General features: G+C 42.3%; 1 protein-coding gene and 1 non-coding gene across 5 annotated transcripts; one reads left to right on the top strand and one right to left on the bottom strand.

Moving 5' to 3' along the window:
• Window positions 1-1,417: 1,417 nt before the first annotated feature.
• On the top strand, window positions 1,418-1,548 carry LOC129400694 (small nucleolar RNA SNORA9). The gene has a single exon (XR_008627881.1). It is a non-coding gene; the product is annotated as a small nucleolar RNA SNORA9 (small nucleolar RNA).
• A 15,158-nt stretch (window positions 1,549-16,706) lies between these two features.
• Window positions 16,707-55,381, bottom strand: ZFX (zinc finger protein X-linked). Of its 4 annotated transcripts, none has more exons than XM_055122063.1 (8): window positions 55,232-55,381; window positions 39,698-39,783; window positions 37,087-37,656; window positions 25,409-25,558; window positions 24,968-25,111; window positions 24,264-24,416; window positions 23,297-23,437; window positions 16,707-22,219 (listed from the first exon to the last, which is right to left on the bottom strand). In XM_055122063.1, the coding sequence occupies exons 2-8, from the start codon at window positions 39,753-39,755 to the stop codon at window positions 21,036-21,038; spliced, it is 2,400 nt and encodes a 799-aa protein (XP_054978038.1). In that variant the 5' UTR covers window positions 39,756-39,783; window positions 55,232-55,381; the 3' UTR covers window positions 16,707-21,035. The 4 variants fall into 4 exon arrangements, with proteins under 4 accessions (XP_054978038.1, XP_054978037.1, XP_054978039.1 ...); XM_055122062.1 differs by lacking the exon at window positions 55,232-55,381 and adding an exon at window positions 54,710-55,162; XM_055122064.1 differs by lacking the exon at window positions 55,232-55,381 and adding an exon at window positions 54,710-55,162 and having other exon boundaries at window positions 37,087-37,587.
• Between the last annotated feature and the right edge of the window lie 16,708 nt (window positions 55,382-72,089).

The following is a 72,089-nucleotide window of genomic DNA, read 5'->3' as shown; positions in this document are numbered from 1 at the left end:
ATGGTGATTATATCTCAATAAAAATGTTTTTAAGAAGCTGGAGAGATAGTGGGGTTTTTTTTTTTGAGGAAGCCTGGGTTCAATTTCCACACTCCCTTCAGCACCATAAGGAGTATAGCCCCTGAGCACTGCCGGCTGTGGGCCCCCAAGACAATGTTTTTCAAAATGATAGTAATTTAGAGAGTGTGATTACAGTTTCATTTTAAAAAGACAAATAAAGGGGTCAGAGAAATAGTATAGCCAGGTGGGTGCTTGCCTTGCTTGTGGCCAACCCAGGTTTGAACTCCAAAACCCTACATGATCCCCTGAGCACAGCCAAAATGATCCCTGAGTGCAGAACCAGGAGGAAGCCCTGAGTACAGCTGGGTGTGGCCCAAAAACCAAAAACAAAAGACAAATAAATGATGTGGAATGAAATAGAAAGCGGAAAAATAAATCCAAATGATGAGAAATATTTTACCCATGCCAGAGCTGGCTCTGCAAATCACTGGAGGAAAGCATTGATTCTTTAGTAGACTTGAATTTGCATCAATTTGAAAGTGGAAAAACTGAAAAATCCGAACTCAGATACATCCTGAAGTCAACTCAAAGACTTAAGTGTGAAAAGTCAAACTATAGAGATAAAAATTAAATGATATCTACATTATGTAGGGAAGGAAAAGCTTTCTTTAACACACAGAGCACTGGTTATAATGACATCATTTCCATTTTATTACTTTAAAATGAAGTTCTAAGCACAGAAGCATTAATTCGAAGTGAAACACCAGATATAGATGTACACCTATGCTCACTGCAGCCAAATGTCAGCAAATCCTTGGACATTGATGTTACCCGGGAGCAGAAGTACTAGGGAGCAAAGGGAGAAAGCTTCCAGAGGCCATGGTGGGGGGTATTGGTGCTGTGGTGGTGCACGTGGTGGGTGGTGACATATATTTATAAGAAGTGAAACTGTACCCCCAAAACACTGACAGACTTGTAAAGACCCAATAGCGGAGTCTAGGAGTCTTGCCCAATGGTCACGTGACGAATTCACGTGAGGTCCTGGGCTAGAGGCCTTCCACTCACTCAACAAAGACACACTCAGAAAAGTAAAATAGGAAATAACAGAGTAACGTAGATATTTTCAAGGATTTTTAAATAATATATGACCAATGAATCACTAATATCAAGAATATATAAAGATATCTATGAATCAACGAGGAAAGGGCAAGTAATCAAGCAGAAAATGCGTCTCCCACCAAAAAAAATAACAAAACAAAACACAAAACCCCCAAAACTATACAAGCATGTGACAAAAGCGGAAGCAATAAATATGTGAAAGATTCTCAGTGTTATTTGTAATTGGGGCTATGTTCAAAGTTCCATAGCTTTGACATGCACAAAATCGGTGACTTAAAATCTAAAAATATCGCTCTTTCTGCAAGCCTCTGGCATCCTTGCATCTGAGTGACCCTGTGCATTCCTATGGAGCTTGTGATAAAATCATGAAACAGTTTGAGGTTTTTCTCTGCTCCATCCAAAGCAAGGCTATAGAAATTCCAGACAATTGGAAAAAAGGAAAATGAATAAATTAAAATATTACACTTTGTGGAGTGTGTAGCAACGTTAATCTTCAATCATTGCTGCATGCCTGATCAAAACTTAGTGTTTTCAGATTTTGCTGGTCCACTTTGAAAAAAAAATTGAGATTTCAAGTTAAACTTAAATAATTTGAAAAAAAGATATTCAGCTACCATGGGGATGCTTGTTGCAATAATGCTCTCATTCTTAAGGGATGGGTTATCGAACTTTGTATGGGGGAAACATGAGCACAAAAATGTATAAATCTGTAACTGTACCCTCATGTTGACTCACTAAAAATAAACTATTAATAAAAAAAATAAAAAATAATGCTCTCATTCTTGCTTATTAAAATTTATAGCATACAGGAAAAGAAGCTATGGGGAGTTCTTTTTTAGCACTGTTAAGTATCACAAATTTTACTTATGCTTTGCTAATGTTGAGGCAAAAGAGGTGTACCCAGAATGCTGCCATTTTTTTTCCCAATAGAAAGTTCTTCCTGAAGTTCCTTCTACTAAGAGAGAAATAACTCACGAATACTGCTACTTTATCAGGACAAGCTACACACTTAGGAACATTATCATTCTTCTTTGTTCAAGAGACATTGGTTGCATTTTTTAAAACTTTTTTGTTGAATCACTGTGAGATAGACCATTACAAAGCTGTTCATGATTGGATTTCAGTCTTACAATATTCCAACAGCCATCAGTACACCAGTGTACATTTCCCAACACCAGTATACCCAGGTTCCCTCCCATCACCTCCACCCCTACCTCCTTCCTACCTCTATGGCAGGAGCTTTTCGCTTTTCTTCTCTCTCTCTCTCTCTCTCTCTCTCTCTCTCTATATATATATATATATATATATATATATATATCCTCTCTCTCTATCTCTCTGTCTCTGTCTGTCTGTTTATGTCTCTGTCTCTGTCTCTCTCTCTCCACACACACACGTTGGTTTCTTTGGTTTTTGGTTTTTGTTTTAGGACCACACCTGGCAATGCTCAGGGGTTACACCTGGATCTGCACTCAGGAATTACTCCTGGTGAAACTTGGGGATCCTATGGATGCCAGGGATCAAACCCATGTCAGCCATGTGTGAGGCAAATGCCCTATCCACTGTATTATCGCTCCGGCCCCTCATTCATATTTTTCTGTCCAATAATGATCACAGAGGGGTGGAATGAAAGAGTTTTTCTTTTCAGTACCATTGTATAACCAAAAGCTATATGTGAGTTACTGGGATACCCAGTAACTCAAAACAAAATACTGATAAAATTAATAATTGCATGCAACATGTAAGAAAATTTTCTTCACTTAGAGAGACTTTACTTATCAGGAAGAAAGAGCTCAATAAATAATAAAGGCCAGACATCCATAGATATATCCTAGTGAATTTTCTGAATTCCAGAGAAAAAGGGGAAAAAAATCAAGAAAACCTTTGAAAACAAAGAGGTGCCATACACAAAAGAATCCAACTAGCAGCAGGGTTCTTATACACTGAAATTGTAAAGCATTGAAATATCTATAAACTGTGGAAGAAAAAGGTTTGCAACCACAAGTTTTTAACCTCTCGACCAAGCTAGCACGTGTCAAGGTGAAAATAGATCTTACGAGGGAGTCAAGGCCTTAGAAAGAATGTAACCCTCATAGCAGGCACGAGGGAACAAACAAAAGGTCCACATCAATCAATTTTTTTCGCATAGAGACGTCAAATGGGGAAAGATAAAACTGAACAAGAAACAGCAGTAGCAATAAATTTTGCGGTGCCATCTAAATGGATTATGATAACATGACAGAGATTTGTAATTTAAGAGATAAGAAAGGATTGTTGAAATAGAAAACAGAGCAGAATTCATGACCAAATGTTAATCATGAAGAAAATATATCAAATGTCTATGAAGCAAAATTCTATGGAATACAAACACATAAATTCATACAACATTTGAAATACAAAGAAACTGCATAAAACACCCCTTGTGGTGGGAACATTTAGTATATATTTAAAAAAAAATAAGGGGCTGGGAGATGCGTGCTGAAAGTAACTAAAGGAACAAACATGATGGCCTCTCAGTATCTGTACTGCAAAGCAGAAGGTCCCAAAGCAGAAAGAGAGTAAAAAGGAAATTGCCACAGAGGCAAGGGGTGGGCTGGGGTGGGCTGGGGTGGGCTGGGGTGGGCTGGGGTGGGGTGGAGGTGGCAGGAAGTGTACTGGGAACATTGGTGGTGGGAAATGTACACTGGTTGGATAACATTGGGTTGTCCTTGCTCCTCCCACAGGGAGCTTAAGGTTTATTGAGCTGCTCCCAGTGCCCCTGAGGCACACCCAATTCCATCAAGCACTAACAATCCTATATTGCCTTTCTGTTTTCTTTATGTCATTTGCATGCCCTTTTTGTATAGACACAGGACAGGAAGACGGTTGATGTCATGCTTTTGTAACATAAGAGTTAAGTGACTCCAAATGATATTTACTCCTGGGTGGCCATTGTATTTACTTGACTTAAGCCTCAATTGCCTTTAGTTCCTAGCACTCCAAAAGCGGGGTCCCAACAGAGGGACTGGATGGACCCAGGACAAGCTATAGGCTACCCTGGCATCGAAAGGGGACAAGCTAAGCACCATAAGTATAATAACTTAAGAGCATAGTCATGGAACAAACTGTCATGACCCAAAAAAGAAGTAACTGAATAAGGACTCTGCTGGGGTTAGGAAAGATTAACCTGGCCTGAGGACTGTGGTCTGGGATATGTAGCAAAATGTCCCCAGGAAGATCCAACCTTTAAGTTTAATATATCTTACTGTGTTCATACAAAATGACCAGAAATATTATAAGAAGTAAATTTACTATGATTCTTTAATTACTAGCTGAGGAACAGAGAAAGCAATACACCCTAGTTGGAATCCCACCCTTGACTGGATCTCCTAGTAATCTGGAGTGCTGAACCCTTAGATGAGATTTTGTCCTTGAGTTAATCTCCGAGAACTTCCTCTGAAGTGGTGGCTTTACCTCTGTTTGTTATGACAATGTTCAACCCCACCTGTGTGTACCCCCACTCTTCATGATTGCTATATAACTATGCTGTAAGGGGAAAGAGAAAACTATGAGACTACAACGAGACAAGGAAGGGATATAACGAGGTAGGGTACTTTGATCTCTATGAGGAGAATAGCAGGACAGAATTATGATGACTGGATCTACAACAGTCAGAGAGTCTCTTGAACGTGCGCCTGACTGTCTTCCCTGGGGCCTCTTGTAGAGGGTGGGCTCCAGCTTCCCTCCCCGCCCCGAGCAGCACTCCCGCAGCCGAAGACCTCCAGAGCCTAGCCACAGCCATGCTCAAGGCCCCTCTCCACATGTTCGGACGAGCCTCACACATGAAGGTACCGGCAGAGGAACCCAGGTGTGTGGGACCCGGGCCTGAGACCTCTGGACTGGGCCTCTTCTGCCCAGATTTCCCATTTTCCAGTAGCTGGGTGGTCGCACCCAGGGACTGCCCCCAGGGACTGCCCCCGGCACCGTGTAATCCCACCAAGGGCCGACACCCAGAGACTTAAAACCAAGCTCCCGGAGATCTTATAGCCTACTTCTCCCTCTGGGAGAACCTGGCAAGCTACCAAGAGTTTCCTGCCCACATGGGAGAGCCTCGCAAACTCCCCATGGTGTATTCATATGCCAAAAACAGCAAAAATGCTGGGTCTCATTCCCCTGACTCTGAAAGAGCCTCCAATGCGGCATCGTTGGGAAGGATGAGTAAAGAGAGGCTTATAAAATCTCAGGGCTAGGATGAATGGAGACGTTACTGAGACCGCTCGAGAAATTCGACGATCAATGGGATGATGATGATGATGATGATGATGATGATGATGATGATGATGATGATGATGATAGATCTACAACCAAGACTATGACTACGATTGTGCTGTAAGGTAGAGATCGGACTATGCTGGGGAGGAGAGAGAAATAAACTGATTACCAACCAGCCTGGGGCCTAGGCCCTGTTCCTCCATCCCTGGTGCTTTGTCCATCCGCCTATCGCCTGGGGAGGAGGTTCTTAGCCACCGAACGCTCATGTCCTGCGTGTGCCCACACCTTTCTATTGAAACTTACAGTGGAGAGATGGGTGTTCAATCATTGTATGACTGAAACTCAATCATGAAAGCTTTCTAACTGTACCTCAAGGTGATTCACTAATAAAAGAAAAACATAATCTGGGGAAAAATTTTATTGCATTTAGGTCTACTTTGGTAGCTTTGAACCTATTTTATGAATAAATTCTAAAGTGCTCAAAATTTTAAAATTTTTTTTTAAAAATTAAGGGGCCAGGGGCTGGAGCAATAGCACAGCAGGTAGGGCATTTGCCTTGCACACGGTCAACCCAGGTTCCATTTCCAGCATCCCATATGGTTCCCTGAGCACCGCCAGGGGTAATTCCTGAGTGCAGAGCCAGGAGTAACCCCTGTGCAACACCGGGTGTGACCCAAAAAACCAAAAAAAAAAAAACAGACAAAAAACAGGTCAGTCTCAGGCAAGGCAAATCCCCTACCCGCTGTATGATCTATTGCTTGCCTAGTCCCTAGCTTCTTCTTAATCAGTGGATTATAACCACATAGCTAAAGGGGTGGCAGGGAAGGTGATGAAAAATGTGAAAACACTTAAAGATTTCCGAGTGTGAAACAACCACAAATGAATGTGAAATCAACAGCATCATGAAGCCGAGGTGGGGAAGGAGGAAGGGAGGAAGGGAGGAGGGGAAGAAGGGAGGAAGGGAGGAAGGGAGGAAGGGAGAAAGGGAGGAAGGGAGGAAGGAAGGAAGGGAAGAAAGGAGGAAGGAGAGAGGGAGGAAGGGAGGATTTTTACTAAATGATAAAATAAATCTGGGTCCAGGAATGTGCTTCACGAGGTTGAGCCCAAGCCTTGCCTATGCGTGGTTCTGGGTTTGATCCCTGGCAATGCATTATCCTGCATGAACACAGCTTGGTGCGTTGGTCCTGTGGATTCTGAGCACCACACAGCTCCAGCATCTCTGTAAGTACCGTCCCCCCGAAAAATAATAAACCTGAAGAAACTAATAAATGAAAGCTAATAACAATGTGAAAGTTAATAGAAAACCAAAAAAGTTTTAAGATTTAAGAGTTCTTGGTATTATCTGTTAAATAGCCAAATCTTTGAACTTCTGTTGAAAGAAAAATAAGAGGAAAGAAAATAGGCAATATTCAGGAGGAGAAAGAAGATAATAACCAGAAATGGAAGTGGATACAGTAATTATAAAAGAATACTCTGTATATCTTTATGGCAAAACACTGAAAATCTCGAAGAGTGATACTCAACCTTGATGCATGCTGATCTCCTGAGGACCATGGAAAATGCCCGATGCTTCAGCCCCCCTCCTAGACATTCTAGTTTACGGTCTGGAATATGGCCTGGGCACTGGGAAGTTCAAGGCTTCCCTCGCATGATTCCTATGTTCACCGAAATTGAGAGTTACTACTTCTTCAAGGCCTCGGGTCCAGTCACAGTATCTCTAAGGTGCTTGTCAGAAATGCAGAATTGGAGCTGGAGATATAGTACAGAGGTTAGGGAGTTTTCCTTGCACGCAGCCGACCGGGGTTCAATTCCCTGCATCCCATATGGTCCCCTGGATACCATCAGGTGTAATTCCTGAGTGCAAAGCCTGGAGTAACCCCTGTGCATAGCCGGGTGAGACCCAAACAGAAAAATAAAGTGCAGAATTGCAGGCCCCACCACAGACCAGTAAAATCAGAATAAGCATCTTGCCTCAGGTGTCATGTAAGTACGTGCATAAATGAAAAGTACTGGTAGAAGAAAAATGGAAGATTTCCAAGGGATACCAAAAATCAGATCATGGGGGCCAGGAGGATGGCCCAAAGGGCTGGCAAACACTTTCAATGTGGAAGATCAGAGTTCACTTCCCACACCATAAGGTCTCTCAGCACCGAACAGAGAATTGAGCTCCCCCCAACACTGCTCAGTGTCACCTCAAAACAAAACAAAAATCAGATGTCTCTGATTTTTATACCATTATAGATTACAGAACAGCTTTCAGGTTTATTTTATGGGGTTAGCATTGCATTCATGTTCAAATTTGATAATAACAAGAAAACAAAACAAGACAAGGCACAAGAAAATAAAAGAATTAAGAACACGTATAAAAATTCTAAGTAAGGGGCTGGAGCAATAGCACAGCAGGTAGGGCGTTTGCCTTGCACGTGGCCGACTGGGTTTGATTTTCAGCATCCCATGTGGTCCCCTGAGCACTGCCTGGAGTAATTTCTGAGTGCATGAGCCAGAAGAAACCCCTGTACATCGCCAGGTATGACCCAAAAAGCAAAGAAAAAAAAAAGAAAGAAAAAAAGTTCTAAATAAAATACTAGTCAATGTAAGTAACAATATTTAAATAATTAAAGAATTTAAGGATTTAAAGAACAATAAAAACTGCCTGCACAGAGAACTTTTATCTCCAAAGAACGAATATAGTGTAGCTTTCAAATGATGAACAACGCAATTTGATAGAATTCATTACATCAGGAAACAATCCAGCCATTCCATCACTAGGTTGATAATGAGTCAGTTCCGTTGAAGCAATGAATGCGGTGCACCTGAGGGCTAGTACAATGGGTAGGGCACTTGCCTTGCTCGTGTCTCACCTGGGTTGAATCCCTGGCATCACATGTGGTCCCTTGAGCCCTCAGGAGTGATCCCTGAGCACAGAGCCAGGAGTAACCCCTGAGCACCGCCGGGTGTGATCCCCAAACAAAACAAAACAAAAATTAAGGTGGTGACTGTTTCGATTGTGAGCTCCTGTGCACAAATGCCCAAGCTAAAGAACAATGGCGTGACCTTGGAAGAGGACAAGGGTCCAAGTGAACATAACACAGAACTTCCTTTTACAGATAGGCTCCTCAGGCAAGAGGTCAAGCTAGAAAGAGACTGCAGGACACTTGGCGGGGATGGGAGGCAGGGGGGTGGCAACTCCAAGGACTTGGCCGCACAGGCCACCCCCTGGCAGAGGCGGCAAACGACCCTGGCACTCGGGCTTCCTGTAAGGACTCATAGGGCTGCAGATTTCCTGGAGCGGGCAAGCTGGCGTGTTCCTGAAGAAAAGAGTAATCCCCCACCTGAAGAACCTTTGCCAGGGTTGGTAATGAAGGCAGTCAGGGGACCGGAAAGTATTCTCCAAACACAGCTTAGTCAGGTGGAAGCCAGAGTCAAGTTCCATTCAAGAGCAGGGTCTTGACCCACGGGCTGGAGGAGAGCAGAGAGCCCAGCACGCTGCTCTGATGAACCAAGAGGGGTTCAAGTTGTGCAGGCTTACCCCAGGCCCCACCCGGGGGGTGTGGAAGGAAGCCTAGCAGCCTCTCACGGTTTGGTTGTTTCAGGTTCCTTGTCTGACTTGTAAAAGGCTGCTGTGTCTTTTACTACTCTGTGAAGACTTTTGACCTTTCCACAAACCTTTAGTTTTGGTAAGCGGTAGCAATGGAAAACTCGGCGGGTAGCACAATTGCGTTAGTGAACTCTTAATGGGGAGTTTGTTCATGGCTCTTACTAGTAGTTCTGCTTGCCCACAACACGGACCCAGGGACACTGCTAGACCCTAGATTATCATGCATAGCGTGAGTATCACTTATCTGATCTGCTTCTGATAACGTCAAAGTGTTCTCAATGAATAAAAGGCCTTCAGGAAGCCTGTGGTTTGGCCAGCTGGTAGCGCCAGGCGTTGCAGTTCTCAGTAGTCTGAGTGCCGGATGCTGCACACAGCGTTTCATTCAGCAACGGAAAGATGAGGGTTTAAACACTTTGTTCACAAGGGAAAAAAAAGGGGGGGGGAATGGTTGTGGGATGCCCTTAGTGTGGGTGTGGAATATTTGTGAATTCATTTATGTTGAGTTACTGTCTAGCTGCTAAAAATGAACAACTTGGACCAGAAGAGCTAGTACAGAGGTAAGGTGTTAGTGTGACTTGCACGCACAGACCCCGGTCCATCCCGAGCTCCACCGGCTGGGAGAGGCTGGGAGGGCCCTAAGCACAGACCCAGGAGTAGGCCGTGGGTACTGCTGGCTGTGACCCAAACCCCTGCTCTAAACAAACTAACAAACAAACCTGACCTACTCTGGCTCTTTCTTAGAGGTGCTTTGTAAGCACATCACGATTCTCGACATCTTACTTTGCCTGTAACTGAATTTGACAAAACCAAAATACTTGATCTAATATATGTTACATTGTTAGAGATGTTCTAGGAAAAGGAGGCCGGAAGATGCAGAGAAGGAAATGATCAACATTTTTGTGATGATGTTTGCACAGAGATAAAAAAGACTATTACAGGGGGCTGGAGCACAGCGGATAGGGCTTTTGCCTTGCACACGGCCAACCCGGGTTCGATTCCCAGCATCCCATCTGGTTCCCCGAGCACTGCCAGGAGTGATTCCTGAGCGCAGAGCCAGGAGTAACCCCTGTGCATCGCCGGGTGTGACCCAAAAAGCAAAAAAATAATAAAAATAAAAATAAAAATAAAAAGACTATTACAACACAATTAGGAATGGAAAGCAAATGTGGCAAATTTGCTGAATGCATTCATATATAAAAATCAATAACTTTTCTCTGTTCTCTAGCAGTATCTCAAGAGCTCTAAAATATATACTGTACTAGGGCTAGAGAGATCGCTCAGAGGGCTGAATGCATGCTTTTCATGTGGGAAGTCCGGGTCTGATTTTCAGCACCACATTGTACTGTATATACCCACAGGAGCAACCCCAGGAATGCTGGGTGTGGCTCCAAAACTGGAAAAAATGTATATACGCAAATTGTATTTATTAAAAGTAGAGAAACTATATGAAGAAAATAATATGATGCAGGGTGTGGTGTTGGAACACTATGCATGGAACCCTGTTGAACAGAACTGTAAAACAGGGTGCCTCAAGTAAAAAAAAATTAAATTAAATAAAAAACACCGTAAGGGGAAAACATAGATGTTAAAATAGTGACAAAATATCATATTCAGTTTACTATTAAAACTTCATTCAATTTTACTTTAAAAATCCAATGGGTCTTCTTTTTAATTAATTTATAGTTGTTCGTGATGGTTTGTTACAGTCAATAGTCCAACACCAATCCCACCATATTGCACCTCCACACACCATTATTTCCAATATTCCCAACCATCCCTCAAGGCTGCCCCTATAGCAGGCCCTGAATAATTTATTTTATATTGCTTGTGATAAATAATTCGCTAAAAATGATCAAAAATGTTTCCTTAGAAGAAAGTGTGTAAAGATTGTTGTATCTCACCATGGAGCCATTAAGTCCTTGTATTAAGACACCCTAACATGTTGTTACAGGTTAAGCTTTGTGTGTTTATATTTTGTTGAGATTGGGTGCTGTCTACTTTACATCCCATCCAATGCAGTGTGCTACTCCTGGTTTATCAGTGATGTAGAGTTTAAAATTTGCATCCACACGCTCCAGGAATTCAAAAATTTTGAATGGGGTAATACAGCTGGAGTTCAATTTTTAACTGGATGGTGACTTTGCGTGCCCTTGACGACTCAGCCTGGCGCAGGGTCCGGAAGCATCTGCAACTTGTTGATCTCTTCTGAGATTTATTTATGAGTCTCTGGATCATGGCCCGTGAATGGCTGATTTGGTACCAGAGACCTGACTGCCGAGGCTTCCAGAAGAACAGGGAGATGTGTATGTATTGGGGGGCGGGGGTAACTCATTCCCCAACTCCATGAGAGCCTGGAGTCCAATGGGTCCTCTAAGGGAAACTGGGTAAATGACAAACAAACAAACAAAAATAATAAAACTTAGTAAATACAATTTTATTTATTTGGGTTATTTTGTTTTTAATTTCAGGCCATAACCAGCAATGCTCAGGGATAACTCCTGGCTCTGCACTCAGGAATCACTCCTGAAAGTGCTCTAGGAACCACATGGGATGTCAAGGATTGAACCTGAGTCAGCTGCATGCAAGGCAAACGCCCTATCCACTGTACTATAACTCTGGGCGCACTAAAGACAGTGCAGCCAGAGTTTTAAAGTTGTTCTGGGTAGTGGGACTAGGGGAAGGCGGGGCAGGATTTTACTTTCTTCTCTGTACCATTCTGCGTTGTTCATATTATTTCCAAAAAGAAATATGCATTGAAAATTTGAAAAGGCAATCAACAGATATGGAAAATTTGATGTTTGGAAGGAGGAAAATCTCTGAACAAATATAACTGATGCTCTGGAAACATGATGAATACAAGATTTTTTTGTATGACCTAAAAACAAAAGAAACAAAAATGCAGGCTCCCTTAAATAAAGCAAGTGGCACCGTGGTTAATCACAAAAACCTGTAATAAAAATAACTCACTGGGATTAGGAAGCTAGTACAGCGGTTAGGCACTTGCCTTGCATGTGGTTTACCCTGGTTTGATCCCCAGCACCACACGGTCACCCAAGCACAGCTAGATGTGGTTCAAAAATCCAAAAATTTAAAAAGAAAGATAACTTACAAGGTTTCCTTCCCTATACAATAAGCAAATTTTCTCTTTCAAGAGTCTTTTTTTTAACCTATTTAAGAGAATATAAAAACATTAATTAGGGGCTGGAGTGATAGCACAGCGGGTAGGGCGTTTGCCTTGCACGCGGCCAACCCGGGTTAGATTTCCAGCATCCCATATGGTCCCCTGAGCACTACCAGGAGTAATTCCTGAGTGCAAAGCCAGGAGTAACCCCTGTGTATCAGCGGGTGTGACCCAAAAAGCAAAAAAAATTAATTAAAAAACATGGCCAAAAATTGGAGCATATATGGTACAAGCACATGTGTTGCTTGCATCTCTCCTCTTGAGATGCGGACTTTCATGCTTTTCATATCTAATGCTGGGATGTGTACTAGGACTCTCTCTCCACTCTGGAGAACCCCCTGTTCTCTTTTGAGTGTTATTCCCCACCTCCCCTTCCTCAAAACTTTGAAATAAAATCTGTTATACTTTATAGCCAAAAGGGTTGGGGCTGGAGTGACAGCACAGCAGGTAGGGCCTTTGCCTTGCACGCGGCCGATTTGGGTTCAATTCCCAGCATCTCATAGGTCCCCCGAGCACTGCCAGGAGTAGTTCCTGAATACATGAGCCAGGAGTAACTCCTGTGCATTTCAGGGAATGACCCACAAAGCAAAAAAAGAAAAAAGGGTCAAGAGGCAGGCTTGTTGGTGAAAGTGGGTGGCATGGGAAGAAAACTGGGAACATTTGTGACAGGAAATGTATACTGGGGTTGGAACACTGTGTGTGTGACTGAAACTCAAGCATGAACAGCTTTTTAACTGTGTAACTCACTGTGATTTGATAATAATAATAATAATAATAAAATAATAGGGTCAGTGATGTATCTCAGCAGTAGAGCATTTGTACGGCATGTGTGAGGCCCCGGGTTTGATTCTCTGCACCACCACAGGACTGAACATATTTAACCCAGGTGAGTGGATAGGACATGGTATACTGGGGCAGGAGGGATAATACAGCCAGTAAGGCACTTGCTGACCCAGGTTCAATTACCAGCATCCCACATGGTCCCCCAAGTCCACCATGAGTGATCCATGAGCACATAGCCAGGAGTAGGCCCTGAGCTCTCCTGGGTGTTGCTAAATCACCGTATCACTGTCATCCCATTGTTCATCAGCTTGCTCGAGCGGGCACTAGTAACGTCTCCATTTTGAGACTTGTTACTGTTTTTGGCATATCGAATACACCACGGTTAGCTTGCCAGGCTCTGCTGTGTGGACGAGATACTCTCGATAGCTTGCCAGGCTCTCCAAGAGGGGCAGAGGAATCGAACCCGGGTCGGCTGCATGCAAGGCGAATGCCCTACTGTGTTGTTAAAAAAAATGTGGTATACTTCTCTTGCCATTTGCAACAATATGGACTTGTAGGGTCTGATGCTGATTAAGTAAAAAAGAGTGTTGGGGTCACAAAGGGTGGACTGTGTGATGGAGAGCATCAGGTGTGATTTAACTTTTTTAAAAAAGATATAAAAGCACTCTTGAAACATAGAATGATGCAAACCAATGTTATCTCGGTGTAAAAACGTCTTTTCTGAAGAGAAAGTGAAACACACTGCCGTGGAAGAAAAAGGAACTAATTTTTTAAGTCTATCATGGTTGAGTGGATAAAAAATAAGAGGCCAGCCAGAGTGAATAGTACAGTGGGTAGAGTGTTTGCCTTACACGTGACCGACCTGGGTTCAATCCCCAGCATCCTGAGAACCTCCAGGAGTGATTCCCAAGTGCAGAGCACCGTCGGGTGTAGCCCCCAAAACAAAAAGAATGAGATACACAATGGAATATAAAAAAAAAAAGACAAAATCTTGCAGTTTGCTGCAACTTGGAAGGAACTGGAGGGTGTCATGCCAGGTGATGTGAGTCAGAAAGAAAATAACAAAGAAAGCAAGGGATTAGCCAAGCCCCGTGGAAAGCACGTGAGACAGGGTCAACAGAAATGTGATCCGAGGGTAATAAAGGAGGCCAGGAGACGGGACCTTGTGATAAGTCTGGCACTGCTGGTGGCATGGTGTAGCAGCACTGCAAGCATAAAATTGTAATATTGGTACTATATGCGCACACACACACTCACACACAGATCTCATGACAGGCAGGAGAGAGAGCTTAACACTCTGAGTGCATGCTCTATATGCGGGAGGCCCAACACAGCATGGTCCCCTGAGCACTGCAAGGAGGAATCCAGAGAACTGAGATGGAAGTAGCCAAGTACAGAGCCAGAGATGTCCCTGAAACAAACAAAATCAAAAGTCTATCATGGGCCAGGATATGGCTCAAGCATGAACATACTTTGCGAGCAGGAAGCCCAGGTCCAAGCTCCATTTGTACTGGAGTACAAATGCTCCAAGTATCATGGAGAGTAGCTTAGCAACATCACCAAGTGTCTCCCTGAGCACTGTAGGGCATGACCCTCTCCCCCCCCCACACACACACAAATCCCCTCACTATCACCACCAGGAAAAAACAAAAGATGAGACACAAATGTAGAAGCTAGAAAAATCCTCATACTCTGCTAGTGGAGTAATGCCAGACAGCAACCCAGAACTGGAGTGGTCTTTTTTTGTGGGGGGTGGGGGGACACACCCGGCGGTGCTCGGGGCTTTGAAGCTGGGTCAGCCATATGCAAGGCAAATGCCCTATTTGCTGTACTATGGCTCTGGCGCCAGAACCGGAGTAGTCTTCTTTTATGAATTGGTTTAGGGGAACTCGTCACTTCCCGGTGAGGGCTGGGGAAGGTGCTAACAGCCCTTCTCTCCTCCTTGCTGTCTCTTCTGTAATGGAGGACTGTAGGATAACATTGGGTTTGTGCTTTTAGCCTTGCCGCAGGGAACTTAGTTTACCTTAGAGCTATGGCCTTTCTGTATGGACACAGGAAGACAGTTAATATTATGCTTTGTAACTTGGGAGCTGATTGACTCCAATAATATTTACTCCTGGGTATTTGCTTTCTCAACTCAGTTGCCCTTAGTTCCTAGCACCCCAAAAGCAGGGTCCCGATAAGGGATGGCATGTGAGCTACCCTGGCATCGAAATGGGCCAGGCCAAAGTGCCACAATACTCAACTATAAATTGAGAGCATGGTCATAGACAAATGCTGTCATGATCCAAAAGTAATGACGTAACGATGAGACTAGGATCCTGCTGGGGTTAGGAAGACTAACCTGACCTGAGGACTGTGGTCTAGAAAATATTGTGAGATGTCTTCAGAAAGAACCAAACTTTAAGTTTGATACATCTCTAACTGTGCTCATACAGAATAACACTGCTAGAAATATTTGAAGTAGATTTACTACAACTTTTTAAGTGAATTACTAGCTGAGGAAGGAAAAAATGGACACACCCTGACACACCCTTGTTTGGACCCCACCCTAGAGCGGATCTCCTAGTAATCTGGAGTAATCTCCTTAGATGAGATTTTGTTAATCTCCTGGAGGAGTGGTTTTACCCTTCTTTGTTGATTTGTTAATGTTCAACCACCTTTGTGTCACCACCCTATGTAATTGCTATATAGGACTGTAAGCGGGAGAGGCAAGACAGTAGGGGGCAGAGGCAAGAGAGAAGCGGGCAGAGGCAAGACAGAAAGACAGAGGCAAGACAGAAGCAGCAAAGAAGACACAGAAACAGAGACAGAGAGAGGTCGGAACAGACCAGAGGAGAGACTACAGAGACAGAGAGACAGAAGAGAGCACAGCGGCACACAGAGAAGCAGAGCACAAGGAGGAGCCATCCCGATCCGGTCCATACACAGTGGCTCAAGAGCACTGAACGCGACCTCGAGAGAGAACTGCCCCGAGAGCCCCCGAAAAACAGAACACCACACAACATCATCGCCCCCTCCCGCTCGTGCGCGCCTCTGTAATTTTTTTACAGAGGACTAAGCAGTTTCTAGTTGAAGAGATAAGGTACGGGTCCCATGGCTTCAAGTGATTAACAGCCAAGGTCTCGATAGGGGGGGTAAATACATTCATCCTCTTGACTTCTCAACGCAGCTTTATCATGTGAAGTCCAACACTGAATTCATGGGGGTTTTATGCCTATCTTCAGTGTGATTAGAACCCAGAGGGTGAGGTTAGAACCTCCAAAACCTCGACAGATGTCTCTTCAATACCTCCCTTCACTTCAAAGAGCAGGCAAAAGTGTTTGGCTTTTCAAGTCGAACATGCATGAAGGAAAAACTGGCCTCTTGGAAAGCAATGTAAAACAGGTGGTTACCAATTTCATTTTAGTTAATACATTTAGCTATTTCCATGGCAATTCAACTAATAAATGAATACCATTTAGAATTCCTAAGTAGGTTTTCAGAAGTATACTACGTGGCATTATGTATTGCCAGGATATGTCATGAAAGATATTTTGTGTCCACTAATACCAACAATACATGGGATCAGATTAATAGGAAAAAACCAAGGAAAGTAATAGTTGACTTTGACCCAAAAGTTGGTGGCTTAATAATTTCCATCTCTTTCACAAGTGCCAGTAATGCTGAATTACTAAATGGGATCAGATCACTTTCAGCTTGCACCATATCGGAGGTTGATTATAAGTCTCATTTCTGTGTGTGCCTTGTCTATAGCCAACACTCCACTAGGGTAACTTAAAACAAAATAGGAATTTATTTACAATAGAAAGATGTCAAAAACAGGAACAATATATAACAAATCCAAGGTTTTATGAAAAAAGCAAACAACATATACACAAAAGATAAAACAAAATCCAAAAGGGCAAACTTGACTTTGACCTTATCTAAACATGTGGCAAAATGGCTTTTCAGCTGTTGCTCACGTAAAACTGGGCCAATTGGTTAAACACAGACAGACACACTTTTCAGCCCTCCTCTTTAACTTTCGTAGTCTCCTCTGAATTTGGCTTCACTGTGAGGAACGTAACTGAAGAAAGCAATGTAAGACTTACAGGCTATAGGCTATTAATATGTGCACTGAGGGATTTACTTAACTGTCAGGCTCACACTCTGAAAGGTGTAACGTCAAGGTATAAAACTAAGTCCCATTTCATCTTCACTGACTATTCTCTAAGATTTTTTCTTGTCCACTACACAAAATGTTGCGCCAGTCATCTTCTGAGTTCCTGAAGTGCTCTAAAGTGTTTTTGCAATCTTAAGCACGCATTCAATCACTTGGAGAACATGTTAAAACACAGATGGCTGGGCCCTACGCCCAGTTTCCCAATTCAGTGGTTTGGGGCGGGGGCTGAGAATTTGCATCCTTAACAAAGTCCCAGGTGATTATGAAGGTGCTGCTGCCAGGTCACATTTTGGAAAAAAAAAAAAATCACTGTTCTGAAATACTACCCTACCCCTCTAAGATTGTGACTGAGCACACCCTTTCCTTGCACAAATACTAGATTTCTTGGGAAATACAGAAAACTGTTAGTACTGAAATTCCCAGAGAAGAGAGCAGTATCTGGTTGAGGATCATGGACTGGCAAGATATTCTGTTAGGCATCTCAGTTTTTCAGCATATTGTTGGGTTAGGTTTATGGCACTGGACAGTGACATTTTACTATGCTCTCTTGATCACTTACCTCAAGTTTTGATTACTTATAGTTTTAACTATTAGGAAACAACTTGTTCCTATATATCTGAAGAATAGAAGGTTCTCATTTAAATCAAAGGAAAAAAAACAAAGATGACTTAAACATATTTGATTTATGAAAACCTTTACCTAACTTCCCATTTTTATGGTGACGTAATCAATCTTCAGTATATTAGTGTCTACTAAAGTTATTCAAACTGGGCACAAAGAGTAACTCTAGGAAGGACTACTGCCGTGGAGGTGGGAACAATCTCAAACGGCTAACGTGCTGTGGATTGATACTGAAATGAACTAAGTGCTCTCAAAAACTACTTTATGCATTGGATATTTTCCTCAGGGGAATTGGTGGTGCTAATTTAACAGATCCTTTATGAAGGTTAAAATGAATTTCAAGGGCACGTTCATGAAAGAACTCACCAGTACCCTTTTCACTTTTTTGAAAGTACTTGCAAATTCACAGGGCTGAAATAATATCAGTATTTGCATCTGAGTCACAAATTAAAAGCAATCAAGCACTTTGCATACTACTGCTGCATAAAAGGAATTAAGAAATGGGGAAATGAAAATAATCCACTGCTTTTGATGTTTATTAGGTTTTACAAAAACTGTACATTTTTTTTCCTTCAGAAAAAGCATTAACTTAGTACTGGTATCAAATAGACTAAACATTCATAACAGGAAAATAATCTGATTTTTATTTTTGCACGTTATTCTCAAGTACACAATTACAATAATGTCACACATCCCTATATGATTTTCTTTTTATGTATTTTACTTTTTTTTACAAAGTGTACAGAGGGTGGGACATACAATATTTAATAGGGTATTTCTACAGAACAATAACTTATATTATGTCCTTGTAAAAATCTGTACCTCTTTAAAACATTTAACTGAAATATCCTTTTTTTAGCTTTGCTAATCAAAATTGTTTTAAGAATTAAAACTAGGTTGTAACTAATGTCAGTACATAACAGTGACTACAATTTTATCTTTATACATACAAATACATTTTTATCATATTTACTTGACCAAACCCTTAAATACCTTTTAAAGGTTTCAATATTGTGCTTTAAAAAGAAAAGAACTGTGTATGATTCCAGATTATGTAAGAGAAATATAAAGTGTGTATGCAAAGTGTTGTGTTCTTTATCTTTCAGTTTATTTAAAAAAATATACTTAAATGTCCAATTATTTATACTTTTTATATCAATTTTACAGGACATTTAGGACATTTAAAGTAATCAATGTCCACTTTTAGCTAACATTTTTTTTACATTTCTGGAAAAAAAATTTAGGAATCTTTTTTAAAGTTCTCACAAAAAAACAGACAGAGCTTTCAAGAATAGTACTGGAGGGCAATGAATCATACAGTAATAAATTAAAAGAGAAAATATGTTATCGGGGCCAAGGAGGATCAGGGGTTCCCACCGAGAGGCCAGGCCTTGGCTTTGACTGACATTCAGGTTGGAGTTCACGCCAGCCTGGAGTACTGATTTAGAACTAGAATAAATCAATCGAGCACTTCAGAGGCTTGCTAAACGCCAACTATTTAGATTTCTAAGCTGTAACTCTTAAATACAAGTATTAATGGAAAAGAGAAAGACACAAGATAAAAAACCAAATCGCACAATGGGGATGGAGCACCGTAACGGAGTGGCAAGGTAGCTACCAAGTGGGAAGAATAGTCCTAATCTCCTACGACATGTCAGATACTCTCGTGCCCAGACCAAGGGACCCCCAAAACTTTCAGTTCTCCACAATTCAACTTAACCTAATCAATTTGTTCCAATTAGCCCAGTTTATTTTATGAACGTGTGACTGATTCACAATCACTTGTTAAAAAATATCAACTCTAAAACACAAAACTGTGAAAGACTTTGTGATGTTCCACAAATAAGGCCTCAGAATTCCCTCAGACACTTAAAACGCACCTTTAACTTTTTAATCAAAGCCAACTCGAACATTGAGTTTTTTTTAAAAGTTTGCTGGCTGTCACCAAGAAACAACTGATCAGGTTGAACCTGCTGAATTAGCACCCAATTTCTGGTACATGGAGCTGCTGCCTCCTCAGTCCACCTCACCTGGTGACACACGTTGTTCCCCCATGGGCTTCGCAGAGAGAACAGAGGGAGTTGTCTGGATTCTCATCTCAACTTTCCAGAAAAATATAAAGGCATGGAGCTGAAGTTGTATGAAAACATTCTAGCTAGAAACATCTTAACTTCTATTTTTTCAATTACCAAAGATACTTAAAATACCTTTACTCTTTAAAAATACTAGTGTCCTTATTTTCCTTCTAATTCATCACCTGAGTAGTCTCTCTGAAGAGCATGACTTATAAAATGCTCTCACATGCATCCCTGCATCTTTCATGTTATTGTAAATTTTAATACTTTCGTTATAGATTTTAAACAACTACTACTTGGGGTTGTGTGTATAAATATGTAAAATAAGCAATACACACAGATACATGTGTTATATATATATGTGCATATAGATAATTCAGGGTACATTTACATATATAAAGTTGCAAAAGATCCTATGAGCCACAAATTACCTCTAGGAGATTCCAAAATGCAATCTTCAGTTAATTCTCACAACCATTCCAAGACAAAGCAGCACATACAGAATAATCAAATTACAACAGGCCCAAGCAAAAATTTTCAATAAATTTCTCTAAAACTTTGCTATGCTGACAAAAGATGTAAATACTTCAAAGAAATCCCCCCAAAAAGTACATTTTGTCTGCTAAACAAAACGGAAAGTAAACACGAACCCAGCCACTGTTCCTTACTCAGCGATGCCAGGGACGCAAAAGCTCAAATAGAAACCTTCATTGTCATGTGGTCTAAAAATATTGAGCTAGACAAGTAAATGACTGCCATGTTAGGATATTAGCTCTTATAGTAAAACCTTCTGTGAATATTAGTAGATGTCTCTGACAATTTTATTGTGAGAAATTCATGGGAAAAATAAACAAGGCCACATGAATGCTTTCCAAGTTACCAATGTCAAGTTACCTTAAGTAAATGGCCTTAGAAGAGTACCATCAAGGTAAGCAAGGTAAATATTTAAATAAATATAAAATTTCTAAGATAGAAAAATTCAATATAGAACCAGGGATTACTTTATTAAAAGCAACTTGCTTGTTGCCGCTTTCCCCCATTTATTAAACAAACTGAATAGAATTCAGAACACACTACTGAAAAAAATGTAAAAAAAAAAAAAAGGCAACTAGAAGCAATAATTCTATTTGTACACAGCATAAATCAATATACAGTATTGTTTGTGAACAAGACTGACTGGCTTTAAAATTATTTTGTTTCAAGGCCAATCTCTACAAATGCTTGTAGAAGTATAGCATTATAGCATTAGGGCAGGCCAACTTCTTTATGATGTCGCATTATGTGCTGGTTCTTCTCCGACGGTCTTCGGAACCCTTTCTTGCAGTACTCACAACGGTGAGGATAGTCCTTTGTATGAATGGAAATAACGTGCCGCTTAAAGCCGGAGGCATCTGTAGTGCTATACTCACAGTACTCACACTGGTACACTTTTCTACCACTGTGTGTTTTCATATGCTTTTTAAGCTCATTCTGTTGCCTGAACCCCTTTCGGCATCTCTTACACCTAAACGGCAGATCCTTTGTGTGGACAGACAGAATATGGCGACTCAGAACAAAAGGATCTGCAATCTTAAAGTCACAATGTCTACACTGATGCATTTTTTTACCCTTATGGGCAGCCACGTGTTTCTTGAGTTCTGAAGGCCTGTGAAAGCCTTTATCACACATGTCACACTTATGAGGGTAGTCCTTGGTGTGAACTGAAATTATATGTCGTTTCAAATCACTTGAGTTCGAACTCTTGTGGTCGCAGTGCAAACACTGATGTGTTTTGCTTTCTTGGTGGATAAGAGCATGTTGCTGCACCTCTTTGGTATCTGAGAAAGTCAGAAGACAAATGTCACACTTGAATGGCATCTCTTTACTATGCTTAGTCTTTACATGCGTTTTCAAGTTAGAAGAGTCTGCAGATCTATATTCGCAGTACTGGCATTGGTACGGCTTCTCCCCAGTATGGATTCGCATGTGCTTTTTGAGCTCTGATGGGTGACGAAAACCTTTACCGCATTCCACACAAATATGGGGAAAGTTCTTGCTGTGGACTGCCAAAAGGTGGCGATTCAGTAACCCTTGTTCAGCTGTTTCATAGTCACAGAATTTACACTTGTGCATTTTGTTGGATCCTTTTTCCTTATGCACCATTTTGTGAGTAAACAAAGCCCCAGCATGAGAGAAATGCTTCCCACACTCATCGCATTCAATAGCCTTCTCTGCCTTGCTGGTCAGCTTGTGGCTCTCCAGGTGGTTATGTAAACTGATCTTCTTGTTGGTAGTGTAATCGCAGTCAGTACAGCGGTACTTCTTCTTAGTAATGTGTTCAGGATGGTTTTTCATGTGCCTCTTCAGAAAACCTCTCGACTTAAACTTTTTCCCGCAAATCATACATGGATAGACAGTCAAGGGATGTCCATCGGGGCCAATAATTATTGCTAAGAAAGAGAAAGAAAGGAGCATGAGCGGTCAAGTTCTGTTTGGGCTTTTTCGAGAATTTAAAGTGTGCCTGCTGAACATTTTGAAGCAAATACTCCTAAGTTAGGCTATTTGCTATTTAATATTCTTCTTACCACTTTTCTTTTGGGGGGCCACACCTGGCAATGCTCAGGGATTAACCTGCCTCTACACTCAGGGATCATTCCTGATGGGCTCGGGGGACCACATGCAGTGCCAGCGATAGGACCCAGGTTGGCTGCATGCAAGGTAAGCATCCTACCCTCTATACTATTTCTCCAGCCCCATCTTTTAACCACTGTTCAACATAATAGAGCAATCTCATCATAAAGAGAACCTACCCTGGACACTTCGCTTAGTATGACAACCTCACCCCCTACAGTTAAGAAAAGTTAGTAAATACGTAACTGTTATCATCTAGCCACTGAAGTTATAGCATTTAGAAACTGGAGAAAATTATGAAAAATAAAGTTGCACTATCAAAATTTCTGCTTTGGTTATTTAAAAATTCCAATTTTGGTCAACTTTAAATTTTTGCTAATTTTAAGTTTAGATATAGCCACAAAAGCTTTAATATGCAATTTTTTATACAAGAAGACACAGAAATATGTCACATGAACTGAAGTACTTGTCCCGCTGCTCTATAAATCGTACCTGATTGCTGACAAAATCATGTCCCTTTTGGATGGTGCCAGGGATACAACCCAGGACCTCAAACATGCAACATGCAAAGCATGTGCTCTACCACTGATGAATATATTAATTTAGGTTTTAAAAGCATTAATATTGGCAACATATTGAAGGGATCCTTTTTACATTTCCACATTAAAATCACCCAACTTTTTAATCCATGTTTGATCTGTCCTATTTCTTTCTTACCCGAGAACATCATTCATGAATATCACTGAATTCTTGAAATTATGTTTTTAAATTAAATACACAAAATCTACATGTGGTCTAGCAGCTAAATGCCATTACAACACCTCTGTGGACATATGCTAGCATTTCATATGAGAGCTCGCAAAGCACGCTGCGCTGTGGAACTCGTGTGCCCTCACCTGTTTGGTACTGCCTGGAATCAGGTCTTCTCCTTTTCTTTGGTTTTTGTTTAGCCAGTCTGCCAAGCCCAGCAGACTCATCTATGTGCAAGAGGGCACTTGCAGTGCCATTCCGGTTTTCAATTCCATCAGAATTATTACCTAACAGTGTGCATTAAAAAACAAAATTGTACAGTATTATAAATGATAAAGAATTAGGGATTCTTTATTAACTACAACAACAAAAAGCCATGATACTCATGAATGAGAGAAATTCCCCATTTTAAGGTAATGGGTTTTGTGAGCGCATATAGATTGGAAGAAACGCCTAGCTTCCAAATCTAAAAAACACATGTCAATATCTTGCCCCCCAAACTCCCTTGCTATCTCTCCCCAAACTGTAAAGCCATGGACCATAAATAATGCCAACAAAATCTTAGCTTGATGGTGGTGGGTGTGGTACAATTAGCACTGTATGCCTAAAATATCAACACTAGTGTCGATCAAAATCTCAATTTAAAAATAACTTAACATAAAACACAACTTTTTGGCTCAAAAGTCTGCATACTTCTTTTTTTTTTTTTTTTTTTTTGCTTTTTGGGTCACACCCAGCCATGCACAGGGATCACTCCTGGCTCTGCACTCAGGAACCATCCCTGGCAGTGCTTGGGGGACCATATGGGATGCTGGGAATCAAACCCAGGTCAGCCGCGTGCAAAGCAAACGCCCTACCTGCTGTGCTATCACTCCAGCCCCTGCATACTTCTTTTATTACTTCCAAGTAATATACATACATGAAGAAAATTCCAGTCAAAATTAAATGCAAAAAGTAAACTTTATAAGCTACTGTTGTTCGACTCAAGCAACACTTGTAAGGTACCAATGTTTCAGACTTCTGAAATTTAAGACCACAGAAATCACTTTTCAATCATAAATTAATGTTATGTCCAAGAACCAACATAGCCCTGAGAGCTGCTATGTGACTTACCGTAAGCTGCTGCCCATGCTATGGGCATGAAGGTTTTGATTTCATTGTCATCTATTTGCTGCTCATGTGCAGTAGCTGCCGCCGCTGCTGCAGCTGCATCCTCCTCACCTACGATCACTTCCATATAAACTTCATCTGCGATTTCGGCAACATCTAAGTAGGAAATCATACCAGTTCTTGAGACTGGGTTTACAGAGATCAGAGGAAATACACTTCATTTGAATTCACGTAATAGGTCATTAGAAGAAAAGGTTCAGATTATATAAACAGAACAGTGTTTACATAGCAAGCAGCCAATAAATATTGATTGAACAAAGGAGTCACTTGTCGGCTTTCTCGTCATTTGTTTTTAATGTAGTGTCCTAAGTATACAGAGACATTAATGTTTCCCTTAGAATATGGCAGCATAATAATCTCTGCAATGGGGCCAGAGAGGTAGTACAGGAGTCAAGGCACTGAATTGGGCCAACAATAGCCAAGTACAATCCAGCACTGCATATGGTCCCCCTGTACCGCCAAAAGTGATCCCTGAGCACAGAGCTAGGAGGAAACCCTGAGTATAGCCAAGTGTGCCCCCCCCCCAAAAAAAAAACAATGAAAATGTCTCCACAATAACACTACCTGTTTCTTTCAAACACTGGACATTTTTTTAAAAAAGCTACAGGAACAGACAATTTTCTCCCACAAAAAGGCCACCTACTTACTTAAATCTTCATCTTCTTGCTGAGAGTCGTTGACAGTCATATAGACCATTTTTTCTCTCGGCACACGAATACTGCTATTCTGATCAAGTAACTCAACTCCATGATCATTCTCAGGTTCACTCTCCACAATGTCTACGGTGCCACCTATAAGGAAAGATGACAGCTCCAAGAATGTGTATAAAAATTTCATTTTCATCTATTTCATCATTACATTTTACATACTCTTCTACTGCTACATCAGAACCTTTGCTGAAAAGTATCCTCTGACCAGGAACGTGAAATCAGCAGCACAGCTTTACACACCTGACACCCAGGTCTGATACCCACCCCCCCAACTAATACATCATCAGAAAAGATTTCTTCTCAATGAAAACACCCCAAAGTAATCAGGGCTGAAGCATTTAGATCAGGATATATAATAGGCTGAAGGTTTTCTCTTACCTAAGTCGTCCTCTCCGGGATCAGCTTTAAAAATGTACACCTTGATGACTTCAGGACAAGTGCCATCTACTTTACAAGGATCAATTTCTGACTCTGTATCCATGGTCATTTCAGAAGAACCGTCGTGTTCTATTTTGCCAGCATCATCCACTGAAAAGAGAAGATATGTATCACAAAGATTAATAGCAGGTTATTTACGTCCTTTCAGTTAATATAAGCTCTACACTGATTTATAAGATGATTTTACCTAAACAGGTAGGAATGTGGCCAACTGCTAAGCAAAAGCCACGTCATGGAGGGCCTAATGCACAAAGGCAAGGGGCTCAGACTTAATTCTAGGATGCCGATGGTTCTCAACCTGGTTAGGCACCAGGACGTAAAAACGCCCAGATCCCAGCACAGCAGCTATATAGAATCAGGGTTGTATACTGATACAGATTTAGAGTTAGCGCCATCTCCCACGGAGTCTGACCAGAGACGGCAGAACCTTTTAAGCAGGGTTGTAACAAGGTCAGAGCATCATTTGGCTATACCATTCTGTTGGCTCTGAGAAAGATGAATTCAAAGGAACCAAGACAAAAGCAGGACTACTTGTGAGTAGTGCAAGGCAAATGCCCTACCCGCTGTGCTATGGCTCCAGCCGCAGAGCCTGTGCTTTCGTTAGTCTTTTTAACAAAGGCCTGGAAATCACAGACACTCAAAATATGGATGAACCAATGATTTAATGAATGGCTGACTGGGAATTCAACTGCTAGACATTTACGTGTGAGAGCTTTGAGAGTCTTCAGCTGTGAGTTAACTGAACCCTCAGTTCACCACGAAGAACCTGCAGGGTGAGAAAAGAGTGGGCTGAGGACATCCTGGGGGGATGTCATATCTTAAGAAGCGTTCGCAAAGAAACCTAAGAAGAGAGTTAAAAATTCTAAGAATTCTAGTAAGGCCCATGCCAAAAATGTGGCCCTCACAAAAGTCAAGGAGGAATGTCTTCAATAACTAGCTATCGGGAAGCTGCTGATGTTCTGGTGAAAAGCTATCTACTAAAGATCGCACGGTGTGAGATCAAAGTGGGTTGGGGATTCAATGGAAGGTGTGAATTTAAGCCGTTTAAAAGTGGAAAACAGGGGCTGGAGTGATAGCACAGCGGGTAGGGCATTTGCCTTGCACACGCCGACCTGGGTTCAAATCCCAGCATCCCATATGGTCCCCTGAGCACTGCCAGGGGTGATTCCTGAGTGCATGAGCCAGGAGTGACCCCTATGCATTGCTGGGTATGACCCAAAAAGCAAAAAAAAAAAGTGGAAAACAGAGAAGCACTAACTAGTATGGACTGCAGAATAAAGGACTTTTCTGTACATTTCCAGCATGTCCAGACTCTTAAGAGAAAACAGAAAAGAAAGAGAGGCTAAAGCCAGAGGACAAATTCCTGGATGAAGATCTTTAAGGAACGGGGAGAAGAGATGAAATTAGGCGCAGAGATAAAAAAAAGAATCTTCCTTAAACAAGAGGAGAAACATGCTAGCCTGCTGAGGCCTGAGAGGGTAGAGCAGAAAACAGCTACATTATGTTTATGGAGGGAGGACGGTTGTAAGGCAGGAAGTTGGAGAAGTGCATGGCCGAGGACTTCAACTGGGAATATGAAGCGGGGCAAGGGCTCTGGTGACCAGGGGGAGATGGTAAACTGGCTTAAAAGAGCTCGAGGAACTAGAAAAAGAAAAAAATTAGCCAATCCAGGACAAGCATGGCAAGTCAAATGCTAAGAGAGACAAGCTGGTTAAACCCTTTGTAGATTTAAAAAAAAAATACATCAAATAGGTTCCCCAAACTCTGATCATTAAATTGAAGTACTTCACTATGGTTTGTTGGGAGGCAAGGGGTAGAGACTCATTACTATGCCCTTTTCCTGGCCTAACGTGTGCTCATTACTTTTTCAAAGCTAAATATTTTTATAATAAACCAAGCTGACTGAACCAATGTTATTTTCTAAATATGTGATTTTGTAATTTCAACTGAGGTATCTTAAAGATCACAAAAAAATTGGCAGGAGAGTCCTGGAAAATTCTGTTACATCTCTAAAGAGCTCATCTTTGAACAGTCTGATATTGTTGATAAAACTTGGCCTCTTTTGGCAAAGTTTGTCAAAACTGTTTCTAAAAGATACTGGAAAAGCAAATGTCCTTGTGTTAACAAAGAACAAGGTCAGACTACCTTTTGGGGCATATATTAGTGGGTAAATAAAAGATAAAAATCTTTGATGGCTAAAATATCTAATGGTTTTGGACCTTACAAAATATCATATATTTAACTATAACTTGGAATGAAAGACTTTTAGGTTGTATTCATAAATGTGTACGAAAGCACATTTCAAATATATACACTTACCTGAAACGAATAAAGCCATTCCTTATTGGGTAAAAGAGAGTTCAATTTAAAATTTTCACCTTGAGAATTTATGCTCCACTAACTCAACCTCAAAAGTTATTCTGAATACAAATTATTGCAGAAGCAATTAAAAAAAACCTTTGATAGTCCTGTTAAGTAACTCTCAAAATTTCACCGATGTTTTTTAAAGCTACCATTAAAAATGAGTTTCTAAAACAGACAAAGAAGGCTTTGATAAAACTGAGTCATCATACTATGATTTCTGCGTAAGTGCCTTCTCCTAATGCAGTAATGAAGAACTAGAACTTTAGAATAAGACCTCTCCAAAATAGAAGAGCATAATTTCTGGAAATTAAGATTACTTCTAATAACAATTATCATTTATATGACATTTTGCAATTTCCTTAGCAGTTCTACGTACTCTTATTTGATTCGTACCTTTTCCAGAGAAAGAAATAAAGGTCTGAGATGCTATGTGATTTGTTCCAAGTCAGTGAAAGGTGGGAGCCTATTTTAGAAACCAAGCCTTACTGTTCCTCTTTGGGGGGGAGGGGCTCCCCAAAGACCAGGGGTAAGTTACTCCCAGAGATACTCAGCCGGTGGTGCTAGGTCTGGTGATTAGGTGTTTGGACTACACCCTGTGGTACTGGGCTAGGGGAAGAGAAAGGGGGCAAGCAATGCTGGGCATATTGAAGAGCAAGGTGTGCATGCAATCCATGTAAACTATCTCTGCACCGTCTACCTTCAAAAAAAAAAAAAGTTAACTTTGGGTCCCAAGAGATGGCTCAAAGGGCTGGAGTGCATGCTCTGCATGCAGGAGGCTGGTTCAAGCCCCAGGACCGTACAGTAGCTCCCAAGCACCACTGACAGTGACCTCTGAGCACCTCTAGATATGGCCCCCAAACCAAAAACTCAATTAAAAAATGCTAAGTATGTAACTTACCAATAACCTCATTAGTAAAGCAATATTGTAGCAAAATAGAGATGTCCAGAACATCAGTAAAATCCTCAGGAAAACTGAAAATTAGGGGACAGTTATCTGCAACACTAATAAACAGCATGAAAACTAAAAATATAATTCATTACAGAAAACCCAGTCACTTCTGGGAAAGAAAGTACTGGGGCATCGAGGCAGGGAAGTCTAACACTTCAAGTAAATTGTTAAGGAATGTAGGGCTGGAGCGATAGCACAGCGGGTAGGGCGTTTGCCTTGCACGCGGTCGACCCGGGTTCGATTCCCAGTATCCCATATGGTCCCCTGAGCACCGCCAGGGGTAATTCCTGAGTGCATGAGCCAGGAGTAACCCCTGTGCATCGCCAGGTGTGACCCAAAAAGAAAAAAAAAATTGTTAAGGAATGCTGATCTAGGGACTGGAGTGATAGTACAGCAGGCACACAGAGTGTTTAACTTGCAAACAGCCGACATGGGCTGGATCCAGCATCCCATAAGGTCCCCTCGAGCACTGCCAGGAGTGATTCCTGAGTACAGAGCCGGGAGTAACCCCTGACTTTCGGCAGGTATGATCCAAAGTCCCCTCCCCCCAAAAGGGAGTATTGATCTAAGGGCTGAAGAGATAGTACAGTGAGTAGGGCAACTGTCTTGCACGTGGTTCAACCCCCAGTATCCCATATGGTCCGCAAAGCACAGCCAAGCAGTGATCCCTAAGCACCACCAGGTGTAACCCGAACCTGCCCCGTCCCCTGTGGAAAGAATGACAATCTAACTAAAAACCAGCAAAACAGAGGAGATACGGGGCCAGGGAGCGAGCTCACGGGGCTGGAGCACTTGCTCTCCACACAGGAGACCCAAGTTTGATCTCCAGCACTGTCTGGTCACCCAGCACTGCCAGGAAATAGAAATCGTATAACCCCAAGATTGTAACAACAAAAAACATTTATTGGTTCTATATCACATGCCAAGCCCTTAAACTGTACACTTTACTCCTTATGACAACCCTATGAAACAGGTAATGAAATGTTTGTTCTTCTCACCTCTTTAGATACAATTCTAGATACAATTCATTATTATTTATGCCAAGACAGAAAAATATATGGTACTAGATTTGAGGCTCAACTGCATTTTGTCTAAATTAATGTCACAAATACTCTTTATCATTGATCTCTTTCTCCCAAGTCCCAAACTCTCCAAGACTGTCCTTAGCCTTTCCTAAAACAAAGATCAAATAACCTTGCTCCGAAGCAGAATTTTTGAACAATTAGAATATAAACTGCGGTGCAGCAACCGACCTCTACCTGCCCAAATTGCCTTCAGCCTTCATTCCTCCTTCTCTGTCACCACCCTTCAATCCCCTAAAGAACCTTCTCCATGTGCCCTGAACTTAAAATGATTTTATTTCCTCAATTTATGCATCCTCGACTTTGTTTTTTTAAAGAAAACCTATATCGGTAACATACAACTATTTAAGCAAGTTTTAAAATGGAAGTTAAAATGTGCTCCAAATCCCACCACCTGGTCAGGAGAGAGCACAGGGGTTAAGGTGGTTGCCCGACTTGCATTCGGCTGACCCCCACTCCATCCCTAGCTCACACTGCATAGGGTCCTGGACAATGCCAGGAGTTACCCCTGAGCACAGAGCCAGGAATAGCCCCTTGAGTACCACTGGCTGTGGAAACAGCAAATAGAATATTATTCTGATATTCTTCATATACAGTTATAAAAACAATGAATAATTTCTAATGAAATAGTATGTTGTGGGGCCAGAGTGGTAGTACAATGAGTAGAGCGTTGGTCTTGCACACAGCTGACCCGGGTTCGATCCCAAGTCTGTACAGGAGTGATCTCTGAGTGCAGAACCAGGAGCAAGCCCTGAGCACCACCAGGTATTGCCCAAAACAAAACTAAAAAAAAAAAGGAACGAGAGAGAAAAATAGATACTGTAACATACTGCCTTTAAACAAAAATGATTACATTAGAATTTATTTGTACTAAGCAAAACAACTTTAACTGCATAGCTGACTCCATTTCTTTCTTTGTTCTCCAATCTTTTGCCCTATACCCAACCTTCTTTCCATTTTACCATACAGACCTGGTTATATGCAATTTGTGCTGGGCAGCAAAATCTGGTTATGCACATGTGCACACACATGTTCGGTCTCACTCAGAACTCAAGAGCTCTCAAGAGCGTACATTTGAAGTGGACCTTTTTAAAATTCCGTCCCCTATCTTGTGTTCATTGTCCTCTCCCAAATCTCTAGTACCAGCTCCCATCACTCTCGGGGATCACTTACATCTTAAATGAGAACTGAAGCCATCCCTGAGAATACCACTGAACAACCATCAGAAGAAAAGGATCCATTAACTCCCCACATCCACCAAGCCACTAAATCTGGCTTGTTACCATAAACAGTATTCCTAGCTAGAGCCTTCCCCTGCCCGTGTTCCCCTCTGCTTGTAATTGGACAGTTTTCATCAGCATACAGACAAGCTATTTATTGTACCCTGCTTGAATCAAACCCAAATTCTTGGTTCATTTTCTACCATCACCTCTATCCCATATGCTCTATCCCACTTGGATTAGGCCCAAGACTTCTCTGCTACTAACTATTCCTCCAGGTCACAGATTCCCAGACTCACTTGGCTTGCCTCCGCTGCACTCTCACTCCCGATTCACTCTCCTCTTCCCTAAACTCAGGGTTTCTTCTCCCTCCACACTCACACCTCAGCCCTTCTCAGGGACATCCTTTGTCACCTAATGCAGGTCTTAGGTTATCTACAGTAACTCCTTTGCTGATAGCACCATTGTTTGGGGCCACACCCAGCTGTGCTCAGGGATCAGTCCTGGCAGGGTTCCTGGGACCATAGTGGTGACGGGAAATGAACCCAACTCAGCCACGTCCAAGGCAAGCACCCTTTCCGCTGTATGTGGCTGCAGCTCCTGATCTCACTTTCTTACAGCTTAAATTTTATCTTACACCAGAAATTCCTAAGTTCACATCTGCACATCCAGTCTCCCAAACTTACTTAGAGATGTCTCTAATGTCTCCCAGACACTGAAATTAAATTTCTGCTCAAATGTTATGTATGTCCTCAGCAAACCCTGACCACACTTCTAATCCAAAATACTCTTTAAACTCTCTTCTTTCTCCCCAAGAACATACTACTTATTCTGAATCACTTATTTATGTCTGTGTACCTCTACTAAAATATAATCTCCGCTAGAGAAAGCCTCGATCCTGTTAACTGAGCTATGATTAGTGGTGATAACCGCACAGTTCCTAATGACACTGAACTGTTCCGTACTTTAAAAAGTTTAAGGTAGGGGTGAGAGAGTATACAGGGGCTGTGTTTGCCTTGAGTGCAGCTGATGCCATTTGGACCCCAACACTACATATGGTCCCCTGAATATCACCAGGAGTGACCCCAAGACACAGAGACAGAAATAAGGCCCGAGCACCAACCAGTGTGGCACCCCTCCCACACAGTTAATAAATTTTATGTGTATTTTACCACAATTTTATTTATTTTGCTTTTTGGGTCACACCCAGCGATGCACAGGGGTTACTCCTGGCTCTACACTCAGGAATTACTCCTGGCGGTGCTCGGGGGACCATATGGGTGCTGGGAATCGAACCCGGGTCAGTCACGTGCAAGGCAGACGCCCTACCTGCTGTGCTATCGCTCCAGCCCACAACTTTAAAGTACAAAAGGGCCTAGAATATGGCTCAGTGGCTGAAACACCTGCCCTGCGACTGTGAGGCCATGAGTCTGATCCTCATGAGGTTCTTCCCATAATGAGCAGAGCATGGTCCAGAAGCTCTGCTGTGTCTGGGACCCTCAGTGAAGTCTGGCACAGAGCCAGGTATGTGGGAGCTCTGCAGCTGGAGTGAGCCACCTCTGATGGGCAAAACTAAGAAGGTCCAACAAGCGACACGACTGTGACTTCCAGGTAGCATCACCTCAAGTGTGCACCTTGTGGCAACCGTTGCTAACTGTGAACATGGCTGACCAAAGCCAAGCTGTGAAGGCTCCTCCTGGCATCACCGTAATGACAACGGAGGGAAGAGGAAATGAGTATTTTTTAAAATGATGGGGTCAGAGTGACAGCACAGCAGGCAGGGCGCTTGCCTTGCACATGGCCGACCCAGGTTTGATCCCCAGCACTCGCTATGGCCTTGAGCACCACCACGTGTGCCCCCCCACCCCCAAATTAATAAAAAGGCAAGCCAGGGCAGGCAAGTTCAGCGGATAGGGTGTCTGCCCTGCTGCTATTTCGTTAGTGCTATTTCAAAATAGGGAAACTGAAGTCAAACCCAAGTAGGTAACTAGAGCAACTTCACGCAGGCAGTGAAGAGCAGGCAGAGCGTGAAATGGAGGGCTGGCTGAGGAAGGCAGGTGCTGTTTTCAGACACTGCATCTGTAAAATCCTGAACGGAGAAGCAAGAGTTTTCTCTCTTCCTCACTCTTCTCTCCCAAACCCCCAATCATCTCACAAAGTAAATATAGACCTTTCCAAAGGGCAAGTTGCGAGAGGATTCCAAGTCTCAAGCAGAGAACCAATAAATACAAGCCACAAGGCCAAAGCGAAGCTTGGAAGGTCTTGTAGACAGACCTTTTACTCAATGTTACTGTGGTGGGACAAGGAAAAAAGATTACAACATCTTTCACTTATCTGGGAGTTTTTCCCTGGGAATAAACTAACCTCCAGAACATTATTGGGTCACAACTAGCAGTACACAGGAGCTACTCTGGGCTCTGGGCTCAAGATGCTCAGGGAAACCTACGTGGGGATTCAAACCAGCAGGCAAGACAAGAACCTTAACCGTTGTACTATCTCTCCAGCCCTATAGACAGAAAATTCTAATTTTAGATAATTTTATATTTTGAAACAAACTTCTCAGAGTAAAAACAAAATGTTACATAGAGTTAAAAATAAAAACCTGTTTAAATGTTATCAGAAACCAGCTTTAAGCTCGTTCAACATACAATCTCTAAAATATCCTTTTGGGGCTGGAGCAATAGCACAGTGGGCAGGGCATTTGCCTTACATGCGGTCAACCCGGGTTCTATTCCCAGCATCCTATATGGTCCCCTGAGTGCTGCCAGGACTAATTCCTGAGTGCAGAGCCAGGAGTAAGCCCTGTGCATCAGCGGGTGTGACCCAAAAAGGAAAAAAAAAAAAAACCACAATAAAATATCCTTGGCTCAGTAAAAAAGACTTCTCACATTTTAGAAATACCTGAAGATAGATATTCAGCATGTCCAAATGTGCTTCTCTGCTCGGCCGCACCAGTCAAACACCAGAGAAAGTGTTTCGAATTTCCCTCTTCTTCAACCACAATTTAATCCAAATTCTACTTATATCATAAATACGGCTTGAGGGAGTTTCCTCCAAATTACAGCTAAAACCTAATTTCAAATGAAGACCTTTCACTTCTCCTTCCCTATAACGCACTGCTGTCCCCTCTGCCATTCCCTTCCTTCCTCAGCCACCTACTGAACTGTTAGTCATTATTCACCCTTCAAATTGAGTTCAACACGAAGTACTTTTTTAAATTAAAGATGTGATAATTTTATTATTTTTAAATGCCTTGCCTGCAAGAAACATGCTGAAATAACACTGAGTGAAATATATGGCACTTGCTTTAAAGCAGCACGAGACACAGGGAAACGGATAGGGGTAGAAATGAAGTATGCGTCTTTAATCAACAGAACTGAGGCTTTACACTCACTGAAGCGTAGCAAAAACTTCCCATTTCTTCCTCCCCAGAGCTTCCGAAAGACACATATCTAATTTATATCTTTTCCGCATGTAACTGTAGTGGTCTGTTTGTTAGCTCTGCCCCCAGAACCGTGAACCCTAAAGGCAGAGATTCACCGCTCTGTTGCTGAGCGCCGGCAAGGTTCTGAGCTCATCATAGCTAATCAGTGTTTTTTAATGAAGACATAAGTAACACAAGCAAGAATGAAAATAGTTTTCAGAGGATTTCTTTTTTCCATGTATAAAAACAACTGGGGGGGCTGGGGGGGGCACACCCATCAGTGCTAAGGGGAACTATATGGCACAGGGATCAAACTGGAGTCACTGCCATTGCAAGGCAAGCTCCTAACCCCTGTACTATCACTCTGGCCCTAACCATAATATAGATAATTTTTTCTTTTTTTTCTTGCTTTTTAAAAATTGAGTCATCATGAGATACACAAGAGATACAAAGCTGTTCATGATCAGGTTTCAGTCATACAACATTCCAATACCAGAGAAAAACAATGCAATAGGGTTTGGAGGCTGCTCTGACTTCCGTTATAATGAATCAAGAAAATGCTTAAGTGCTGACCCACACCAAATGACTTAACATTGTTGAAATTGGATATTCAAAAATTTCATGAATTTTAGCAGTGTAATTCTACTTATTTACTCTATCCACCAATAAGCACAAATTACCCAAACTCTACTGCTTTGTGGTATCAACTCTAAATACATACATATGTATATACATAAACAAAGGGAGTACAGTGGAAAATAAGACTCTGAAATAAAACATACTTGATTCCAAATCTTCACTTCAAAATGTTGTAAAGAAAATAATTTATAATAAATAATATATATTAAGTTTTGGCACACAGACAGTATTCATTGAAAGTTACTATTACCTCTTTCTATTATTACCAAACACTAAATCTTTTGGGGGAGGGTAAAAATATCATGGTATCACTTCACATCCACTGAGAGAGATATAATAATAATTCTTAAAAACAGTATTTACAAGAGCTTTAAAAACTAAAACCTTCACTCAGTGGAAATAGTGGAAATTCATTCATAGTGGAAATTCAAAATCATGCTCCCGGTTTTGGAAAACTGCCTGGCAGTTAACTCAAAAAGTTAAACATAGAATTACCATGTGACTCAGCAATTCCACTCCCGTATATATACACGAGACCAATGAAAACTTATGTCCAAAAACTTGTATCCAGAAGTTGATATTACAACTACTCATAAGACCCAAAGGTAGAAACAACGCAATATAGAGCAATACATGATACATGATACAAAAATGTAAGGTGTTTGAGCATTGTATAACTGAGACTTAAACCTGAAAGCTTTGTAACTTTCTACATGGTGATTCAATAAAAGAATAAATTAAAAAAAAAAGTATACCCAAACAAGGAGAGTCCTTGAAAACATTTTGCAAAGTCGAAGAAGCCAGTCACAAAAGACTTCATTTGCAAGAAATGTCTAGAATAGGCAAATCAATAATTAGAATTAAATACAAAGGTTTTGATGGGAAAGATAGCTAAAGGGCACAGGGTTCCTCCTTAAGGTAGTGAAACATTCTAAAATTTAACAATGGTTACAACACAAGTTTGCAAATATACTAAAACCTCCTAAATTGCAAGGTAAATGTAAAAAGGTTGTTACCAAAGAAAGCAAATTATTTCAACACCTAAGTTGAATCTAGGATTAAGAGGGAATGTCTTAAAAAAAGAAAAAGAAAAAAGAGGGAATGCCTAACTCTGTTTTTTCTTTCTGTCGAGGGGGATGGGGTGCAGAAGGGGCACACCCAGCAGTGTTCAAGGCTTACTCCTGGCTCTGTGCTTAGGGATCACTTCTGACAAGGCTCAAAGGACCACAGGGGATGCTGGGGACTGAACCTGGGCCAGTAGCATGCAAGGCAAAAGCCCCCTCCTGCTCGTCTTCCTAACTGTTCTAATTAAAGGATATGGTGATACCAATCAAACCTAGTGTGAGATCTTTATTGATCATGTTAATATGAGAGGCACCCAAGTGATTTTGTTTCTCACAGCTCTTTAAGGCACAACCTGACCCTTTATCACCAATTCATCTACTTTTGCTACTGGAAAAATGGATGTTTCACAAAAGTAGCATTTTATACTACTTATTTATTTTAGGTCTACAGCATGAAGTCAAGCACCCTGCCCACTGTAGCAGCTCTCCTCAACATCCATAAAACCACATTACTTTTCTTAACTGAGTTATTTTACAGGCTTCAAACTGAAAGAACAAATACAGGTAGGTTTATGAGATTTACTTTAATTTCATAGAAGTCAAGAAAATTTCACCCTTGATTTAAATTAGAAAAGAGAGCCTTTAAGGGGCTGGAGCAATAGCACAGCGGGGAAGGCGTTTGTCTTGCACGCGGCCGACCCGGGTGCGATTCCCAGCATCCCATATGGTCCCCTGAGCACTGGCAGGAGTAATTCCTGAGTGCAGAACCAGGAGTAACCCCTGTGCATCACCAGGTGAGACCCAAAAAGCAAAAAAAAAAAAAAAGAGAGAGAGCCTTTAAAATACCCTTGATAACCACTGCACCCCTTGACTTACAGGAAATCATAAGGTAGTCTTCACAGTTGCTCTTGTCATCGTCTTGCTGGTCCACGGGGATCCCATTGGCATCTATGACAGCTTCAGAGGCACAGTCTGCTACCAATACTTCTTCTGAAACCACATCACTTGTCAAGGGATCAGTGACAATCTCTGCTTCTACTACACTATCATGAACCACATGTTCAACGTGTCCAACGTCAGACACATGTATAGATTCACTTGTCAAGACATGCTCTGGCATAGACATTGAGGCCGAAGTAATATCAGAAGCTAAAACATCATCTGGGACTGTGCAATGTGCTAAAGAAACTTCTTCAGTTACATCTGAGTCCAGCACTTGCTCAGGAATGATGACTGTTTCAGATACATCTGCTTCTTCCATGATATCTGGGCATTGAACATCTTCTATAACAACGTCCTCAATAACATCTTGGATTACAACTGAGTCTGGGTCATCAGGAGCAAAGTTATGCACAGTTATATCTGAATCCACAACATCTGAAACAAAAACAGTTTCTTGTACTTCCACAACAATCTGATCACCATCCATGTGTGTTGCATCAGCTCCTTAGGGAAAAAAAAAATTAAAATTACAAGTTTCAGGTAGGCATGCACAATCCAATCAAGAGGTCATTGACTTTCTACCAGGAAAACTGACTAGTTCCTCAGTTTTCTCAAATATCAAAACAAAGATATAAAGAACATATAAGAACTTTTCTACTCATCTCAATAAATTAATAAGAGAAAAAAACCAAAATAATGGAGGCAGTCACAAAAGAAAAATATTAACTGAAGTGAAATTTTGAACTCACTAAAATTAAGCCCATTAACATAGGTACTTGAGGATAATGTTTATAAAAATTCCTAATGTTTATAAAAATTCAAGAGGCAAATGTAACATTTTCCTTTATATATAACTTTCTCGTTCTTTCTCTTCTCTTTCCATCTCTCCTCAAATACTTTTCTATTTCTTCCATGTATTTCTTTAGTCCCCTTCCACCTTTTCCCTATCTTCCTTCACATTCTTTCTTCTTTGTACTGATACACCATTTCGCCAAATATCCCCCATCAATGACTATAGAAACTTAAAAGTTAGCCTCTGAATCTAAAATATAAAAGCACCAGAGCATAACTGAAGAGAGGGCCAGAAGGCCACAGTAAAGAAGCAAGGCAACTGGTTACGGGCCCTGTGTGAATAAGAAGATGGCTGAAGTGCAGATGCTTGGAAGTGGTGGAAGGTTAAGGTGAAGTAAGGTTTGTCCCAACTTCAAGAGGGCACTCTACCTCCAGCGAGTCTCCTTCTGAACTTCCTTCATGCCCCAATTCCCCAGGCAGGTGATTAGAATAAGAAACCTTACTGTTATCCACTCTGAAATTAAGGAATAAAGGTAGAAGGAAGAATCTGCTAAAGCCAAGATGAGATCAAATGTCTTCACAAAGATCACATCATTTCTACAGAGTATGCTGCTGATTAAACATTACACTGAATTAACATCCCAAATGGGAATCAAAACCAGTTATCTTTTCCAAAACCAAAGATAAAACTAGGTAACTCCATTATCCTGGCCCCTGGTCCATAAAAAAAGCAAATAAATTTTGTAACAGTCTTATCTAAAATGCTATTCAGTTAATACTTCTAGATATGACTCAAAACAGGCCAAGTTCAAACATCTGCCCAACTCTATGTATCACTGGTCAGGCGCTGGCTTTGTTTAATAAACACAAATGATCAACAAGGGCCAAAGAATCACAAATGATCAAGAAGAGCCAAAGAATCTGGCAAAATGTAAGAAATCTTGGGGCCAGAACGACAGTTACAGTGGGTAGGGCGCTTGCCTTGCAAGCTGCCAACCTGGGTTCAATCCCTGGTACCTATACACCTGGTTCTGCACTCAGGGACTGATCCAGGCAGGCTCAGGAGACCATATGGAGTGCCGGGGATCTGAGCAGTGTGCAAGGCAAACACCCTACCCACTTTAATTCTGCTTTAGCCCCAGTAACCCAAAAATTTACATATGTTTTTCTAATATTAGAATTTCATTTCCCTTGTACAGTTTGGGGTGTAAGGCTAAGATTTCATCTTCCTGAAGTCAAAAGCTCCCTTTGTCAACTCCTAAGAGATAGGGATGTAAAAATAAGATGAGGTCAGAAAGTGGAGAGCCCTAGGTTTATACTATAATGGAAAACAGGCAAATCAAATAATCCACATGTTAATTTTATGCTTAGGAGTACCTTTGACTGGAGGCAAGAGCCAGGGCATAAAGCAAAAATTTAAAGTTACTGCAGACTAAGAATGAAAAATGACAGTCTTTACGTAATAGGAAATAGAATGAAGAGATGCAATGAGGACATTTACAAAGGGAAAATTAACAGGATTTAGTGTTATAAGAGGACGAGAATAACTAAAGATAAAACGAACATTTTGATCCTGCTGAAGTACTGACAAGAATGCAAGAGTTGGTTGTGAGAGAGACAAAATTTTAAGAAGAGAATAATGTACTCATTAAAATACCTAAGTGTAAATATCACTGTAAGAGTCTAGTAATTTTTCTACCTGATCATCGACTCTAAATTTAGTAGCTGAGAAGCAAAACGATCCAAGTTATACCTGTATCAAAGAATGAGTTTGGATCTTGAGGCTGCAATTCAAGTCCATCTTCATCCATGGCCTTTAATTCTCATCAGTCACAGCTCCTAAAATGTGTGTATTGGGAGGTGGGGGGTGGGGGGGTAGGGGAACAGAGAGAAGTAAACCGTTATTTTATTAAAAGTCCATCATATTTACATTTCTGAAACACTCAAAATTCAGATGAACATCAAGAACATATCTATAGAGAAAAGGGATCTTAATTTTCAATGCTTTTTGAGTATCACATGACAAAGGCAGGTAAATCAATAATTGGTCCTCTAGCACTGTAGCACTGTCGTCCCGTTGTTCCTCAATTTGCTCAAGCAGGCACCAGGAACGTCTCCATTATGACACTTGTTACTGTTTTTGGCATATCGAATACGACACAGGTAGATTGCCAGGCTCTGCCATGCGGGCGGGATACTCTTGGTAACTTGACGGGCTCTCCGAGAGGGACAGAGGAATTGAACCCGGGTAGGCTGCATGCAAGGCAACGCCCTACCCACTGTGCTATGGCTCCAGTCTTAGCTTTTAAAAATTGAGGTAGTGTTTACATATATAATGTGCACACAAATTGATGAATTTTGACACACGCATAAACCTAGTATAGACATTACACTACCCAGAGCATTTCCTGACACCAGCACTCCTTTCTCCTCTCAGTCTACTCCACATTCCCACAATGGCACTACGGGTTGTGTTAAGGGTCAACTTAAACACACTCTGTAGCTTGCAGGGGGAATTTTCTGCTCAATTTTCCTACCACTTCTCTGGGATTAATATAGCTGCTATCTTTCAACTAGTATTCAAAGCGCAGGGGCCTGGGGCAGGCATGAGATACCACCTGGTATGTGGACTGCAATCCCAGTCTGGGATCCTCAGAACTACAACAATGTGTGATCTCCTTATGTGGGCACTGTAAGCAAACAACTATGTCGGATCCACAGTTATTGGATCAGCAGCAACAACCGGGAAGGGGGGGGGAATTCAAAGTGCAAAACTGTAGCAAACACTCTTTGGATTTCCTAACATACAATAAACCTCTCTTAACTAACCCTCCAATCTACAAATAAAATTTCCTCGGTATATTTATAATCTTCCGGCCACAGTTGATTGGCACTAATTGTACAATGGTAAAAAGTTAATCTTCTAACACAATAAAACCAAAGTCCTTTCCCTGAGAATCTGAAACCATGAGCAAGGTGAATTCATCTCACAGCCTCTGCCTTCTCCCCACCAGGATCTTTCCAAGTTTAGCTCAGACTAATGAAATAGTTTGCAAATGAAAAGAATCCAATGAATGATCTGAAAAACAGAATTGTGGGAGCAGGAAGGCAGGCATAGCAACAACTTTTTAACTCCGAATTCTAGACATTTCTGGCATCCAGTTATACAACACTGTCTGTCTTGGGGTTTTGCAAGACATCTCAATGACCTTAAATCTCCTTTTTCTATTTAAGCCCCAAACAAAAAGAACTTAACCAATAAAATACTACTTAACACTAATCACTGTTTCAAAAAGAAGATTGTGGTTTACTCATGTCTTAAATATTGCATAAAGCTCCTCCCTCAACGGTTTCCTTACCTCTACTTTCTCACTTTCTAATCCAACGTAAACAATTCTGAGATACAACTTTCTTTTACTGCTATCATTCTCTGGCTGATGATATCAGTGCTGCAGGCTTTCTATTAAAGCTTCCTTCACAAGAGCAATTTTTCTAAATCATCAACTAGGTAATATCATTCCTCTGTTCAAAAATATTTCGTGGTTTTCTGTAGCTGCCAAATAAAATTCAAACTATAGCCATCTTCTAAGTTCTGGCTCTAACTTTCCATTATTACTTCCCTAACTTTTCATCATGTACCACCCCCTCCCATCACCACCACTACACACACACACTTTAGCCAAACAAAACTGCCCAGTGGCCCTGTTAAGACCCCCCACTGAATACTTGGTACAGTGTTTCTTCAAGCTGGAACACTTCTACCATCACCCCTGCTTGGGTCTTTCCACCAAATATCATTCCCACAAAAAGAGAAAAAGCTGGGGAAAAAAAGGCTTCCTATTCTGGATTTCCACAGCATTTTGTCCTTTTTCTTTTTTTTTTTTTTTTCTTTTTGGGTCACACCTGGCGATGCACAGGGGTTACTCCTGGCTCTGCACTCAGGAATTACCCCTGGCGGTGCTCAGGGGACCATATGGGATGCTGGGATTTGAACCCGGGTCGGCTGCGTGCAAGGCAAACGCCCTACCCGCTGTGCTATCTCTCCAGCTCCGTGTCCTTTTTCTTATTTGCTATTTACATTATAGTTATCTATGTAGATTTTATTTTCGGGTGCTAAATTTATATATATATATATATATATGTTCCTTCAATACAAAATAACATCACTAAATAGATTTCAACATGTCAACTCAGACGAGTCTACTCATTTTCTAGAAAGAGCAATTTATTCAAACTGCTTCAAGTTTAAAGGATCACCAAAAAAAAAAAACAGAAGAAAAAAGGACGAAAGAAAACAAAACTTTTTGATCATGAAAAACAGGAAGTGAATACGCTTTGAGTAAATTGTCACTGCCTTCTCTCTACTAAAACCATTTCTAGTCATAACACTTTCTCCACCCTTTAAAAAAAAATTTTAATTACAGGAGGGCTAGAGAGAGAGTACAGAGGGTAAGGGTGTCTTGCGTGCAGCCGACGGGTTTGATTCCTGGCACCTATATGGTACTCCAAGCCTCCTACGAGTGACCCCTGAGCAGAGCCAGGAGTCAGCACTAAAGACAGCCAGGTGTGCCCTTCCCCCACCCCCATGACAAATATAATCCTCTAAGCATGGTATGAAATTAAACCAATTAAAAGGGCAATAAATGGGTTTTGTTAAGGTATTCATGGCCCCTTCCTCCAACTTCTGTGCATGTTCTCAATCCCATCAGCTTGAGGAGTTCCCAACAAGTACAGTAACTCCTTTTCTCAGCATTCATCTTCCGTGACGTTTCAATAGAGTCTGATCATCAATCCCCTTGATTTGGAAAATTTTCTCCTTGCTCAACTTCTTTAAGTGACTACTGTTTCTCTTCCCACCTTCCCAGCTGCTGTAACCTCTGCCTCCACCACGCCTCACGGCAGCTTTGCCCAGGCGGTACACTCAGCCCTCTTCTCTCCGGCTTCCTCTTTATTTCTCTGAGTTTCAAATTTCAACTCCCATCTGCCAAATATCATTCCTCAAATCCACATATGTCGGATAGCATTTCCACCGACTGTCCACTGAATGTTTTCATTGGGACAAGTGCTGCTTTCTCCTAACATAACCTCCTGGGCCTTTTACTTAGCTGGCAGAGCTTGTCTCCTTCACATATTCTCAGTCACCCGTCCCTTTCCCTTGATTCCCACTGTCACCACTGGTGCTCAGCTTTGTGTTGCCCAATCCCAGAGGTCACAAAAAGCCTCTTGACTGGCCTTCTGCTTTCCACCATTCCCATAACAAGTGACTAGGAACCCTATTACAAGGCAGAGCTGGTTCTAAGTCAGTCTGGAGACATTCCTAAAATCTGTGGGCAGACTAACCCTCCTGAAGTGCTTCTTTGATCATGGCACTCCCCTGTTCAGAAAGCTTTAGCAATTCCCCAAAATCAAGGTGCCCTAAAATAATGGCCCAAGTTACCCTAAGAGAACTTACTATTATTCCCATCATTTGATGTAATATTCAATTTCTAATTTTAGACCCAAATAGAGTGTGCACACATCTGATTTTGACTTAGGTAAGCAGTAACCCTTTAGAGCAGTAAAAAAAAAAAAAAAAAAATCAAATGTTTTTGACAAATTGTTTGTCTTTCTGTTTTACCAGAGAAATCCAAACTGGGAAAAAATATAGTCTGTACTTCCCAGTAAAAATTATAATACTTCAAATTCATAACCCCTTGTGGGGCTAGAAATTTTGCCAATTAGAATGAAACCAAATTTCTTAGAAGTGTGTGTGTGGGGGGGGGCACACCCATAGGTACTCGGGGCTTACCCCTGGCTCTGCTCTCAGGGAGATCTCCTGGGAGGGCTGGGGGGGCTATACGGGATGCCGGGGTCAAACCCAGAGTGGCTGCATGCAAGACAAGTGCCATATCCCATGTAATATCGCTCTTTCCCTCTGAAAAATTCCTAGGACTATGGTAATTGGTAGAAAAGTAACTCAAGGAGAGACCAGCTAATCTGAAGACAAATTAGAATAGTTCAGAGAACAAAGAGAATTGTGATTTGGAAGAATGCGTATTAGCTTTAAGTCTATCACATGCCCTCAAAATACTTCTGGGAACCCATTCTCACTTCAGGCTCAGTAAAATATTCCCTTCCCAGTTACAGAAATCATGATCCTCAAAGTGCAATGAAACAATTCACAGTAGAATAGGATTTGTTCTCTCTTTTATGGCATTCTTATGCTAATAATGCTGCATCACGATATTACGTTTCATGTATTCACCATTAATAACCAACATCAGTATGTACTAACCAAGAATGTCCAGTTTTTTGTTTGAGGCTTTGGGGTGCCACACCCAGTGGTGATCAGGTTCACTCCTGATGATGCTCAGGGACAGTCTGTGGCACCAGGAATTAAACCAGGGTCAGCTGCATTCAATTCCCTGCACATTCTCTTTAGCCCGAAAAACATAATACAGTTTTAAGGAAAATGAGGTGTTGAGAGAAACTAAGGAAATTCACCACCCCACTCTTTAAAATAAAGCAACAGAAATGCACCAAGTTAACATCAATGGCATTTTATCTAAAATTAGGGATAATGAATATAATTTATTTGTTTATCTCTTGACGCCTAGACAGTTTCAGCATCACACTCTTGGGCAAATTAACAGGGTGTTTATACACTCACTTTGCTTTTTGCAGCTAATATATACACAAGAATCGTTTTTCTGCTTTTAGTCTACAAAACCTCAGTATCTTTTAATTTATGACTGGACTATACTTCCTCTCCTTAAGTAGCACTTAAGACTCAAATGGGATGATACAGAGTAGACGGAAACTACTCAAGCTGCCAAAAAGGCAAACAAATGTATATCTGTCAAGAAATAGTTTTCTTAGAGAGAAATCAGAACTGGTGAGAAGTTATATGTAAAGCCTAATTAATATCTTGTCTTTAAAGCTACTTTTCTTTCCTAAATGTACCCCCACTGATGTTCAATGTTAGCCATCATTTCTACAGATAACTAAGTTTCAAATGTAGGATTATATTTTGTCTCTCTTGCCAAGTCGGTCTTTGACATGCCAGGAAGTCAGACATGCCAGGAAGTCAGACTCTCAAAGTCAGTATTTTCACTGCTACCACCTAATGAGCTCTAGTAGGCATACATCAGAACCCACACACCTTCCATCAGAAATCCGGAGCTTCTCCCCTATTAACTGAAGTATTGTGATTTACAATACTGTTAATGATTTTATGTGTACATTAATTCCAACACTATCTATACCCATCACCAGAGTACTTACCTCCATCACCTAAGGTCCTTCTTAGAAGGCCCCTCCGTTTCAAACCCCCTGTGCAAACTCAGTTGTGTGTATCAACACTCCCATTCTGCTGCCTTTGGCCCTGTTGCTACCCAGCTTTCTATCTTCTGAGAGCTCATTTTGTATCTAGGACTGACTTCACTGAGCCCTTTCAAAGCTCCCATGATTTTCTTCTGTTGCTTCATACTTTGTTCAATTTTTTCCAAATTTGTTTCAATTTTTATTCTGTTCACTGTTACTTTGGCCCAAAGATGTAAAGGACCTACATTTGCTGGGCCTTGAACACTAAGCACAACACCTGTCTTTTAAGACTGTAATTTCATGTTAGGAAGTGTGTACTCCTAACTAATTTGCAATATACAATCAGTACAGTCTCTTCAATAGAATAGAGCCACCACTTAGTACATTCCATAACATAACAATCCATATTAATATGAGATGGAAAAGCCAATCACTACGAAATTGAAGAGGAGGGGAGAGTTGTCTGTGATGTGACCCCTTTAAAAAGTTTCAGGGGCTCCAGAGAGAGAATACAGCTGGAGGGGTGCCTGTCTGGCACACCACTGATCAGGTTTGATGCCTGGCATATAAGTTCTAAGCACTGTTGGTTGTGGCCAAAAAAATAAATAAAATAAAAAATTCCAAAAATATAAATTCCAGGCTTTTCTCAAAGTTATCTGAATTGTGTCAGAGCAGATAGGAGAAAAGCTCTCAAAAGTTTCACTTTTTTTTTTTTTTATGAAACTAACTTCTTTAAAAAGTAATGTAGCACTTTAGCACTGTCGTCCAGTTGTTCATCGATTTGCTTGAGTGGGCACCAGTAACAGTAACGTCTCCATTGTGAGACTTCTTACTGTTTTTGGCATATCAAATACAACATGGGGAGCTTGCCAGGTTCTGCAGTGTGGGCGAGATACTCGCGGTAGCTTGCTGGGCTCTCTGAGAGAGACGGAGGAATCGCAAAGTAATGTAATCAAACTAAAATCATCATTATTAATCTCAAGTATTTGTAAATGTGATCTGTCATGTAAAAAACACAGACACAGTTATATACACATACAGACACACAAACCATAACCAAGTATGATTATTCTATTTTATTTATTTTTTTGCTTTTTGGGTCACACCCAGCAATGCTCAGGGGTTACTCCTGGCTTTGCACTCAGCAATTACTCCTGGCTGTGCTTGGGGGACCATATGGGATGCCGGGGTTCGAACCCAGGTCGGCCGCATGCAAGGCAAACGCCCTACCCGCTGTGCTATCGCTGCTCCGGCCCCAAGTATGATTATTCTAGAACAGTGTTTCCCAAAAAGGACAATACTGTCTCCTGGAGGGCACAACTGGAGGAGGGCGTTTCCTGATTGTTCACATAATGAAGTTGAAGTTAGATTTCCTGGGGATGTTGATTTCTTTTCCTCTGAAAAGGGAGTAGTGGGTAAAATAAGTTTAGAAAATTCTGCTTTGGAAGGTCAAGGGCAGAACCAAATACTGGCCCAAATGTTCTCAAAAGATGATCAAAGCCATGGCCGACAATGGGGGTAGGGGTATGGTGTTGAAACACTGTATGTACAAAAACTTACCATTAACAGTATTGTAATCACAACTAAAATAAAAAACAAATTATTGTGAAGTGATTTATTTCTCCCAGATTCTTTAATTCTCAGGATATCTGAATATGAAGTGCAAAGGGCTTGCCTTTGTGGCTTGTGTGTAACTTTTAAATATTAATTGTGGCCTTGTACCAGTCAAACCACAAGACTGTCTGGTTCTCCATTTATGAGCCAGGCCACCTTATTTGGAGAGTGGACTCGTATGTTTATGCTAAATCCTAAGTCTCCTTATATCTTGTTGTTTGTTCCATTTTGCATTCCTTGCTTCTGTTTCTCTAAGTTAATACATGAATTTTCATTTCTTCAGCCTATCAATATATCCTACCAAGAAAATAAATCTCATTTATTTTAAAATATAAAGAGCTAATAGTGTTTTGGTTTAAAAAAAAACTCAAATTACAATAAAGTTAGTTCCTCTGTTCTACTTTTACATATACAGGGCACTTGCCTTAAATCCTGCCAACCTTGTTCAAATACCCAGTGCCCACACAGACCACCCTCACCCCCACTCCCTGCCCCAGCACTGCCAAGGGTAACTCCTCAGCAGAGGTAGGAACAGCCTCTAAGGACAGCTGAGTGTAGCCCAAATCTCTTCCTCCCAAAATCTCATTTTCAAGTTGCTGTTAATATGAAGAAATACATTGACATTTTTTTCCAGAGCACTCAATATACTCCAACTCTAAGGCAAAATCTTAAGAGATTTCAAGACACAAAACCAAGTTCTAGACAATTAAATAGGTAGCTGGAAACTATGATATATTAAGAACAAAAAATAATTCATGTCAAAATCAGCATCCAGTTAGCTCAGAGAAAAAAGTTACAGGTTTGTTTACTTGCTTTTGTAAAAATAAGTTTTATTTAGGAGATATAAAATGAACAGAGAAGATAAAACCCCTTGACGTGAAAGAAAGGAATTACACATCCCAACTTGGTATGTGGGTGATTCTAAAATGTGATACAGTGAAAATAAAAAAAATTAAAGGCATGTATTAGAAGAACAAAGTTATATAATAATGAGCTGAATCCTCAACTTAACTTTTTAAAAATACCAGAAGCAAATAAAATCGGAATTGACTTATGAGCAGAAATAATTGAAAAACCACTTGTAAAGTCAGTGTAAGTAACGGCATAAATAAAAAAAAAAATAAGTTAAAATTTTTAAAGTCATTTATGCCAATATACTTAAAATTTCTATTTTAGAAATTATTCATTTTGTATACATAACATGCAGCAAAGGCAAAAAAAAAATCCCATGAAAAAAATGAATAAACCAAACAACTATATCTTGACTGCTGCTTGGACAGTATAATTTTAAGGATACCATCAACTTAAGATCTATTTTGGTTTCAAAGATGTTAAAATGTAGGGAGATGCATCTAAGAATCTACTAAGAACAAGTTTAGTAAGTTTACACGATCCATACATGTAAATCAACAGTGTTCCCTACACATCACTAATAATTAAATACAATAGCTACAATGCCAATTCACAATGGCCAAATTTAAACAGCATCTAGTAAAAACTCTAATGAATATTGTGCAAGGACTTTATGAAAAGCAGTAAAGCATGCCCAGCTTCACTACTTAGCATCACTACAAATGACTTTGTATTTTCTATAAATTTCATGCAGATACAATAAAAAACTAGCTGTTTTTCATAAAAGATGACAAACTAACCGTAAAATAAGTAAAGAAAGGAAATTGCTTTAAAATCCCTTACGAGAAAAAGAAAAGACATACCAAGATTTAATTGCAAAACTATCATGAAGAGATCATAGTAGTATTGATATAGAAATAGTCACACGACCAATAAAACCAGAAACACATATGTGCATACGAGAATACCTCAGGAGCTACACTAAATCAGTGGGGAGAAAGACCGAACCATTCAGCAAATACATACCTCTTAAAAAAAATTAAAATAAAATAAAATTAGATCCCTTTATATCACAAAAGAGAAAAAACTCCTGATGAACTAAGTGACCTATCTCAATACAAAAAAGTACAGTATCATTATAACCATGAAGGGAAGAATTTCTTAGAGACAAAGGTATACATGAGTCATAACTGAAGAAAAATTGAGAAAACTAGCTACCATCTCATTACCAAAAAAATTTCATTAAAAAAAAAAGCTACTTTTTCCAGAATAGGAAAAAGTATTTTCAGCGTGTATAATTGCAGATCATTCTATTCAATATAAAATGAGAATAAACGGGCCAGGAGAGAGTGCAAAGGGTTAGTTGTACATGCCTTGCATGCAGGAAGTCAATGTTTCATCTTCAGTACTTCATTGTCACTTGTGTGCACCAACCCAAGAGTAGCCCTTGAGGACTGCTTGATATGGACCAAAGTAAAAAACAAAAGAATATTTATAAGCAACAAAGTAAAAATGTAGGAGGGTCACAGCAATCCATGGGGGAAAGGTACAACTTCCTAAGTAAGCTAAGAAATGCAAGATGAAATCAGCAATAAGATACATTCACTCTTCTATGTCACAACTCTACTTCCATAATCCTAAAAAATAACACTATAAGGATGATTACTAAAGTACTGTTTGAAATTGCAGAAAACTACAAACCACCTCATGGTTGCTTTGCATAAACCAGCCAACAACAAAGCACAATTATTTTTACATTTTCATACAAGCAAAATGAAAGAACTAGATGTTGTTTTCCAACTTTACGGGGTCAGGACCTCTTAAGACTCTTAAAAATTGAGAGGCTCGGGGGACAAAGTGTTAGTGGTAGAATGCACAAATCTTGCAAGTATGAGGCCCTGGATTGGATCACCATAGGGGATCTCAGTGAGCCAGGAAGCCTAATGGCTGTATACTTACTTCAAGGCCACATAGTCTCCCCGAAAGTATACTTCGGAGTCAAACAGTTACAAGATACCTGCATTTTACAGAATGTTGTTTGGAAAAATAATTTGACAGACTAAGAATAGATTGGCCATACTTGAATCTATTAGAGGTTGGGGGTGTTATGAAGACTATTCAGCTACCTGATATGGCTTAATATGTACATACCTTGGTCAAGTAACACGCTGATTAGATGTCTGAACACCTGAAAAAGAATATTTAACTTTTTCACTACATAAAATTCCCTGCATGCTGGGGCCAGAGAAAGAGAACAGGGGTGAAGGAGCTTGCCTGGCTTGCTGCCATCCTCCGTTTGATCTTGGGCACCACATACGGTTCCCCAAGCACTGTCAAAAATAAGCCCTGAGCACTGACTGATGAGTATGCCTCTCCCACAAGGGGGGAAAAAAAATCCCTGCACACAATAATTGAAGTAATTTAGAGATAACCATGTGCCAGGTAGTGCTTGGGGACAAAGATAATTGAGAGGCTATCTCTACAATCAGTTTGTTCTTGGGGAGGGGGCGCAGGAGGGGATCACAGCCAGCAGTGCTCAGGGCTGATTCCTGGTTCTGTTCTGAGATCACTCCTAGTAGGGCGTGGGGGACCATATGGGGTGCCAGGGATCAAAACCAGGTAGACCACGTGCAAGGCAAGCACCCTACCTGCTGTACTACTGCTCCAGCCCTCTCTATAACCACATTGTAGGAGAAACAGAAATAAAGCTAAGATGGGTTTATATAGGGCTAGAGACATAGTACAGCAGTTAGGGTGTTTGTCTTACACACAGCTAACCTTGGTTTAATCCCCAGATTCCCATGTGGTCCCCTGAGCACTGCCAGGAGTGATCCTTGGGCACAGAGCCAGGAGTAACCCCTGAGCATCACTGGGCACGGCCCCACTCCCAAAAATCAAACAAACAAAGGTAGGTTAAATACTGATGTTCTCCACATTGCTATATGTGACAGGTAAGAAAAAAAGTGGACCTGGAAAGATGCTGTCATTAACAGAAAATTGGAAGTAGTTGTTTTAGGGTCTCCGAGTTTAAACACACATATATATACATATTTAAATATCAATCTTTATTATATATTTGCTGCAATATTTAAATATATATTAAATATATCATATTCCCAATAAAGAGCACTGGGTGTTAGCTAGGAGTCATATAAATTTTGTTTTGAACATGTTGAGACAGTAAGACAATAAAGTGGAGAAGGTTAAGTAGGAACTGAACACTAGTTGACAAACTAGGAGAGAACGGACTTGGTAAAGGGCACTAAAGCTGGGGTGAAATATCTGAGAAAAGGATGGCGGTCTGACCGTAAGGGAAATTCCACTGCAGATGATAGAAAAGCACCAAGTGCCCGAAAACACAAAATGTTTTTATCTGACCCATGGGCTGAATGAAGGGCTGTGGTATGGTTTCCCGGTTTGGGACAACAGAGAATTTAGGAATAAGTGGGATAAGAAAAAAAAATTCAAGTACTGGTGAAAAGAGAGAGAAGCTAGGTGAGGCTTTTGTAAGATGAGAGAGCTAGGAATACCGGTGAGCGAAAGGCAGTGGCAGAGAGAGGCAATGATGCAAGCAGCCAAATCACTGACAGCTCAGTCCTCTGGGACGGGTGGGGCACACAGGCAGAGCAGCTGCGCCTGAAGGCGGCCAATTCTCCAGGCAGCCAGCAAGGGAACAGAAAAAAAGCCTAGACAGAGACAGAGGAAGAACAGGAAATGGAAGTAGGTGAACACCCAAAGGCTGTTATCAGGTGGTCATCTAACCTTCTGGTTTAAACAAAGATTAGGTAATCTACCTAAAGTGAAGAGTTTTCAGAGTGTAAAAGAGAAGTGAAGTATTGCCAGTGTGTACAAACACAAATAATACAAACAAGGTCATCATTGACAACACAAGTTCAAATGGGGTTAGAGAGGAAGCAGTACAAAAAGCAATGTGGGGGGGAGGGGGATAAATGCACTGCTGGCTTTTTCTTTCTTTTCTTTTCTTTTTTTTTTTAAGGACACTTCTATCCAAAGCACAAATGTGTTAAAAACTCAGGGGCTCAAGATAGAATTCAGGAGAGATAGCTTTAGTGGCCGGGGCACACGCTGGAGCCTAGGATTACACAACCCACAGGGCAAGGTCGCTGGTTACCCTCACCCTCACCCCCCAGCTCCACCAGGTGTGACCCAGAAACAAAAACCATAACGACTCAGCTGGTGGATGGCTGGGGGGGGGGGGGGCCGGCTGCAGTGCAAACGTGGCATGTCGGGAGTGCTGGGTTCGATTCCTGGCAATGTAGCGTACCCCACCACTAGCGGCTTTGTTTCTCTTTTCCTTTGTTCTTGCTCCTCTCAACGGTGCTCAGGGTACCCTGCAGTGCATGGGATGAGCCGGGGCCACGAGCAAGCCCTGCGCCATCTCCCAGCCACATGTTTTCTTTCCAGCGTTCTTTGTCTTTCCCAACTCTCAAGCTATAGCGCAACTGGTTCTTCTAAGTTTATGGTTACCTCATCGGAAATCACAGCCCTCAACAATCACAATAACACGCAAACACGTAGTCAACCTCCTCCAACACACCTTCACTCCAACTTTCCTAAACCGCTGCGGTTCACAAGATACAGAGCAAACTCCGGCTCCCTGCCCTCGTCTCTAGTATCACTCTGAGACCTGCTGCAGCCTAGGAAAAGACTGAAGCAAGTTTCTAATGCATACTTACGCGAAGAGTTGTACACAACGCTAGGAAACATCTTCCCCCATGTGCATCCAGGAGCCAAACATTAATCAAAACATGAGCAGAAAATAGGACTGAGGTTAGCACGCAGGAGGGTGGGGGTAGAGCTGAGCGAAGGAACCGAGGGATAGGGTGCGGAGGAGAGAGGCCAGCCCTTTGATGGCAGGTGTGCTGCAGCGCCATGCATGCCTAAGGCATAAATAGTAACACTAGGAAAACCAAGTTGCCGCAATTAGAAATGGTTTTGAAATATTTATATATATAATATTAAAAAGCGCAGAAAACTGGGCTCAGCACAGAGCCTTAGTTGCCCTGTCAAACCCAAGGGTGGTCGGCAGTTCCCTCACCGACAGGGAGAACAGGGCTCTCTCAACCCCACTGCCCTTCCTGTCACACTTCTAACCAACTTCTCTAAAGCGAAGGCGAGGGAACCACCACGGGAATACTTCCAGATTCAGGCCTCCTTTTCGGAAAGTAACCCACAGCAGCGTGACGCTGAGCCACGGTCAAATGAAACGGAAGAAACCCCTATTTGTTTACTTAGAGAAATAAGCGGAGCCAGAAGGCTATTAATGTGGGGTGACAAATTAGGAGAGAAAAACAGGAGCACCCAGGAAGTGGCTGATCAAAGAGTGGCAAAACTGGCTTCACTTCCCTGATCCACTTTCTTCTCTCCTCCCATCTTGACTTTACAACTTTCCCTAGTCCCACGGCATTTAGGCATTCCTACAGTCCAGCTTGGGGAGCAGCGCTCTGCTTTCTCCTTTGCTCAGCCTCCCCCCCACCCCCGCACCCCCGCCAGCACGCTCGTCCACCATCCATCTCCTCCGGGCCACATGTAAACACGGGGTCACCCTCCAAACGCCCTTTCTTCACCGCCATCCCAGTCACCTCCCAATGGCACCTCGGGAGCCCTTTCTGAAGCTCCAGAAGGGAACGCTGCCCGCCTCCAGTAGCCTAGAAGGGCTTTAGTACGTTCCACCTTATCTGCCTCCGAGAAAACGGTCTTGGAGCATCCTCCAGCTGCAGTCCAGGAGCCCGCTTCTGTCTGCCTGGGCACCAGTGCTCTGGCCAGCCAGGCTGGGCAATTTCCCACCCCGCAACTTTGTAGTCGGGGCCACCCCCACCCCAGCCTTGACAGATAAACTCGGGGGCACAGTGTTCTTCCTCCTTCCTTTAAGAAAGTAACTTTCCGCCCCGGGGTCATCCGTAGGCATTGAACTATGCAGCGGGATCCTGTCCAACACTCCCCTTCCTGAAAGTTGTTGCAAACAAAGTGTTCGTTTTCGCGCTGTGCAACTGGCACTTCCCCGCGAGCCGCTCAAAGAGTGGTGAGAACTTCTTTCAAATCAATTTTATTTGTATTCCTTTATTCAAATCACCGAGGAGACAATGATTTTGGGGAGGGGGGCGGGGGGAACAACGGCCGCGAGCGCGCACTAAAAAGCCACGTCGGCCACGGGGCTGGGGGCCGAAATGAAGCAGGGCGGGGAGCAGCCCAGCTGCCAGGGCGGCCGCCGGGGGCCCGGGTGGCGGCGATGGCCGCTTGCGGCAGCCCAGCTGCAACGCAGCGGAAGCAGCAGCCGGTCACGGGGCTGCAGGAGGCAGGGCAGGAAGGTGGCGCTGCCGCCGAGCCTCTGGAGCTTAAGCGCCCATCATGGCGGCGAGGGCAATGGCCACTGTGTGGAGCGAGCACGCCCCCTCCGCGCGCGCACGCCGCCGCGCCGGGCCTCCGGGCCCCGCACCGGAGCCGCCGCCGCCGCCCGCTCTCCGACCCCCCCTCACGGGCTCTAGCGGAATTTTCGCTCCCGACGCCGCCTTCAAGATGGCGGCTCCCCCTCCCGGCAACCCCCTCCGTCGTCCCCTGCAGCAGGCGCCGAGCCGCCGCCATCTTGTCCCCCGGCCCTCCCCCCGCGCGCCCATTATTTACATAGCGAAAATCGGCCCGGCCGGCCTGCGGCCTTCACCTCACGCCTGCAGCCTTCGCCTCCCGGCCAGGCCTCACCTCCGCGCGGGGCCCCCGGGCGGCCCCGCCGCCGCCTCCCGGGCCACCGGGCGACCCTCCCCCACCCCCCGCCCGTCGGCGAGACGCGCCTCCGCCGCCGCTCGGGGCAGCCGGGCTCCTCCCCGGGCCTAGCTGCGGCCTCCTCGGGGCCTGCTCGGCGCCGCGCGCCATCGCGCCCGGCCTAGCGCGGAAGGGCGCCTCCGCGGGCCGCCGACCAGGCCGGGACCAGGCCGCTGCGCGCGCGCGAGGCCGCACGGCCGCGGCGGCGCCCGGAACTCACCGGACGGGCGGGCGGGCGGTCGGCGACGGTGGCGGGTGCTGCAGGCCGGCCTTTCTCTGGAGCACTGGGCCGGGCTCCGGCTGGTGGGGCGGGCGGAGGGAGGGAGGAGGGGCCGAGCTCGGAGCTGACAAAAAGCGGCCCAGCGCCCCGGCACGGGCCCGCCGTCAGCACGTCACGTCACCGCCCGGGAGAGAGACCCAGGAAAAGGCGGAAGGGGAGACGGGCCCCCTCCTCCGCCCGGTGGGCTCCCTGGCGGCCCGGCTGGGCGACGCGCACGGCCCGCGCCCGGGCAGCCGAGTGGCCTGGCGCCGGGGGCTCCCGCGGCCCGCGTCTCCGTGACAGCGCCCCCCTTCCCTCCACCTCCGCGCTCCCGCCCGCCGCCGCCGCCGCACACGCGCCGCCTCGGCCGAGCAGCCCGCGCGGGGCCGCGGCGTGTCGACCCCGCCGAGAGGCGAGCGGCCCGGCCGCCCCCCGCCGCGCCCCGCGGGCCGCGGCCGCTCCCGGCCCTCCCCGGAGACCTACCGCCTGTCCGCGCCCGCCTGGCCCGGGCGCCCGCTCGGCTGGCTCGCAGGCCCGCAGCCCCCCGCCCGCCGTAACTTGTGTTTTCTTCAGCCCCGGGGCTGGCGAAGAAGATAAATTTAGCAACCCCGCCGTCCCCGGCCGTCGCTCCAAAAAAAAAAAAAAACCCAACTTGGAAATAAAATGGAAGTAGCTTTGCCCGTCTAAGGGGGTGTGCGGCCGGGAGAGGGGGAGAATGGCTGGCCCAGGGCAACTGCCAAACCGCCTTTCTTGCCTTCCTTTAAAAAGTAAGCAGAGAGCCTAACTATTAGTTTCCTGCGGAAAAGAAGTGAGGGAAAGTCTTGCATTTGGACACGGGCTCCGCGTGCCGCGATCAGCACATGTTAGCATGGACTCCCTATCTATGCATCTCTTGCACGGTTTGGGAGATGGAGGCCGCCTTAGGTGTTGCCTAAAGAATGACTTTTCCCCATTGTTGTATAAATAGGGAGCAGAGTTGGGTATGGATGCTTCCTCTTTTTTTTTTTTTTTTGCCAATACTTAAGCTTCTTAAAGTTTAAAAAGCCAGGAAGAAGGAAAACCATGTCTTTGATTCAACAAATCATTTATCAACTCCCAAAACATGCATTTTGCTTTTCCCCTAGTTTAAATTCTTCAGCTATTTCCATACTGAACTTGGGACCCAAACTGTTTAAAACTAGTTAAAAGTTAAGTAGTGTAGTGTTTACATTAATCCAGGCTCAGACTGGCCTTACTTCCTCAACTCCCGCACAAACCATTAGACAAATAAGGAACAAATTTAAAAATCGTTTTGGTTGAGGTCTGTGACTTGCAATACTGTTGATGATGTTTCTCAGGAACAAAAGTTATCAAGCGAACTGCATACGAGCCTGAGATCTCTTTAAAGAGGCCATGTAGTTCAGCTTCCTGACTTGACTTTTTGAAACTCCCAGAAAACAAGTTGTCCTTTCCCACGTGCATCTCACAATTATAAGCCACTTTTGAAAGGGAAAAAGAAAGGTAGACCGAGAACAAATCTCTGAGAATGTACTGAAGGACAATTTTTCTCCCAAATTTTGATTTTTCTCAGTGATTAAATTTCCTTTCAAGAGTGATAAATAACAATGTGTCATATACAGAAAATTCCATTGGAATGTAGTTCCCAGGAAAGCAAAACTACTATTTTGAAGGTTAAATCACTTGTGAATCCACATTAATATTTTTTTTTCCTTAATGATGTGGGCTGCAAAAGGAGGGAGGAGGAGGGGGAGGGAGGGAGAGAGAGTAGAAGGGTGGGGGGAAACTGGGACCATTGGTGCATTGGTGGTGGTAAAAGTATACAAGTGAAGGTGAAGGGATGGGTATTGAAACATATCACTGAATGGGTATTGAAACATCCTATAATCGAAACATTTGAACAGCTTTGTAACTTGTGACCCACTTAAAAAAAAAAAAGCTAAAAAAATAAAATATGGGCTAGAGAGACAGTAGAATGCATAGAGTGCTTTCCTTGCATGCACCTGACCCGGTTGGATTCCTGGTGAAGACCCATCAGAGGTGACCCCTGAAGCATAGAGCCAGGAGTAACAAGCCCTGAGCACTGCCAGATGCAGCCCCCAAACAAACATGCAAACAAAAATTAAAAATAAACTAAAAATGGGTAATCAGCGTCTGTTTTAACACTGTCGAGAATGGGACAGCATCATCCATACAACCGTTATAGCATGAATATAAAAGTCTTATCTCTACATTCGTGTTAATTCTTCCATCATTAGCATGGAATACTTCGAAGTCCACTAGTATAGAGCACCATGAGTGCCAGGGGGGTGGGAGATACAGCACAGCAGGAGAGCACTTGCCTTGCAGATGTGCAGGCCCTGGGTTTGGTCCCCAGCATGGGGAGTGCTGGAGGGGGAGTAAAAATGAAAATGAAAAAGATGTTTTCCTCAATTCAAAAAAAAAATAGTACTTTATTATTGATGCTTATATTTTTAATGAGGCAAAATAGTTTTATTGAAAGAATTTACGTAGAGAAATGCTGAGGGGAAGGGAGGAAGGGAGAGGGAAAGACAGAAAGAGAAGTGTTTGAAAGAGATCAAAAGCCTCTCCAAATTGAACAAAAACCAAGGTACTGATGGCACTGATACTTTTAAAGAGCTCTTGCCATTATTTTTTGTATAAGCAACTAACTGATGGGAAACAAGGAAAGGGTGGCTTATTAATGATAATAGGTAAAAATCCTATGAAATTCTATCTCACTGAAATCCTATGAAGATTATTTTATACATGATAGTACAAATGAGGTCAACTACACTTTCCTGAGTTTTCAAGCAAAGGGAAAGATACTTAAGATCCTTTATAGAAGTCAGAAGAGTGATAAAAATCATTGTATTGAAGTACACTTACATGTTTTAATTACTCATGCCAGAGAGATACTACAACGTATAGGGCATTTGCCTTGCCTGCAGCCAATGCAGGTTCAATTCCTGGCTCCCCGTATAGTCCCCTGGGCACCACCAGGAGTGATCCCTGAGCACACAGCCAGGATTAAGCCCTAAGCATGGCCTTGTGTGGCCCCCAAACAAACAACAAGAAGGAAACCTCATGATGGGCTGGAGATAGTACAGGGGGTAAAGCACTTACTTTGCATGCATATGGTCCCCCTGAGCAGACCCTGAGCCCCACCAGTGTGGCAAACAAACCAAACAAAATACCCATGGCAAAGTGAAGGCACCAAGGAAGTGTAAATAGCAGAGATGATGAATAATTCAATATTTTAACAAAATACTGCTGATGAAAAAGTTCACTTTAAGGCCGTGAATATCTCTAAAATCACTGATTTAACAGTCAAATCCTAAATGATTAAGTACCTGACACTTACACTTTAAAAGCCTACTATGGTTTATTTTGCATTGATATATTCCACCCCCCTCCCAGGCTATAGGTTTTTAATGGGGGGGGGGGGTTATTTGAAGTTATTGTACTTGAAGTAATATGGTTATAACGGTATATAACTGCACCTTCATCACCACCAGTTGCACTGCTGTTTTTATTGTTTTGTTAACCTTTGCTTATTTTAGTGCCAGAGACCTATACAATTCTGGGCACTGACAGTAAAAGATGTGGTGCTTGCCCCTGGGGGACTCCAAATAAGGAGATTGTGTATGGTAGAATAAAACATTCTTAAGTGCTTTCATTTTCTCACTTAAATAAATATACAATAAAGGGAAATTTTATTTAAGGAGATTTCCAGCAGAACATTTCAAAGGCATATGCTGTGAACACAAAAGAGTTGGTATCAAAGCAGTCAAAGGAACTTGGGTTATATGCTAAAATTAATTTGTTCCTTTAGAGTTATTAGTGTATTTCAGACACTTAAAAACATCTACTGAAGGTTTGACAGTATTTTAATAATGTAACTAAAAGTCTCTGATATGTTTATGGGTCCTTGAGCCAGAAATAATATAAAGCCTTTCAATCATTTTTGCAGAGAAAGATTAGTCAGAAAAGAAGCTATTTTAAAAAAAGATGAAAAGCCATTGATTTCACTCCACATCACTGACGAAAGTTCAAGTAGGAAATAATAAATAGCTTATGACAAAATAGACCGTCTTGAAGATAGATGTAATAATCATTATCTTTATATCTCAAAGACTGAAACATATTTACTCTCCTCTGGAAATCCGACCCTATAAAAATTTCCCATTTATCTGATATTTGATGCTAAAATTTTCTTACACTTACCTATATATATTTTTTAACTTTTTTTGGATGAGGGTGTGAGATTTCTCTAGGGGTGGTGGGTGGCATGGGGCACTCCTGGAAATACTCTTGCCTTCTGGTGCTCAAGCCTAGTAGTGTGGTGCTGTTCAACTTGGGGTTGGCTCAGGGCCACCAGGGCTATACCCAGCATTACTCAGGGTCTTATACATAACAGGAGCAAGTTGCATCATGTTGGAATTCAGCTAGCTATATTTGATGCCAAATAAGAATTTTCAATCTGAATTGGTAAATCACATTTCCTCCCCCCACCAAGGGAACTAATTTAAAAATAAACAATGAGAGACAACTAGGTGCTTTTCAAAGAGTATGTTTTACATGAGTCATTAGTTGAATAAGATATTGTTTAATTCCTGAAAATATCCAGTGGCCAAATTCTCATGAATTATAAATCACAGAGCCCATCAAACTAGCTCTGCTAAAGAGGTTAAAAATCAGTATGTGAGGCTTAGAAATAATGACCAGTACTAATAAGCACCCCAGTACAGAGTGGGGATTCTCTGTATAATTTTCCATTAAAAGAACCAGGGATTCTGGAACAAAGGATGATTCCTGGATTGAAACAAGAAAGTATACAAGATGGACCAGGAATAGTTTCTCATAACAGAAAGCAGGTATCATAGCATAGGAGGGGTATGTCAAAATCTCAAGCCAATTTCAAGAAGTATTAGCTGACTAAAGATAAAAGTTTATATATTTAGGGGGGGGCATGGTTCGGAACTGCCAACATGCCAGGCAGTGCTTAGGGAACCATAGAGGGTGCTAGGGATCAAACCCAGGTTAGCTTGTGTATAAGGCAGGCTTCTTCCTTACCCGCTGTACAATCTCTCTGGCCCCAAGATGAAATTTTTAATGACACAAGAGTGACTGCTATAGATTGAAATTAATTTATTGAAATAAATGTTCATTAAAATAAAATAAATTAATTTAACAAATTAAATCAAATAAGACATATTTGACTTATTATTTGACCTATTGAAATAGGTCAAATAATATTGGTTATTTTTAACAGTAAACTTCTAAAACTGATTTACCAGTAGTGATCAGTGAAAGCTTTGGGACTATAATAGAACTAATGAACTGTGCACTTCATTTTTCCCCACTTTTTTCTTTGTAAAATGTATACTATGAAAGGATGAAAAATTTTAGCATGTGAATAATAACATATTTTTAAATATACAATGACAGGGATCAAACCCAGAGCTTCACACATCTGAGGCATGCGCTCTACTATTGTGCTACATCCCACGCCTTGTCTTTCTTTAAAATAGTCACCTTTAGAGAACACTTGAAAATCAACCTGTTATTTTGAAAACTAATAAAGGGAAAAATCAAGCACTTTTCCTATATGAACTGTTCTATCTTTAAGCGAACAAACAAAAGTCACCAGCCAATTTCACTTGCGGCTACTACTGCCCATTACTCCAGCAGGGATGGGGGGTTGGGGCTATCCTGCCCACTTTGGAAAACACTGATCTAGTCTCCATCCATCTCCACACAACTAGCCCCTCTTTTCTAGTTTCACCCTTCCCCTCTTGTAACCACCAATATGTTTTCTGTATAAAGAACTCATACAACTTAACAACAACAACAACAGCAACAACAAACTGCTCAATTTTTTAAAAAGATTTTAGTAGAAATAAGATTTTAATGTCCTCTTTTCAAAGAGTATACACTGATGACTGAAAGGCATTTATATAGGTAAATATGCCCACAGGGGCACTGAGATAGATCAGTGGCTCAAGAGTCTGCCTTGTAAGTGTAAGGTCACAAATTCCATCCCCTGGGCAGCCACATAGGCTGAGTACAATCTTGGCAACTTGTTGTCTGAGATCCCTAGCACTGCAAGACATTTCTGCTGCACAACAGCCAAGTATGTATGTCACTGTCATCCCGTTGATCATTGATTTGTTCGAGCGGGCACCAGTAACGTCTCTCATTGAGAGACTTATTGTTACTGTTTTTGGCATATCCAATACGCACGGGTAGCTTGCCAGGCTCTGCTGCGCGGGCTCGATACTCTCAGTAGTTTGCCGGGCTCTCCCAGATGGGCGGAGGATTCGAACTCGAGTCGGCCGCATGAAAGGCGAACGCCCAACCGCTGTGCTATTGCTCCAGCCCCAAGTATGTATGAGTACTACAATTAAAGGATGCAACCCTCAGTAAACACCAAACCAACACAAACATAACCAAAGATGTTGTGAGTAGAAGTGAGTCCCCACAACAAGGATGCGTGTGAGCACTGCAGGTACTACCACCAAAAGGTACAGAGAAAAAAAATACCATCACCTTCTTTCTGAAACTTGATAAGAAAACTCATGGCATTCCAAAAGAAACACAAGAGAAAAATTTAAATCCTCCTCTGAAGCAAAATGGGTGTTTGAGGGGATTATGCTAAGCATAAGTAAAACAGAAGAGGGGAGGAGGAACACTGGATTACTTCGGCCATGTATACAATACAAGGATATACAATTGAGGAATAAATGAAACTGAATAAGATAATGATTCTGTGGAATTGACAACAGAACTAAGGTTACCTGAAAAGAAGAGGGCAAAGGTATGGGAGAAAAGGTAGAGGCAGAATAAGAAAAGATGTTGGTCTTTATTTGTAAAAAATTCTGTCACTGTCACTGTCATCCTGTTGCTCATCGATTTGCTCGAGCGGGCACCAGTAACATCTCCATTTTGTGAGACGTGTTACTGTTTTTGGCATATCGAATACGCCATGGGTAGCTTGCCCAGCTCTCCGGGAGGAGTGGAGGAATTGAACCCGGGTCAGCCATGTGTAAGGCAAATGCCCTGCCACTGTGCTATCGCTCCAGCCCCTAAAGTAAGATAAAAAGAATTCACAGCAATGAAAAAATTTAAAAACCCTATACAAATTGGGCAGAGGCATTGTTGAACAGACATTTTTATCCAAAAAATACACACTTCGCCAATAGGCACATGAAAATACAGGGGCTGGAGCAACAGTACAGCGGGTAGAGTGTTTGCTTTGCACACAGCCGACCCGGGTTGGATCCACAGAAGCCCATATGGTTCCCTAAGCACTACCAGGAGTAATTTCTGAGTGCAGAGCCAGGAGTAAGCCTTGAGCATCGCTGGGTGTACCCAAAAAGCCAATATATACACAAGGGGCACCTGTAACATGTTAGTGATCTCTTATACGAGGGCTTAATGATTCCAGGGTTAGAAACAACACTCTTCACACACTTTCCCCTAAAGAAACTTTTTTGAATCATTTTCAGGAAATTATTCATAACATGCAGTACAAAAAACTTAATCAGTACATGATTTGGGGGTAGGTTGGGATGGTGGTGGTAAAAGTCAAAATAATGGTGGAAGGAATGTGTAACGGTATCTGATTGGTTTTGGAATATTGAATGTAAAAAATCATTGTGAACAACTTTTAAAAAAATTTACAAAAAGAAAATGAAAAGAAGGCAGCTGAGATAGAGAAGGGAACAACTAGCAGAGAATGTTGGGAGGACCCACTCGGGTTGAAAGCTGCATGCCGGAAGTAGACTATGGACCAAACATGATGGCCACTCAATACCTCTATTGCAAACAACAACATCCAACAGGAGAGAGAACAAAAGGGAATGCCCTGCCGCAGAGGCAGGGTGGGATGGTGGGTGTTGAGGTAAGGGTGGGGGGAGGGATAATGGGAACATTGGTGGAGGAGAATGGGCACTGGTGGAGGGATGTAAACGAAATGCAAATATGAAAGTTCATAAGTTTGTAACTGTACCTCACGATGATTCACTAATAAAAATTTTTAAAAAAGAAAAAGAGGGTCCGTAAGTAAAAAAAAAAGAAAGAAAATATGCTCATTGTCTCCTGGTGGTAGTTCATGTGCTGGAAGGAGTAAGACTGTACTCTGGTGCCTTGCATGGATGGATCTCATTGCACCTTACCACGGAACCACAACCCATTTTCTCTTTTTATTTAAGAAATGAAAATCCAAACCACGATGAAACATCACATATTTGTTAGAATGGCTTTTATCAAAAAACCCTGACACAACAAGCAGCAGTGAGGATGTGGAGAAAAGAGAACCCTCCCACATTGCAGATGGGAAAATGAACTGGTATAGCCATTATAGGAAAAAGTATGCAATTCTTCAAAAAATTAAGAATAGGAATCCCATATGACAGTTATTCTACTATGGGTATTTACCCACATATTATGAAAGACTATTTGAAAAAAACATACTTCTATATTCATTGTATTATGTATAATCCTTGTGTCCATTAATAGACTGAATAAAGACAATGTGATACATACATATATGCATATATGTGTATGCATATATCCCATCAATGGCCAACATCCAGAGACTATAAAACCAAGCTCCCAGAAGTGCGACATCTTATAGCCTAGTTCTCCTCGGAGAACCTGGCAAGCTACCGAGAGTTTTCCTGCCTGCACGGGAGAGCCTGGCAAACTCCCCGTGGCATATTCTTATGCCAAATACAGTAACAATGATGGGTCTCATTCTTCTGACCCTGAAAGAGCCTCTAATGCTGCACCGTTGGAAAGGACAAGTAAAGTGAGGCTGCTAAAATCTCACAGCTAGGACGAATGGAGATGTTATTGGACCCGCTCGAGCAAATCGAGGATCAACGGGATGATAGTGATAGTGATAGTGATATATGTATATATATGTATATATATACACACTGAAATACTAAGTTACTTTTGAAACAATGAAATCCTGCCATTTGTGACCATATGGATGGATCCTGAGTTAAATAAGTCAGATGCAGGCAGACAATAACACATGAATTACAAAGAAAAAGAAGCTCTTAGCTACAAGTAATTTTCTTTTGTTAAAAACTATACATGAAGGATATATAAAGATTATTAGAATAGCACCATTTGCAACTGCTATTGACTGCCCTAGTCAGAAATCTTCAGTGCTCCTAACCAAAGTGGTCAGCAGACATTTGCCACTTGATCGAAGTACACAAACCCATGAGCACCACTAGATGTGGCTCCAAAATAGGGGTCAAGGGAGAGAGAGAGACAAAGAGAAAAGAAAATAGCAATGAGGTCCACAGAGGTGAAACATATGTTTTGTATTTGCTAGGTGCAGAGTTTGATCCCCAGCATCCCACTTCCCCCCAAGTAACACTGGTTAGCCTTGGAACCCTGCAAGCACTGCCACAGTAGCTCTGGTGGGTGGCCACCAGCATCAATGGCCAGAGCACCAAACCTTTAGTCCCAGTCAAGCCAGACTGAGTATCACTGGGAGTAGCCCCAGGGCACCTAAGCACATCTGGGGAAGTTGGCATGCATACAAACACACACACACACACACACACACACACACACACACACACACACACCAAAAAAGGGGGGGAAATAGCAATGGCTTTCAAATTTGCAAGGGAACACTTTGCTAAAGATTCAAATACCTAGACTGCAACTCCTAGAAACTCTACCTTTTAATAGGTGTAGGCTAGAACTGAGCAATCTTCAGTTTAACCAGTAGTCCAAATGATACACAGACAAGGAGGTCACATATCATCAACACTGTAAACATTATTAGATACCAGGCAAAGAACCAAAGGAAGGCTGGAGAGATAGTACAGAGATTGTGGTACTTGCCTTGCATACAACTAACACTGGTTTGATCCCCAACACTGTATTTGGCCCCCCAGAATCATCAGGAATCATCCTTGAGCACCACCGGTGTGCCCCAAAGCCCTCCCCCCAAAAGAAAAGAAAGTAATAGGCGCCTAGGGGAATAGTTTAGGAGTCTAGAATGATCTCCTTGCAAGCATACGGTCATAAACACAAATCCCCAGTGTTCCAACACACACTAAGCATACTCTTGATAGCTCTGCTGTCTTTGACTCCCTGTGACACAGTAATTTCTGTCTATATTGCAGTCACTTATGTGTAAGCACCACAACAAAATGATTGTGACCTTGAGGAGCACTGAAACGAGAAAGATGTGTGAGCACCACAGCCAGGAGGTACTCACTGGCAACACCAGTGGGCACTCTGGGTAGGATGTGTATGAACACGACATCTAAAGAACTCTACCCTCAGAGAGTGCATGTTTTTTTTTTTTTTTTTTTGCTTTTCGGGTCACACCCAGCGATGCTCAGGGGTTACTCCTGGCTTTGCACTCAGGAATTGCTCCTGGCAGTGCTTGGGGGACCATATGGGATGCCGGGGATCGAACCCAGGTCTGCCGCGTGCAAGGCAAACGCCCTACCCGCTGTGCTATCGCTCCGGCCCCGAGAGTGCATGTTTAAGCACAATTAAAGGAGTTCCTCCTCAGTGAGCGCACACCATGGCTTAGTGTGTGAGCACCCCAGTCTAACATGTGACCCCTGGTGAACATCACAATTAACTGAGCAAATGGCACAGGCAGCTGTGTGTATGAACCCCAGGTCATTGCAACAACAGCAACAAGAAAGAGAAGGGAAGGGGGAAATTATTTTTAAATTTCGTGGGCCTTCCACACAGTGTTCAGGTACGCTTCTGGCAACTGTTGGCCAACAAGGCCAGCAAGCAGTCCTTTGTGAAGGACCAAGGATGTAATGCCATTCGGAGCCTGCAGTGCAGGGGATTATCTAGCCACCTAGCAGGTGCTCAGAGGCCTCCAGAGCTGCACTCAGCTATGGGGGACCATGTGGTGCCTGGAAAAGAACTGGGGCTGGCCACATGGCAAGGCATGTATCTTGATACCCCCCCCTGTATTGTCTCTCTGACACCAATAAATATTTTTATTTTGATATTTTATTCATTTTTGTAAATAAATATTTTAAAACAAATATTGATATATCCTTGTAAGTGCGTCTTTGCCCACATTTACAAGTTTTTTTTTTCTTGGAAGAATAAAAATGAAAGGTGTTGGGTATAGCACATTTTTAGTATCCCTCTTCAAAATGAGTAAACATAGTATGCATTCCATCAACAGAGGAGAATTCCCAATTCCCAATTCTTAGTTCAGTTCTTGATGTGCTCATACCTTTTCAATTTTGCCAAGAACCTAACTACCTTACAGAAAAACCATTCAGTTAGCAACATTTGCTAAAGTGGCTCATGAAAAATTGACTACATTTCAAACAAAGACTCCCTTTTAATGACTTAATGACTTTCCACCTGAAAAATACGTTGAATAAGTATGCTAACAGAAGTAATAATTCAACATTCCAGTGTAAAGGAAAAAAATATTCTCACCGGTTACAGGACGTGAGAATTCCTCGTCGGAGACTCTCATATGGAACAAATTTGAATTGCTCTTTGTGTTTACATAAACCACAATTTTTTTTTGCTTGTTTTTGCGTATAGACATCAAGCAAACAGAAAAGAAAAATCCCCACGAGAACACAACAGGAAGAAACAGCTGGCAGAAATGTGAAAAGTTTCGTAATTTTCGAAAAGGTGAGACAAGCCAAGAAAACAGCAGGAATCTGACAGAGAAAATTAAAGTTTCAACAAGAGTGGACTCTGCATACAAAAATGTCTAGGTGCCCTGGCAATGGAGCAACAGTTCCTCACTTTATGATAACAGGACTATGTTAGGGAAAATTCACATGAAAAATGAAGCAACAATAAAGAGGTAGTGTATTTCATGGCAAAGAGTTTGGGAAGGTACTTACTGTAAAAAATTACTTTCTAGATTGTCTGGGTTCATAAAGCTCTGCCATTTACCAGAAATATATTATTCTAGTTTTTATTTTGAAATGTTTATTGCTTTTATGTAGTATCTATTATGTAATTGCATATTTGTATATGATTGGTTGAATTTGTGATTTTTTATGTTTCCATCAAGGGACTCTATCTACCAGGACAGAATCTAAAATAATCAGATATCTCTAAGAGATTTAATTCAAATATTGTGCACAGAACTGTGGTTTTCTTAGTATACACAAAATTTAATACTATGGCTGAGAAGGATATTCAAGCCTCAGATTGATATGAAACTAAAAAAAGGGTCTTATTATGCTTATAGTAGACTCCCTTAGATTAAATTTTGAAAACAAACAGAAAAAATGAGTTAATATATACTAGAAGAAATTAATGTGATGTCACAAAAAGGAATTCTGAATAGTTCTAGTGATTTTATTTCATTTATGTGCATGAATGAGTGAGTAGTGTATATGTATAAACATGCTTTCACACCTGTATATATAGAACTTAAAATATCAGAGGTGTTGATGACTTCCACTGAGTAAATCATAAATGTCAGATTGCCAATTTCTTGTAATTCACTATATGAACTTTCAAGATATTTGCCATAGATATTCATTTGTGAAATGTAATATGTTTTAGTGTGAAATTTAAAAACTAAATAACAGAATTCTGTTGATAATTTCACTGGTCATATTATATACATTTAATACAATGACAATAATATTGATTGTTGTATTTTTTATGTTATATAGTACCTAAATTTATCTTTGTTTCTTCTGCTGACTATAAGCTCCATATGGATGAATGAATAGTTAATGTTGATCTATATATTTTATTTTATCTTAGATCTGAGAGCATACTTACTTCTGGCTCAATAAATATTTGGTAATTAAATGGTAAAAAAAAAACATCAGATTCATAATGATCAAACACCCATCCCTCCACCAGTGCACATTCCCCACCACCAATGATCATTATGAGATTGTAACCCAAACATGAAAGCTTGTAATATGTCATGGTGATTCAATAAAATTTAAAAAATTTAAAAAGAAAAAAAATTGACTTTCTAGGTTGACCGAAAATCAGATGATGGATAAAAAGGCTCAACTGAGTCTGTGCGCTGCAGCAGAGCTTGTCAAACATGAAAGTGCACACGAATCCCCAAGGGACCTTGTGCAATGCGCTTGTGAGGCACGGGTCCAGGCTGGGGCCCCAGACCCTGCACTTCGCACGGGCTCTTGGGTGGGGCTCGTGAGGCAGGGCTGGGGGGGCCTGGGGGCCTGGGAGCCTCCTCCCAATGATTTTCCCGAAGTCTGTCACTGAGAAGTCAGGTACCTGTGGCTCCAAAGACAGCTAAGAACAAGCCGGGACAAGGAGATGGCAGAGACCCTTTCCCTCCAGGGCAACTGTAGAGGGCCGAGCCAGAGCACAGCAGGTAGGGCACTTGCCTGGCACACCCTGACCCGGGTTCGATCCCAGGCATCCCCAAGTTCCGTTGGGAGTGATCCCTGAGTGCGAGCCAGGACTAAACTCTGAGACTGCCTGGTGTCGCCCTGCCCTCCCCCCAAAAAGGGTGAATCATAGAAAGGGGCTGGGCAGCCACTGGTTTAGAGCCACGTTTCTCAATGGGTGTCCTGTGATTCCCTCTTCATGGGCCACAGGTGAAAAAATCACATCCACGGGGGCCGCCATATGAAATGAGGGGATCACAGAGGGAAGTGAGATGTGAGAATAGAGAGAGAACTGAGAAAACAGTGGGCAAGGGGTTAGAAACGCTGGCCTAGAGTCCTTCTGGGCTCTCTATGGCCCAGGGGACTTGGGGAAGAGAAAGGAGCCGGCTACTCTGGGGTGAATATCATCAACCACGTCCTCACCCGAGGAGGTCAGAGAGAGGATGATGAGAGATGACAGATATGAACAAAGAACACCAAGATACAGATACTTGCTGTTCCGAGTCGAGAGCTGCAATAATGAAAGATATATTAAGAAAAGGTTTTATGAAGCTTAAGAAAGATCTCTATCTGCTCCCAACTTTGGAGAAACTGGAGCTGAAGAGACAATACAGCGAGTACGGTGTTTGCTGTGTATGTGGCCGACCCGCATTGGACTCCCAGCACCCCAGAAGGCCCCCAGTGATCCCTGAGTGCAGAACCAGGGGTAAAGCCTAAGCACCATTGAGTGGGGTCCAAAAATTTTTTTTGGAAAAATTATCTTCACCTAGAAACATTTGGCACCCATTCTTAAGGACGAGGAATACGCACCTGCACCATGAGACGGGAGAAAACACAGCATTTCTCGAGAGCTTACCTTGCTCGAGCTCTGCGTGCTACTTGATGCTTCACGTGAACTTGCTCATACAAAGCTCAGAGTGTCCCACGAAAGTGGCCGTGCTGGCCCTGCAGTCAGGTGACTGGCTTCAGCAACTCATTTGCTCAGGCTGCCTTTGCTCTCCAGCTGTCTCAGCTCTTTCATTCCTGGGAGGAGGGGGGCGGGGGGCAGCCCAGCTCCCTTCACTCCTACCTCACACGGGCTTCCTCCAGGCGCGGCGCAGGCGCCTGCACACTCCTTCCCTCACTCCCCGACCCGCCGGGGCCAAGGCTCTCTTCTAGTTTTACCAGGCCACGTCTCCCGTTGTCTTTACATGGGGCGCCCAACCCTTAGCACAGTGGCCAAGAGAACGAGGAAAATCACGAAGTGGCCAAGGGCTGTGGGGGCTATAATTAGAAGCCCAGCTAGGACCGAAAAGTCGGAGAGAGAGAAAGCAAATACGCAAACGCGGGGAAGGAACGTTTGGCGAACGAGTGCAGGAGCCCACGACCAGCAGGTCTTTGAGTTGCCCCACTTTGCAGATGACCACCGTAAGAATCAGCGCCAAGTACCCCGCTCCCGGTCACGCACGCTGTATGATTGGGGGCAGAATACAATCCAAAGCAATCTCACCTGATCGCTCGCCCCCTGGGCTAGAAGGCAATAAAACCAGCTTAGTTCAGGCTTCTCTGCAACTCTGTCTTGAGAAGAAAACAGGGCAACAGCTAGCCGTTTTGGAGAAAAAGGATTCTAGCTGGAGATTTGTATACTCTGCCAAACGGTCTTTCACAATAATAGCTAGCAAATATTAAACACACACTGTGTGACAGGCACAGGAGCGAATCATTCCCTCCAAGAACTGCCCTGCAGATGAGAATTCTCGCTTCTCATTTTACAGATGAGAAGACTGAAGCCAGAGTAGTTAGGTAACTTATAAGAGAGCCAGGATGGCCTCTGGGCAAGCTGATCATCTGTGACCAGGCTTTGAACTGCTTTGATCTTGAATGAGATATCTTTCCATTTATTAAGGTCATCTTTAATTTTTTTCCCACAACTTTCTGTGGTTTTCAGCCATTCTTTATTCAATTTTTTTCTGCGACTTTTCTTTATGGTATTCTCATTTTGTATGTATTGGTGTGACATTAATAGTGTCCCACATATCTGTATTCATATTTTTTTCTGTGTTCTTAGATTGCACAGACTCTTATCAATGTTGTGTTGTTGTTTCAGATTTTTGGAGCTACACACAGTGGGGCTTACTCCTGGCTCTGCACTCAGAGATCACTCCTGGCAATACTTGGGGGACTCTAAGGAATACCAGGGATCGAACCTAGATTGGTACTGTGCAAGGCAAACATCCTACCCGATCTACTATGGCTCTGGCCTCCTATTTTTTTTATTAATTCTTCTGGCAATTTTGATCTACTGCTGGACCCTCAAATGAAATTTTTATTTTGGATATTGTCCCTTCTGGCTTTACAAGTGTGTGTATGTGTGTGTTGTACTTTCTATCTTTTCATTGATAGTCTCCTTTAAGTCTTGCTGTTTCACAGCTGGGGAATGAGGGGTTGCACTTGTTTCAGTGCTGAGAATCATATCCAGAAGTGCCATGTGCACATGGCACACTATGTGATATGGGGCTGTGTCAGGAACCAAACCCAGGGCTTCATGCATGTAACGTGTATGCTTTACCACTTGAACCACATCCCAGGATTCCTTTAACTATCTGGTTTTTCATTTTGTTTTGCTGGTGTTGGGGCTACACCTTGCTCACAGCCATGCTTGAGAACCGTCAGGATGGAATCCAGGCCTCCTGCGTATAAAGTATGACACAGCCTATTGAGTCATCACCCTGGTCTTCACTCGACTATTCATTAGAGCTGCTTTAAGAGTTCTCTCTGTTGAGTCCGGCCCATGGACAACCAACAGCAGTTTCTATCGCCTGCTTTCTCCTCTATGGATGGGGGATACTTTCCTTTCTCTGGCTTGTCTTTTAATTGTAGCTGAAAGCTAGATATTTTATAACTCTAGTGGAGTCACTCTGGATACTGACTACCCCCTACCTCCAGGCTTATTGTTCTTAACTTGCAGGAACCAGATCAACGAACTGTTTCCCCATTAATTGTGGACAAAGTCTGTTTACCCACACTATTTGGAGCCTCTGACATCACTCTTCAGAGGCTACAGTCCTGGCTGTGCACACCATCTCCATGACTACCAGGGATGCCCATGGTTCTAGCTGGATTCTCTTTGACCATTAGCTCCCCAATGACCTGTCTCAGCTTCTGGCTGACCTGTCTCTATTGGCTACACACCCAGCTGTTAGCCTTAACTAATTGCTCTCAGATTGCAACACTGCCAAGGGGCACAATTTGTTGATCCAATTAAAGTCAATCCCTTTTTTCTTGTGCAGTGTTTGAAGCTTGCTCCAAGCCTAGGATGGTAATTTTATGTGTAGGAAGGGGGGCTCCCAAGTAATGCTCTAGGGACATGGTAGGCGGGGCACTCCCAACGTTACTTTGTCCAGTTGTGCAGGCCTGAAGGTCCAACTGTGCTAAGACCCTGCTTAGACTCAGTGGTGCTAGGGGGCCACCAGGGCCACACCCAGCAATGCTCAGGTGAGCATGTGGTGCCATAGATCAAATTCAGAGCTTCACTCTCACAGGCAAGTGAGGACGGCTATTCTTAATTGTCTTTCTCGGGTTTTCTCTAATGTCTTGTTGGTCTACTCTTCTACACTACTCTTGTTACTTGAAGTATCACAGAGTTTGTGGTCTCCAGTTAGTTGCTTAAACCAAGATCTTTCCTATAATTTTTGTTCATTTGTTTTTTGTTTGGGGACCATACCCGGCCATGCTCAGGGGTTACTCTGGGCTCTACACTCAGAAACTGTTCCTGGAGGTGCTTGGTGGACCATATCAGATGCTGGGGATCTAACTGTCAGCCATGTGCAAAGCAAATGCACTACCCACTGTGGCCCCAGATCTTTACTATCTTTGACAATGCCCCAAGGCATGATCTTCCCTAGACTCTAGAATCTAGGAAACTATGCTCCAAGAAGAGTCTGTCCTTTGAGAGAGAGAACTGTAGAATTCTTTTTTCTTCTGGACTGCCTCTT

Source organism: Sorex araneus, chromosome X (assembly GCF_027595985.1).
Source record: "Sorex araneus isolate mSorAra2 chromosome X, mSorAra2.pri, whole genome shotgun sequence".
Lineage (NCBI taxonomy): Eukaryota > Metazoa > Chordata > Mammalia > Eulipotyphla > Soricidae > Sorex > Sorex araneus.
This window is presented reverse-complemented; position numbering and strand designations above follow the sequence as displayed.

Bases quoted from the DNA above. Each gene is read 5' to 3' on its own strand.
- ZFX (XM_055122063.1), bottom strand. From the start codon at position 39,755: ATGGATGAAGATGGACTTGAATTGCAGCCTCAAGATCCAAACTCATTC. The intron at 24,417-24,967 runs GTAAGTAGGTGG...TTTCCTACTTAG, and splicing joins GCAAGAAGATGAAGATTTAA to ATGTTGCCGAAATCGCAGAT. The intron at 22,220-23,296 runs GTGAGGGCACAC...TCTCTTTCTTAG, and splicing joins TTCCAGGCAGTACCAAACAG to CAATAATTATTGGCCCCGAT.